Source organism: Vespa crabro, chromosome 1 (genome assembly GCF_910589235.1).
Source record: "Vespa crabro chromosome 1, iyVesCrab1.2, whole genome shotgun sequence".
NCBI lineage: Eukaryota > Metazoa > Arthropoda > Insecta > Hymenoptera > Vespidae > Vespa > Vespa crabro.
The window spans coordinates 21091245-21161219 of record NC_060955.1 but is presented as its reverse complement, the minus strand read 5'-3'; the positions used below and the strand labels follow the sequence as shown (position 1 = coordinate 21161219).

At 29.6% G+C, this 69975-nt stretch overlaps 11 protein-coding genes across 33 annotated transcripts in view; 5 read left to right on the top strand and 6 right to left on the bottom strand.

The window, feature by feature from the left end:
- Positions 1 to 2434, bottom strand: part of LOC124431230 (ATP synthase subunit beta, mitochondrial) — a 3238-nt gene extending 804 nt beyond the window's left edge. Inside the window, exons 1-6 of the mRNA XM_046978862.1 lie at positions 2277 to 2434; positions 1335 to 1541; positions 944 to 1207; positions 511 to 854; positions 150 to 375; positions 1 to 38 (exon numbers count right to left, since the gene is read on the bottom strand). The exon at positions 1 to 38 is cut by the window's left edge and continues 192 nt beyond it. Of these exons, the coding sequence (XP_046834818.1) occupies positions 1 to 38; positions 150 to 375; positions 511 to 854; positions 944 to 1207; positions 1335 to 1541; positions 2277 to 2385 (1188 nt within the window). The 5' untranslated portion in view covers positions 2386 to 2434. The remainder of the gene's footprint in view (positions 39 to 149; positions 376 to 510; positions 855 to 943; positions 1208 to 1334; positions 1542 to 2276) is intronic.
- A 142-nt stretch (positions 2435 to 2576) lies between these two features.
- On the top strand, positions 2577 to 4154 carry LOC124431282. Its single transcript, XM_046978993.1, has 3 exons — positions 2577 to 3519; positions 3667 to 3861; positions 3951 to 4154. The coding sequence occupies exons 1-3, from the start codon at positions 3173 to 3175 to the stop codon at positions 3964 to 3966; spliced, it is 558 nt and encodes a 185-aa protein (XP_046834949.1). The 5' UTR covers positions 2577 to 3172; the 3' UTR covers positions 3967 to 4154.
- A 306-nt stretch (positions 4155 to 4460) lies between these two features.
- Positions 4461 to 6245, bottom strand: LOC124431244 (ADP-ribosylation factor GTPase-activating protein 1). The gene is made up of 7 exons (XM_046978898.1): positions 6095 to 6245; positions 5742 to 6023; positions 5459 to 5667; positions 5290 to 5404; positions 5103 to 5192; positions 4859 to 5034; positions 4461 to 4780 (listed from the first exon to the last, which is right to left on the bottom strand). The coding sequence occupies exons 1-7, from the start codon at positions 6152 to 6154 to the stop codon at positions 4672 to 4674; spliced, it is 1041 nt and encodes a 346-aa protein (XP_046834854.1). The 5' UTR covers positions 6155 to 6245; the 3' UTR covers positions 4461 to 4671.
- A 5222-nt stretch (positions 6246 to 11467) lies between these two features.
- Positions 11468 to 18364, bottom strand: LOC124431265. Of its 4 annotated transcripts, none has more exons than XM_046978969.1 (6): positions 18168 to 18363; positions 16714 to 17054; positions 15185 to 15345; positions 13339 to 13506; positions 12641 to 12829; positions 11468 to 12573 (listed from the first exon to the last, which is right to left on the bottom strand). In XM_046978969.1, the coding sequence occupies exons 4-6, from the start codon at positions 13487 to 13489 to the stop codon at positions 12401 to 12403; spliced, it is 513 nt and encodes a 170-aa protein (XP_046834925.1). In that variant the 5' UTR covers positions 13490 to 13506; positions 15185 to 15345; positions 16714 to 17054; positions 18168 to 18363; the 3' UTR covers positions 11468 to 12400. The 4 variants fall into 4 exon arrangements, with proteins under 4 accessions (XP_046834925.1, XP_046834934.1, XP_046834907.1 ...); XM_046978978.1 differs by having other exon boundaries at positions 15185 to 15342; XM_046978951.1 differs by lacking the exon at positions 15185 to 15345 and having other exon boundaries at positions 18168 to 18364.
- A 225-nt stretch (positions 18365 to 18589) lies between these two features.
- On the bottom strand, positions 18590 to 22403 carry LOC124431219 (ubiquitin-like modifier-activating enzyme atg7). Of its 2 annotated transcripts, none has more exons than XM_046978846.1 (10): positions 21867 to 22403; positions 21640 to 21664; positions 21319 to 21542; positions 20769 to 21234; positions 20348 to 20664; positions 19950 to 20250; positions 19512 to 19859; positions 19323 to 19438; positions 18937 to 19237; positions 18590 to 18863 (listed from the first exon to the last, which is right to left on the bottom strand). In XM_046978846.1, exons 3-10 carry the CDS (start codon positions 21516 to 21518, stop codon positions 18825 to 18827), a joined length of 2088 nt encoding a protein of 695 aa, XP_046834802.1. In that variant the 5' UTR covers positions 21519 to 21542; positions 21640 to 21664; positions 21867 to 22403; the 3' UTR covers positions 18590 to 18824. The 2 variants fall into 2 exon arrangements, with proteins under 2 accessions (XP_046834802.1, XP_046834811.1); XM_046978855.1 differs by having other exon boundaries at positions 21438 to 21542; positions 21867 to 22401.
- A 7336-nt stretch (positions 22404 to 29739) lies between these two features.
- Positions 29740 to 31570, top strand: LOC124433008 (ubiquitin-conjugating enzyme E2 G2). Of its 3 annotated transcripts, none has more exons than XM_046982502.1 (5): positions 29740 to 29797; positions 30001 to 30115; positions 30240 to 30321; positions 30589 to 30707; positions 30794 to 31570. In XM_046982502.1, the coding sequence occupies exons 2-5, from the start codon at positions 30073 to 30075 to the stop codon at positions 31051 to 31053; spliced, it is 504 nt and encodes a 167-aa protein (XP_046838458.1). In that variant the 5' UTR covers positions 29740 to 29797; positions 30001 to 30072; the 3' UTR covers positions 31054 to 31570. The 3 variants fall into 3 exon arrangements, with proteins under 3 accessions (XP_046838458.1, XP_046838465.1, XP_046838449.1); XM_046982493.1 differs by having other exon boundaries at positions 29758 to 29918; XM_046982509.1 differs by having other exon boundaries at positions 29755 to 30115; positions 30569 to 30707.
- A 3561-nt stretch (positions 31571 to 35131) lies between these two features.
- LOC124423377 (putative uncharacterized protein DDB_G0277255) lies at positions 35132 to 39968 on the bottom strand. 6 transcript variants are annotated; one of them, XM_046961070.1, is made up of 6 exons: positions 39834 to 39968; positions 39155 to 39289; positions 38883 to 39070; positions 37005 to 38798; positions 36729 to 36897; positions 35132 to 36661 (listed from the first exon to the last, which is right to left on the bottom strand). In XM_046961070.1, exons 3-6 carry the CDS (start codon positions 38997 to 38999, stop codon positions 36267 to 36269), a joined length of 2475 nt encoding a protein of 824 aa, XP_046817026.1. In that variant the 5' UTR covers positions 39000 to 39070; positions 39155 to 39289; positions 39834 to 39968; the 3' UTR covers positions 35132 to 36266. The 6 variants fall into 6 exon arrangements, with proteins under 6 accessions (XP_046817026.1, XP_046817358.1, XP_046817272.1 ...); XM_046961402.1 differs by having other exon boundaries at positions 38883 to 39094; positions 39189 to 39289; XM_046961316.1 differs by having other exon boundaries at positions 39189 to 39289.
- Positions 39959 to 42274, top strand: LOC124423631 (solute carrier family 66 member 3). Of its 3 annotated transcripts, none has more exons than XM_046961789.1 (5): positions 39959 to 40035; positions 41222 to 41391; positions 41529 to 41751; positions 41827 to 41947; positions 42027 to 42274. In XM_046961789.1, the coding sequence occupies exons 2-5, from the start codon at positions 41240 to 41242 to the stop codon at positions 42158 to 42160; spliced, it is 630 nt and encodes a 209-aa protein (XP_046817745.1). In that variant the 5' UTR covers positions 39959 to 40035; positions 41222 to 41239; the 3' UTR covers positions 42161 to 42274. The 3 variants fall into 3 exon arrangements, with proteins under 3 accessions (XP_046817745.1, XP_046817568.1, XP_046817658.1); XM_046961612.1 differs by having other exon boundaries at positions 40033 to 40189; XM_046961702.1 differs by lacking the exon at positions 39959 to 40035 and adding an exon at positions 40472 to 40967.
- Positions 42275 to 42426: 152 nt separating this feature from the next.
- LOC124423311 (laminin subunit alpha) lies at positions 42427 to 59871 on the top strand. Its single transcript, XM_046960938.1, has 30 exons — positions 42427 to 43433; positions 44751 to 44897; positions 45764 to 46171; positions 46462 to 46675; positions 46739 to 46948; positions 47022 to 47294; positions 47544 to 47681; positions 47763 to 48035; positions 48136 to 48435; positions 48512 to 48670; positions 48759 to 50684; positions 50824 to 51748; positions 51824 to 52055; positions 52197 to 52905; positions 53026 to 53252; positions 53378 to 54137; positions 54228 to 54505; positions 54603 to 54790; positions 54937 to 55474; positions 55556 to 55686; positions 55775 to 56267; positions 56355 to 56705; positions 56807 to 57344; positions 57423 to 57518; positions 57583 to 57780; positions 57858 to 58024; positions 58113 to 58355; positions 58595 to 58754; positions 58840 to 59067; positions 59161 to 59871. The coding sequence occupies exons 1-30, from the start codon at positions 43212 to 43214 to the stop codon at positions 59427 to 59429; spliced, it is 11001 nt and encodes a 3666-aa protein (XP_046816894.1). The 5' UTR covers positions 42427 to 43211; the 3' UTR covers positions 59430 to 59871.
- Positions 59872 to 60281: 410 nt separating this feature from the next.
- Positions 60282 to 66397, bottom strand: LOC124426516 (sorting nexin-13-like). Of its 10 annotated transcripts, XM_046968291.1 has the most exons (11): positions 65831 to 66133; positions 65450 to 65610; positions 65253 to 65365; positions 65057 to 65156; positions 64894 to 64980; positions 64691 to 64815; positions 64020 to 64581; positions 62362 to 63936; positions 62097 to 62285; positions 61801 to 62015; positions 60282 to 61724 (listed from the first exon to the last, which is right to left on the bottom strand). In XM_046968291.1, exons 2-11 carry the CDS (start codon positions 65456 to 65458, stop codon positions 61400 to 61402), a joined length of 3300 nt encoding a protein of 1099 aa, XP_046824247.1. In that variant the 5' UTR covers positions 65459 to 65610; positions 65831 to 66133; the 3' UTR covers positions 60282 to 61399. The 10 variants fall into 10 exon arrangements, with proteins under 10 accessions (XP_046824247.1, XP_046824239.1, XP_046824230.1 ...); XM_046968283.1 differs by lacking the exons at positions 65450 to 65610; positions 65831 to 66133 and adding an exon at positions 66148 to 66397 and having other exon boundaries at positions 65057 to 65135; XM_046968274.1 differs by lacking the exons at positions 65450 to 65610; positions 65831 to 66133 and adding an exon at positions 66148 to 66396.
- A 1556-nt stretch (positions 66398 to 67953) lies between these two features.
- LOC124428656 (probable serine/threonine-protein kinase DDB_G0282963) overlaps positions 67954 to 69975 on the top strand; it is a 4051-nt gene continuing 2029 nt past the window's right edge. The window contains exon 1 of the mRNA XM_046972957.1: positions 67954 to 69975. This exon is cut by the window's right edge and continues 295 nt beyond it. Coding sequence (XP_046828913.1) covers positions 68420 to 69975 — 1556 coding nt within the window. The 5' untranslated portion in view covers positions 67954 to 68419.

Below are 69975 nucleotides of genomic sequence, written 5' to 3'. Positions count from 1 at the left end.
AGATGTCGAATCCAACGGATCCACAGCTGGATAGATACCTATTTATGAATAATTAAAATAATTACAAATTTTATATATATATATATATATAAAGTCTCATAAATGTCATGTAGTCCTAAGCAAAATATATATTATAAAAAAAATATTACCCAGCTCAGCAATAGCACGCGACAGTACAGTAGTTGCGTCTAAATGGGCAAAGGTAGTGGCAGGAGCAGGATCTGTTAAATCATCTGCAGGTACATAAATAGCTTGTACGGAAGTAATAGATCCCTTTTTAGTTGTAGTAATACGTTCCTGCATGGTACCCATATCAGTTGCTAAGGTTGGTTGATAACCTACAGCTGATGGAATACGTCCTAACAAAGCTGATACCTACAAAAAAAAAAAAAAAAAAGAAAAAAGAATAAAAAGAGACAATAATAAATAATTTTAATAAGCTTTAAGAAAACATATTAAAATATCAATTGAATTGTGTTTAAATTTTATACATAACTACCAGCAACACACCTCTGAACCAGCTTGGGTGAACCTGAAAATGTTGTCAATGAATAATAGTACATCTTGTCCTTCTTGATCACGGAAATATTCTGCTACTGTCAAACCAGTTAAAGCTACACGGGCACGAGCACCTGGTGGTTCGTTCATTTGACCATAGACAAGTGCTACCTTAGAAGTTTTATCCTTTAAGGAAATAACACCAGATTCTATCATTTCATGATACAAGTCATTGCCTTCACGCGTTCTTTCTCCTACACCAGCAAATACAGAGTAACCACCATGAGCTTTAGCAACATTGTTGATAAGCTCCATAATAAGCACAGTTTTACCAACTCCAGCACCACCAAATAGACCTTTATTTAACAAAAGCAAATTATAAGCGAGATATATAATAAAGAGGATTATAATATATTTAAGGTTATAACTAGAATTTAAATCTTACCAATCTTTCCTCCTTTGGCATATGGAGCAAGTAAATCTACGACTTTAATTCCTGTAACTAAGATCTCTTGTTCTACGGACATTTCTACAAATTCAGGTGCATCTGCATGGATAGGAGCTAACTTGTCTGTACCAATGGGTCCACGTTCGTCAATTGGTTCACCAATTACATTAATAATACGTCCCAGGGTTTCAGCACCAACAGGAATACGGATGGGATAACCAGAATCCAAAACACCCTGACCACGTACTAAACCTTCAGTACCTATAAATACATCGGGGCAGAACAGTTTATGATACACATATATCAATTTATTTATTTGACGTTATATAAAAATAACATACATTTTATGATTGTTTTATATATTCATGTTTTAAATATATATACATACCATCCATAGCAATAGTACGCACAGTATTTTCTCCAAGATGTTGGGCTACTTCTAGTACTAGCCTGGGGCTTCTGTTCTGTACTTCCAACGCATTAAGAATAGGTGGAAGAGCATCTTCGAATTGTACATCCACAACAGCACCAATGACAGCGACAATTTTACCCTGAGCACCACCTTTAGAGGCTGCTGCTTTGGCATAATTTTTCTCTAAAAAATAAAATAAATTAATATAATATTAGAAATTAACAGTATGTAAAAGTTTGTATTAATAAATATAAAAAATTTATAAATTAATCTGATATTTAGAAAAAAGAAATAGACTACATAACACTTGTGAAAATGTTGTTACATAATACAAAACATATACAGTGTTTTTTTTTTTTAATAGAATTCTTTATATAGTTTCCTTTGGTTATTATAATCAACGATAAATAATTTATTTTTTTTTTCTTATATATAATTATAATGTGATTTTAAATTTCAAACAAATGAAAAATACTTAACTTGTCACTTGACAAAAATGAAACCAGTACATTAAATATTTCCAACATAAATAATTTTAAAGAAATCGCAGATAGTTATGAATATTCTCAATGTTCAATAAGTTTCAAAAATATTATTTTAAGAGAATAATTCAGAAGACTATATATTCGCCATATTGGTACAATAGTATCTTACTGATCCGCTCAAATAATATAGATTATATAATCGAATCACAGAACACATTTTTTAACATTCGTAAATGACAATTTTAATTATGATTTCTTTTTGCATAACTCTTTTTTTTACGATAATAGCAGAAACTAGAATACATTTAAAATAGATTACGTTTCTTCTTACAATATTATATGACGAACGAAATAGAGAAAATGGGATAAGGATGTTAACATAATTTTCTATAAGATATCATAAAGTATTAAAAAGAAACTTTAATGTACTTACTGTCTACTGAAACAGTAGTAGCTACTTTCCCAACTTCATTTTGAAAAAGGGTGGGTTTGACGGCCCTTAGGGCTCCAGCGGCTGCCCTCGATACGGCGCTTAACATCATGGCCGGTCAAGTGAGGAAAGATGATCAAAGTATTCTTCGCTACTGCAGTCCATATCCTCTGGCTACATTGCGAGTGCGCAATGCATTATAATTCTAGTGCGCATATCAGTTGCGCATGCTAATACTCATGCGAGTGATCATGTAATATTCTTAAGATAATTTTCCTTTAATTATATATTTGATAAAAATGTACAAAATTTTATTTTTATTTTTCTGTAATATAGTATCAAATTAATGAGATTATCGAATGTTGAAATTAATTTTGTTTCCTGAGTGGTGCAATCGATCGAAAATGATTGTTTTATAAGATATTTAAGTCACCAATCTCATTCGTTCATTTATGACTTTTGAGAACAATCCTTAAAATTAGTTAAGCTTCATCTATTACGAATAAGAGATGTTCTATTTATCATAAGTTGTTATATAAACTGTGGTTGTTTATTAGTAATATGTGATATAGGCTCTGAGTCTTAAATAAGCGGATATTCATCGTTTAAAATTTCATTATGGATATTTTTTTTCTTAATTTATTTTACTATCGAAAAATTCTGTATTTCGTATACTGAGGTCTTGTAAAAAAGTTTTACAGTTTGCCGCTAGATTTCGCATACTCTAACGACCATTTGACGTTTTTTAAAAGTTCTATAATATGTGAAAGAAGGAACATATCTCAGTCAGTATGCCTCAGTATACTATAGTATAATTACATGATACAATTCAGTAATATAGTATAACAGCTGATTATAAACAAATAATTATATGTGGCATTTTCTGTTTAATATTTAAAATGAGTGATACAGTAAATGAGGATGCCGGATGCAGCTCCTCACTTGAAAAAAGATGGACTAGAAGTGAAAAATTATTATTGTTAAAAGGTCTTAAACTATATAGTCATAAAAATGTAGCCAGTATATCTACATTAATACCAAATAGATCTCAAGAAAATATTAAAGCTATGATAAATGAATTAAAGATTAAATCGAAAGCTATAAAGAAAGATAAACAACCTTTAATAAATAATTGGCTACAGAGTGAACCATTTAAAAACAAAAATACATTGATTCGACAAGCATTACTTTTTATATGTTTATTTGAGAAACATTCGACCTCTACAGACAGGATATATGATTATAGGTGATTATATAGATAGAAAATATTATGTTTAAATTAAGTTGTTATTAAGGGTTAATTCTACTCGAATATATTGGTATTATAATTAAATAGTTTTCATAGTTTTGTTTTATTTTTATTATCTATCAAAATCATATTATTTTTTTTCAGAGAAATTTATCGTTTTCTTTATAAGTTGTCTTGTGGCTGTGAAATACCTAAACTTTCAGAACAGAATCAAGAAATACTTTATGAGAGTTTGTCAGAAGTAATTCAAAAAATTACAAATACACATCATCAAGATGTCATATTATATCTTGAAAAACTGCTTAACCAAAAGAAAAATGTAAAAACTTATTCGGGCAAGTAAGTAATTTTAGGTTGATATATTTTATTCTCATTTATTTGAAATTTGTATAAAATATATGTATTTAATTACTTTTTTTATTTCACAGAAAAACTTCTAAATGAACTATATAAAAAATAAAGTTGTATTCAAAATTATACAAAAGTTGTAAGTGAATTATTATAATATAATGGTAATATGATTGGAAACCATTCATTGGGTGCTTAATATAGACTTATAATAAAATGTAATTACTTTTGATAACTGTGATATTATAATGTATTTTATAACTGTAATAAACATTTTTATAGGACATTAACATTTACTTTCATGCGGCTGTACAATTTCTTTTTATAGATTACATATGCAAGTGATTTTATGATTAAGATGAAATAACTATATTAATTTATCATTGTATATCTATTATTATTAAATGAAAATTATAATTTTATCTTTAAAAATATTTATCATAAAACCATTGAAATTATCGTAAAATACATGCACTGCAAAATGAGTATATGTTATATATATACATATATATACATACATATATATATATATATATTAGTAAGTTATTCATTATACATTTATAAAAACATGAATTTATAAAAGAATAAATTATACTTTATATTTAATCTAGTCTAATGCTGTTCATAATAAATGCAAGAAATAACTAAATATTATAAACTTTGATAAAATAATTTACACAAGATAATACAATTAGCTTTTTTAAATTTCATTCTATGAAATTATTTTAAATTCGGAATTCCATTTATCTGCTTAAGAAATAGAGACAGTTATACTTTTACAGTGCTATCAAATTTCTATTTTTAACTTTTTGAAGACAAGTTTATATCAGCTGATGTATCATTTGATTGTTCTGATTCATCTCCCCAATTCCAATTAGAATTATCTGAACTTGGATAAGTGGGAGAATTCCTAAAACAGATTTCAAGTTTTCATATGTATGTATGTATGTATAAATTTATAAAATAAAATATTTCTTGATATACTTACTTCATACTAGAACCAGTTATTAAAGATGATTTTTCATTAGAGCATGATTGCTTATCAATATTATTTTGATAAGTGTTTGATGAATTTTGATAATGTTCTCCAACACTATATTGACTTTGCTCCGCCGTATTTGTACCACCAATATCACCCCAGCCTTTCCTTCCAAAATCTCCTACCTGTTAAATATTTTTAATTATGAAATATTTAACGTTATTATAAATGATGTGAAATTTTATGTATTTACCTTTGATGCTGCAAGTTCTCCAATTTTAATAGCATTTTCTGTAGCTTTAGATGCTATTTTTGATGCGTTAGAAGAAAATATTTGCCAGCCCTATAATGACAACTTTTTGAATACTTATGGAAACTTGATAAGTAATTTATAAACAGATAAATTTAAAAAATAATTTAACGATATAAAATTATCTCACACTTGTTAAAGACGATACTGCATTGTCAAAGAATTCTTGGGACATACTTTTTGGAGGTGCTTCCATTTGATAACCAAATCCACTGTATTTACCTCCTTGATTAGGCGGAATGTTTCTACAAAATTAGAAAATAAGAATAAAACGATAAAAAGATACAATATTTACTTACTCAGGACGATTAGCATTTTCATTTTGTCTTCTAGCAAAAAAGGATTCTGTTTGTGCTTTAATGGCAGGTGAATTAGCATTCTGGTAACTGGCAGTCAAATCATTTTGATAAGCAGAATTTTCTTGTAGTTCTGATTGTTTTTGAGATTGAAATACCGTTATCTTAGATTCAGTAGGGCTCCAAGAATTTCCTTGCGCTAATGTAGCAATCTATAAATTACAACATTAATTTTGATATGATTTATAGAAATTGTATTAAATAAAATCTTATTAAAATATATGACCTTATCTCTGTACAATGCAGCTGCTTTGGTATTGTATTTTTGAGAAATGGACATGGAATTACTCCAATCCGGTTGAGCTTCAAAGAATTCTCGAGCAAGTTTATTTCCACCAACTTTCATTTTCTCTAATTCTATGTCTTTCCATTTGTCCATAGAAACAGATCGCACGAATGACAGATGAACTCCAAGTCCTCTATGTTTTCCTGAGCATTCAAGGCATATCCAAATACCATATGTAACCGAAGCCCATTGAGGATTATGTGTACCACATTCGAAACATTTCTGAGAATTAAAAAGATATAGTACATAATGGAATCATTTTTGCCAGATAAACTTGTATATTAATATCTTACGTTATTTTCATCTTTCACTTTTAATTGATTTAAAATTTGTCGAGTACGTGGACTAGCCATAATGTCAATATCAGTCAATATATGTATTATATATACAAATGCATTGCCGTTGGTCCAATATACACATAGTAATGTCCGCGCAGCGTGAGGAAAAGATATCGATAGTAATATCGATATTTAATCGATACATCGAAATATCGATATGCGACTATAGGACCTGAAAGTATGTAACACAGCCTTGTATCATGTATACATAGATGTATAGATCGTTGCTGATTTCCAGGCGTAATTTTTCTATTATACGTTAACTTTATGTACGAATAATTGTACTTGTATACAAGACGCTTGTATCTTAAACCGATATAAATAAAATTCTATTCATAAATTTATCATACTAATTAATTTTCCTTCTTGTTAATTTGTCAATTTAGTTAGTTAATTACTTGTTTGATAATTCTTAAAATCTTTCGAAATATGAAAGAAAGTCGTTTTTGCAACTACATCTAACATCTTATTATACTAGCTATAATATTTGTAATTTATTATACGATAAAACGAGAATATTTTCATGAGATTAAAAAGATAATATTTTATTATAAAAAAAAGAACTTTCTTCTATTTCTTATAAGAAGAGACAAAATTATGAAGAACAAATGACGTGACCTTTATTGTTTTACCGAGCATCGAAAATTTTCTTTCCAGTTGTATTTATATCATGATTTTTGAATATTTTACGAAGATTTATATTGAAATTTTATCGAATAATTGGATTTGCAAAAAAAAAATAAATAAAAAAAAAAATAAAAAAAGGAATAGCAAAGAAAAGGCATAGAAATAAAAAGTAAAAGTGTAACGAAATGGAAGGAGGTTTGGTTTGGCTGGAAAGTGAGGAATGAATGGATGGTAGTCGATGAGTAAAGTAGTTGTGCGAGGAGAGGGAAAGCGCGTGAAAGAGGGACAAAAAGGACAAAAGAAAAAAGAGAGGGTGAACAAAGACAAAAGAAGTTCATTACGAAGTTCAGTAGTAGTAAGCGTAGAGCACTGCAGCGGTTCTGTTCATATGATGACGAAGGGTTGAAAGGGACGTCGTGAAATGCTGCTGTTTCTAATACGTACACGTATGTATGTAGATTCGAATGGTCCATTTGAAATCGAATGAATCAAGAAACACTTATATTCGATGGATGACATCGAAAGTATCGAAAAAAGTATCAAAAGATTATTTGTATCTTTTGAAATTATATTTGCTCGTGTCGTCCTTGCGTTATCTCTCTCGTATCGTCTTTTCAAAAATAATATAAATAAAACGATCAAGTTTAAAAACGTTTTTTTCTTTTCTTACCATTTCGAAATTTGTCCTTTCTTTTTATATTTCTCCCCTGTCTCCTTTTTATTCTTTCTGCTATCCTTCCTCAGCTTCTTACTTTAGAGAATTTCTGCTCTCGACCACGTTTCGTTTTACGCGAGGACATCTTGTCCGGGTAGTAAAATAAAAGGGGCAGTGGAGCTACGACTCGAGGGGTACATTCGATAGACGGGGAGCAGGGTGACGAAGAGGGTAATGATGGGAGGGGGGCAGATAGAAAGAGAGAGAGAGAGAAGGAATGGGGAGCATTGTCGAAAAAAGAATAGTATGCCGCTTCATCGTAAGCACGTTCGCCGTGCGCGCATATTTTACTAGAGGGGGTCGAAAACGCGTGGACCCCGGGGCTTTGCAGAATGAGAAGAGAAGTGACGAGACGAGAAGAGAAGAGAAGTGAAGAGAAAAAAAGAGAAGAGTAAAGAAGAGAAGTGAGGAGAAGAGAAGAGAGGAGAAGAGAAGAGAAGAGAAGAAAAGAGAAGAGAAGAGAAAAGATGAGAAGAGAGAGTAGAGAAGAGAGAAGAGAAGGAGGAGGAAAACGGGTGGACGACGTGATACACACGAAAAGAGACGTATGTATGTATGCGAATACCGAACGGCGTACCAACGAAACAAAATCGATATGCATGATTCACGCACGCGAGGAGTCACTGGAAGGGGGTGGAGGGTTTGGTAGGGTTCTTACATAGGGAGAAGGGGAAACTGTAGATAGAGAGAGGGAGAGAAAACAAGTGTGTGCGTGCATGAATGCGTGCGTGCGTGCGTGCGAGCGCATTTTCTTTATGCGTGTACTATGGAAAGAAAGGGAGGGGGAAAGAAGGGTAGGATGTAGGGTGCAAAGAGAGCGAAAGAGAACGAAAAAGAGACTCTCTTCCTTCATCCTCTTTGCGTTTGTACAGGAAGGGTGAATGGTGGGGATGGAATAAGCGGTCGCGTCTACGGACAGAGGCGTAATTCTATACAGAGAGACGAGAAACACACAAGGATAGGAAGAGGGGTATTCCTATGATGCTACCCCCTCGGTCACTCGATCAGTCGTGTCCGAAGTCCCAAAGCGTTATAAGCTCCACGCTATTCAAACGTCTCTCGTTCTCGTAAATCGGAAGCGTCAGGACGCGCGCGAGGCGACGACGCGATAAACGGCGCGCGCCAACGCCTCCCGCGAATTCGAATATATGGCCAAGTAGACGCGCGCATCCGCGAACAACCGCGGAAAATCGAGTTTACCTCAACTGTCTTAATTGTGCTTTATTTTTACAACGAAATACGAATTGGAATATTCCCTGAAGAGGAGAAACTTCTTTTAAGAAGATATATATACATACATATGTATATATATATACATATACATTCATACATACATACATACATATGTATATATATATACATATCATATATATTGACAACATATCTTTTACTTTCTCATCTTCGAATAAAATTTATCGAAGAATTTTGTTTTAATTTTAACACGACGAGAAACGCTTCGTTTCACGAACGAGGAAACGAGAAAGCAACGAGAAAGTCGAGCATCTTCGTCGAGCAGCCGAAAAATCGATCGTTCGAAGAGGCACGTGTCGTCTCTCGTAACAAATCGATTCGCATCTGGCAGACCCTCTTCGAATACGACGCATAGAAGTTCGGGAGCTTCTTCGCGTTACCGAGTACTTTAGGGATTTCGATGCAAGGCGAGCAACGTGCGCCGCCGTCACTTCTATTGCGATCCCCATTTAATAGCGAGATATCGTTCCTCGTATTCTTTCTACTTTCATAATTATTTTCGAATTCTTTACGAGTAATTATTTACAAATTTTTCTCAGAACGCATCGATCTAACAAACGTTTCTTTCTATCTTTCGATAATAGCCGTTCTAAGGCAAAAAATTTCACCTCACTTTGCTAACACTTTTCTAATTCAATCTCTTCTCGTCTTTCGTTCTTTCTTGGTATCTGCATTTTTTCTTTTTTCTTTTTTTTTTTTTTTCGTTTAATTTGCACTAACATCGATGTAATGCAAGAGAATAAAATGAGAAAACGATGCCAAGTTGCGGTCGGCTGGGTTTGGCTCCGAAACAAGATACGCCTGAGACTTAAAACGAACAAACAGTAGTATCGGTACTTCTACGTAGGTAATAATAGTTTGATGCGTATTGGCGACCTTCCGCGCGAATAATAATACTCACAGACGTTCACGCGTACTTGTAATCTATATACGTACAATATATATTCTGGAGAAAAGATGTAACTTCGAAGGTAAATATATATTCAAAAATATTCAACACGAGAATTTAAACAATCATATGCACTTTGGTATTTTCATTTTATTTTCGAAGGAACACACGCATGAACACAGTCTTTCGTTTTACAGCGTCATCAAGGAATAGCTCTCATTTTGTAAGAGAGTTTAAAAAAAAAAGAAGAAAAAAACAAAGATTTAAAACTTGCGTTCTCTAATTACCGTGTCAGTTTCTTTGCAGAAGTAATGAAAAAGAGTCTATGGAAAAGCGGGACGAAAAGGAGAAACGCAATAACAGGTGGTTTCGCTTTGCGCATCCCATTATATATATGTGTATATGTACATAAATATATATATGAATATACATATATACATATATATACACGATGTCTCAAAGCACGTTTGGATTGGTTTTATTAGCTCGGCACGCGTGAAACAACGCGGAATTTGCGCGAGCGCACATGCGCATATCTTTGCTTTCGGTCCTACTAGAAACAATCGTGCATGCTCCCTGTTATTATTCCTACTTCTTTTTATCGTCTCGTATACTTTCCTAACGTAATAATACGTCATCGATGAGATTTAATTCGGGCACGTTACACTTTTCGCTTTTGCGGCAATCGGAATTTACACCTAGCGTAAAGAAAAAAAGAAAAAAAGAGAAAGAAAGAGCACAGACATATCTAGTGTCCTGCTACATTATTACGCTTCAGGGCGTTCGTGTCCAAGGGGGACGCGGAGGAGAACAGAGATGGCAGAACGACGAGACGCGTATATGGGGCGGGGTAGGTGTAGACTTACTTTGGACTCTGGTGTGGGATTACCGTACTTATATTCAAGTCTAATATTAAGTTACCATTTTGCTTTACGGCAAGTGAACAGGCTGCCTGCATATAGGAAGCCATCCGAGCGCTCCTGAGACAGTCTGGCTCGTTAGTTTGGGCCCACCGACGATACTTAAATCCAAGCACCTCTCTGTCGTTCTTCGGCTCATCCGCTATATCTTCGTGTTCGTATATAAAGAGAAAAAAAAAAGAAAAAAAGAAATACAAAAAAAAAATTCATTCTTTCCGACATCCCCACGTCCTCGTTTTTCTCGCGGCTATATCCTCTCCTTCGATTCCAAGTTCGAATCGCATGCATCGCCGGAAACGGTACGTACATACGTAGTGAAGACTCATTTACGAATCGCGAACGCGATTTATGCATGTACCAAGTTAGAGGGGAATAAATTAGATGAGAATTATTGGTAGATCATTGCAGTCTATCGTGATTGCGGCTGACTCAAAACGGGAAACATTGTAGATCTTTTTTTTAATTCTCGATGCGATATTAATTGGCACTGCTTATTGAAAAAACTTCACATACTTGTGTCGATTAGATATATCTTGCTTTCTTATTTTGAGGATTCGATTAAGTCTATCGATCGTTTTGATGCCCTTTGATCTTTTCGGTAAAAATTTCTAAGGTTGCATTGTAGCCGACGTAAGCGGGTTCGCTTCCATCCAATCAACGTGAATGATAAATATGTACAGTTATTAAATATCCCAGCTTTTCTTTTTCACTTTGAACAACATCATGCCAAATGTAACAATTACAAATAAACCCATCGATATCCATCGATATCAGTTTATATATATATATAAATCACATTTGAAAATATTGTATATAGAGCTTAAAGCTTTTATTTGAAAGCGACAAACACGAATATACGATGTACTCTGATACACATTGCTTTGATAGCTTTATGGTCATTTTAAATAATTGCGTTAACACGCACGTATATAAAAGCTACTCAAATGAATATTTATTTATTTATTCACATACAACCCGACGACGATAACGTTTCAATCATTTCCTTTTATTTCGCGTTATGATATAAAATGGAAATGATATGGAATTTGTGAGGTGTGTCATTTCGTTAGAAATTACTGTTTTTATGAAAAAATATATCTTTATGAGGAAGATATAACATCGTAAAGGATAAAAGGGCAGAAGCACTGACTTCTATGTGTGCTGGGGTTTGTGTCGGACTTCCTAGCACCATTTGAAATCAGTACTCCTCCTTTTAAATAATCTACATTTTCGACGTTTAAACGACAAATTTTTAAGTATTACGAAGAAAACTACAACCTCCGGCATCTATTAACGAAGCATTATTTTGTATCGCGAACGTGATTAATGTTTGAACAATACCTGATAGGTCAGCAATAGATATACAAACTGTTCTTTTGTATATTCTAAATTGTATCTCTCCAACATACGATTCGTGGTTTAATCTAACGACGGATAAAACGTATATTATTTGTACGTTTAATTGTGCAGTGCTCCTTTTATATACTACTTTTTTCGTTGTCAGAGTTATGTATCTGTGTGTAAATGTGTATGCATATGCTCTCTCTCTCTCTGTGTGTGTGTGTGTGTGTGTACACGTTTGAATATATATATTGTGATATACACTAAGTGCGTGAGCAATATATGCAATTATTTACATAAATACATATACAAGTCGTTCACCGACAAGTTTAATAAATACTTTTTTACTTTTGCACGAGAGTTAACAATGAAAATAATAACTTCAACAAATACGCGACTTATCAAAATATTCTACTATATACACTATATGAAAAATTCATTCTCTAAAATATTTAGTGTACGGGTAATGTATAACAGTTCTACCCTTCCGTATAATGAATCAAAGCAAAGAAGTTCCATTACGGTGGCCCGACTTTATCGGGGAAAACGCAAGAAGGGCAACAGTGAAAGGAAGGAAACGAATTGATGTCTCTCGAGGGAACTGAAACGTGATTAGACGAGGTCCTTGGATCCACTGGTTCCTTCAATGTTGTCCATTTATCACCCAACGATTTTGCAAAGTGATCGTCAACTGCAATGAGAGATGTAATATGATTCTACGAAAATCAACGACATGATACAAATATTGTGAAACTTACCGCTCAAACCGACTTCTTTATCGGCTCCGGTAGCATGAAAAACTGCCGCATATTTTTCTGGACCTAACGATCGTTTAAAGTGTTCGTCTATTGCAGAATCATAAATACTGCACGTTTTTCTAACATTACCGGTGTCAGACGTCGACGATGATTGAGACCTATTTATCGTATCCCAATTATTTGTCCTTACTAAAAAGAAAAAAAAAAAAGAATTAACAATTTTGTTCGTTTCTTATCTCTAAATATTGTTCTTCTCATATCACAGAAATATACAAAAATTATATTAATTTTTCTGCACTGATCCCTACAAACATTTTTATCGTAAGAATATCTAATCATGTTTTTATTCATCGTAATCGACATCTGCATTACGTACAGTACGTTGTATTCAGCCAGCCAAACTTTATTCAGTCGAGCCATAATGTCACCCTTACGACGGACAATAAAACTTCAGAATTCGTTACAAAGACGAAAGAGCAGAGCGTTGTTCTCAATTCGATAACTTCTTTTGTGTGTTGTTTTTCATAGCGATTAAATATTCAGATACGAAATTATAAAAGTATTTAACGTTTATCAATCGAATCTTTTGAATATGAAGATTTTCGAAAGAAATATTATTTTGCTTTTCAAAATAATAAAGAAAATAAAATATTTATTATTTTTTAATATTCATCAATTTTTTTTATTTAATTTCTTACCAGGCTGCGACGTAGAAGATATAATCACACTGGGTCTGAGGTACGTCGTAGTGACGGTTTTATTAGTAGACATATCGAGTGCTTCGTTTTGAATAGGATCCATTCGGCGTTCTTTACGCCTCGTGCTGCTTTGCCTACGATGCAAATCCATTGACTTTGGTCCTCCTTCTGTAAAGCGAATGAACTTGGTTAATAATATATTATATTATTTTCATGAATAAAAAATTACAATAATTTCTGCAATTTTTATCGACAATATTCATGAAGTTTGCATCGAGAAAAACTCTTTCCAATCGATCGATGTAGTTTTTTTTTATTTGTCTTAGCAACGATATTATTTTTCTTCTCTTTCCAATGCATGCACGACTGAATGACTTTCGTTTGCTGAATTGGATTAAAAATGGACATATATACATATATAGACATTTGTAGAATGACAAGCGTTCGATAGAATTTATAGGCGTAATTAAATTTATCTGAATTGTGAACATTTTTAAATTGAAAATCGACGCAACTATGGTCCTTTTGACCGATAAAATGTAGGTGGGGATGAAAGAACAAGTTTGGTTCTCAAGACGAGACAGGAAACGGCCTAATAGCCGTGAGAGGATCGTCAAGAAAGACAACCAAACAGGTTTACAGGCAAAGGACCAGCATTTGAGAGCGGAAAAAGCTAAAGAGAACGAAGTAATGTGGATGTGTGGAAGCTGGAGCACTGTATCGAATCTTAACAACCACAATGTGCGAAAACGTAATGTTCCGCGGGCTCAATTTTCTGCAAATATCAAATTCGCGAAATTGAATAAGAAGACGCAAAAGCCATGAAAATATTCGGCATTGAGAGAGAGTTCGATTTTAAATTCTGTGTTAAGATCGTGTGAGATTTTGTGAATGACAAAGATCTGATATACAATGCCGGTAAAAATGTGGAATAAAAGTATACGAAGTTTGGTATATCTCTTTCTGTCGAAAGACCCTTTCAAAAGCAGTATGCGGTTTCGTAAATACTTTCCCTGCGATTACTTTATGATTTATTCGCTCGTTTCATCTCACGAATTGTCTAACACGCAAGACCGCAGAATTCGAACTTTGAAAATATTACATGTGTCGCCTAAAATCTATATAGAAATACACCTCTCGTGCTATTCTCATCCTACTTGTCCTATTTTTTCTTATCTTTCATAAAAAAAAAAGGAAAAAAAAATAGAGAAAAGAAGAAAAAATCACGAATCACGGTTAATAAAAAAAAAAAAAAACAAAATAAGAGTAAAAATAAAAAAAAAATAAAAAAAAATTAAATTCATTCAATCTCTTAATACCAATGTATTCTCTAAGTGCCAGTCGAGCTTCTTTGAAGGAAAAGTAAATATCTGCCTTACCGTTCTAATTCATTTATCTTCACTCGCTATATCGTCACTCTTTTAGCACCTTCGAACGTTATTATTTCTTTGAAAAGAACATATTTATTATTTATATATGCAAGAACATAGCAATATTGTTGCTATAACAATGCAAATAATAACGACAAATTCTAAGGAAAATAATAGTATGATCGAAGCGAAGATCCATCGAAAAATAACAAAAAGTAGTGAAGATAAATTTGAAACATTTTTTTTCTCTTTTTCTTTTTTTTTTTTTTTTTTTTAATTATTCATTTTTCCGTACATTTGATTTTATATGATTAAAATAATTTTATTGTTCGGCATACAGGACACAAATTTTGTAATCTCTTTATAATCAACGAAGAAGATGTACTTCTTACTTTTTTACACTCTATTATTTTGGTCGATAAAAACACTGTACATAAGTGTACATTAACGTCTCGTAAGCCCTGCAATTTACTTACAAAAATAAATATCTTCTCTCAAGTCAGACCGTAGTGGTTGTTTATCATTTAGCCAGACAACCCGCATGACTATGGCTGTCGTTGCCACAGATTTATGCTTCGATAGAGCTGCGATCGATTCATCGTCTACTGGAGTTATCCATTCTCACGAATCTCTTCTTCTGAAAGAAAAAGAATAATCATTTTGAACGAAATATCAATGAAATAGACGAATCAAAACGGACAAACGTTTATGAAAGATCTCGTGTATAAAATTACATATTAGGGAAGAATATGATGATGTATAAAGGTAGCAGGCATTAACCTGCAAATAAGTAACATGTTTATTATATTTTAGACAGAACACATTTGATGTCATAGAAAAGATTTACTAATATTACAAAATCACGTAACAAATTCGTTGCCAATTCGTACGTGCGTTCTTACGTTAACTATACATATATATGTAAGAATGATATTAGGAAGTTAACATAGTGTGTTCTCGTTATAATATATACATACATAAGTATGTATATTTTTTTAAAGGAACATGGATAATCTCGTCTGTTGTGCTACTTTTATATAGTCAAATATAAATACCGAAATTTAAACCTAGATAACATTATTTCTCTTTCTCTCTCTCTCTCTCTCTTTTTCTCACTCTCTCTCTTTCTCTCTTTATTTTACTCTCTCTTTCTCTCTCTCTCTCTCTCTCTCTTTCTCTCTCTCTCTCTCTTATTCTCTAACATTCAATGTCAATATTTTCCATAAACGCTTATCTCGATTGTGCCCTTCATTTAATATTTCGACTATATGATTATTCTTTTGTCCCTTATTCATTAGAAGATATGTTTTCAATAAAATTCATCGTTAATTGCTCGCGTTATTTTAAAGTGAAATATTAAAAACCTAAATATTAGTTTTGAAAAGATAATAAGCAAATTATCGACAAAAAAAAGCAACGTTATTTGCCCAAAAATAAATATGTATACATACGTATACATAAATTGTGCGAGCAAAGTTATGGCTTGTTAAATAGTTTTGCCCCTCATTATCGACATTATTATACATACATATATATGTATGTGTGTGTATATATGTATGTATATATGTATATATATATTTATGAAAAAGTAAAGTCATTCGTAATCGTCAGCATTGAAACACGAAAATTCTTGTTAATGGGTGAACACCTTAATATAGGCAAAATTGTTTTTAAGAGTTTTTCTCCGTTATCACTAGATAGCGCTGCAATTTGTTGCCCGCGAATTTAAAAAATTCAAATCATTTTGCAAAACATGGATTATTATCCGATGGATATTGAAAGAAATGGATAAATGAAAAATAAAAAAAAATGGTTCTATCGAAAAGATAAGGAAAAGAAGAAAGAATCACGATAGGAAGAACAATAAATGAACGAGTAGAAGTATAAAAAACGAAGATGAGGAATACTGTAAAAATAAATCAAATACTGGTTATTAGATTAGATAGGGGAAGATATTAAAAATATTATTATTAAATTCTAAAATTTATTATTAATTTCAACTGACCTTGCACCATCGTTGCCGCTCTGGATAGGACATCCAATGCACTTTCAAGGGCCGACATATCACTTTCGATAATTTTTCACTTTTTCTTTGCACAGACGATCGCGAGCGTCTCTTCTCTCTCCTTCTTTCTTCTTTCCCTCTATAGCTTGCTTTTCTTTCTTTCTTCTTCTTTCCACCTCCCTAACCCCTTTCTCTTTCTCTTCTTATGACAAGGAAGGCGCGAAAATTGGCGCGCCTCTTAAAAGGAAACGTAGTTAGTTGGCCTTCGCACGCTAGCTTTTGGACAGTCCTCGGTGACCTTTACTTCCTTTGTTTACGCAAATGGTTAATAGAAGTCTCAGCTATAGGAAGGAAGTAGAAAATGAAGTTTAAAACGATCCTCTTGAACGTTTACTCGGGCGTTGAGGATAGCACGAATAAAGTAAAACGGGGATTAAAAAACGTGACATTGTCTGTGGAATGCGGACTCTCACCACTCGAGGCCCGTCTCTTCCCCGATCCCCCGTCCCTCCCGCGCACGCGATATCGCTCCCGTCGACCCCCCGCTGGTCCCCCCATTGGTACCCCCTCAGACCCTCCACCAATCTTCCACCAATTCGCCGACATCGTGTTCCTATTCCTCCCTCTCCTCCTTCTCATCATCCTCCTCCTCCTCTAACTCCTCTGCCTCCTCTACCTCCTCTACCTCTTCTACCTCTTCTACCTCCTCCTCCTCCTCCTTCACCACTTCTTCCTCCTTCTCTTCGTTAGAGTATCGACGATTCTCATCATCATTATTGGCCTAGACTTAGTTTGCTCTCTTCCTACTATCTATTTTTTTCCTTTTGTACACCCTCCAAAACTTTATCTAAATTTTTTTTCTTTCTCTCTTTCTTCTATTCGTAATACCAATTTCTTTCAATTTCAATTATAACCCAATGTTCTCGTGATAATCTTAACTGTGAAACATCACAAAGGAACTTTGTATTTTGAATTATTATTATGTGATGATTATTGTAATCAAGAGGATAAATTTCATACGGATATATTATTCTTAATGTTTGTTTTCCAATAGAAAAATTTATCTTAAAAGCATGATACTTTTCTTACACGTTCGTTAAAATACACATTCTTTAGATATCTTGATGCGCCGATCGTTGCAATTGATTACAGAACATTGCGTTCTACCTATCCTTGTAAATCAGAATTAATATCACAATGATCGAAGATAATTCTTTATTTCAGAAACATTGATATACCGTGTGTGGAATTAACTTAAACGTAAATTCAACTTTGAAAATGATGAATCAAATCGTTTTTGAACGATTAAAAAATAATCGTTTTCGCAATTACGATGCGTTCGCGGGAATTGAAAGAGGAATGCGGTGTGGCGTGCCATAAAAAAGCAAGGCACGCATTCCTCCTTGTAAAGTCGGAGTACCTTATATTCTTTCGTGATAGATAATGTCACTTACCCAAAATGATTACAATGATGCTTAGATAAACGTAAACTAAAACCATTGAGACGAACTATTTTTCACTTTATAATAATACCGTGCACATGTATTTTCATTGAAAACGATGGAAATCTAATGGTATGCGGGCGGACACACGAAGTCCAACCCGTTTGACACGAGAGGTAGGCTCACTACCCCCACCAATACTCGACATTACACTGGAATGCATGGCATTCAAGCTTAACTAACGCACTCTACTGGCAAAATCTTCAAGTTGTACGCAGAAGCCACTGATACCACCCACAGACGGTGACAACGAGTTAGTTTGTATTCATGTTTAGCGTATGTATATAGATGAACGTTAATTGACATTGTTAATATTGGTATCCTTTGTTTTTCAAAGTAAACAAAATTTTTAAAAGTGAATAATTATATATTCGTTTCTTATTTTTCTTAATCACATTTATTATCATACGATTAAAATAAACAATATTTACATTCATGTTATACAATATATTGCAAGTATATAAAGTACACAGGTAATATAATAAATGTCTAAATAATCATCAATATTTAAACGTCCAATTTGGTAAATATACAAATATATTTTAGATATACACAAAAATTAGGATAAAAAATATGTGAGAGCAATTGATTGTTATCAATTTTACTCTATTATTCTTCTTCGCTAGAAGCATCTATAGAATTACAAAGCTGAAAAGATAACAAACTTTCTAATAAAAATCATATTTTCTTTTTTTCTTTTATATACGATTGCCTCTCTTACCTCGTCCAAGTCCGGTCTTTTCAACAGTTCTTCTAGACCACACAATTTTTCCAAATAGTTTGGTATATTGCAAGCATCAAGTATAAACTCAAAGCCACGCTTTTGGTATTCTGATATCAAAGGTATGGAACACGCAGTGCAAGAAAAAAATCTGTGTGTAATAGTTAAATAGGATTCATATCCCCAAAGAGATCCTCTTATCGTATGTGGTACATCTCCAAGTAATCCTTCTAATGCATTATCTTTGATATTTGAATTGACATTATTTTTAATTCCAGGTGTTAGTGCCTTAGCTTCTAAACTATAAATTATATAAACATTTGTAGTCTTTAAATAATTTTTACTGATATGCTTATTACTTATTAGAAAAAAATAAAATATCAAACCCCTGTGAATGTTGAGTTATTGCGATCATTAATTCAACTGCTAAACCTGCAGCAATTTGAGACAATCCTGGACGACTTACTGTACATTGCTGATCAAGAGTTCTATCTGTTTGAGACTGGAATAACATTACAATTATTCTTTGAAACATACGAATTAATGATTATCTTATTTTTAAGAAACAAATTTACATTTCCTGGTTGTGTTATATCATTGCAAAAATAACATCCAAGATTCTTTCCATCAGGATTTTGTGAGGTCACATTTGATACTGGAATATCTGTTAAATTTCTTACACCATGTCTTTGTACCATATAAGAATCGAAACCTAAAGCTGCATTGATAGTTATTTTATTCATTGCTGCACATAATAAAGTTGGTAACCATCTAGCTTCACGTGAATCTAGTAATAAGAATACTACATCGTTTTGAGCAATAGCATCTTCTAATTTTTTCGCAGCTTCTTTAGTTGTATTTAACATGCTTTGTCCAACGACATGTCCAGGCATTGGAATTTGTAATTTAATGCCATGTACATTCTATAGAATAAAGACATTAGTAACATAAATAAAATATATGATATTTTGAAAATATATTTACTAAAACTAATACATATTAGAAACGTTTACCATAGTTGGACGAATCCTAAGAAGAGCATCTTTAGCTGCATCTACTTTGAATTTTCGTTTCACAGCATCTTCATGAATGTAAAGACTTTGTCTTACTGTGTTACTGTGAGAAACAGTTGATTTATCCACAAAAGTAATATTGCTGATTCCCCAACCAATGAGTACTCTAGCTACTGAACATCCTAATGTTCCAGCACCCAACAATAAACATTTGAGATTGCTAATCTTCTCTAGATCCAAATCAGGAACAAGGCGCCATTTCATTAGTTTTAAGTTTAAATTAATTGCTTTTTCTGCTAGCCTGTATGTTATATGTTATTGATCATAATAATAATATTAATAACAATAATAATGTATAAATTACAGAGTAAGAAAATAATAATTTTTATAGAACTTACTTATTTGGATCTAAAGTCTCAGATAAATCAACAATTTGAGGACCCATTTTACCATTTTCATTATGTTCCCATCCAACTAAATGACTGTCAAAAATAGATTTTTTCACAATTTCTTGTTCTGCATAATCTTTGCATTTCAAAGTATATACAACAGCCGTTTTAAAATCATCTCTATTTAGAGATATTATTTGTATACTCTTTGTAAAACAAAATGTGGAGCAATGCCAAAATAATAAACATAAAAGATTTCTTAATTGCCAACCAGGTTCTAAACTTTTGCATGGATTATAGAATGCAAAATATATTTCACAATCTGTCTAAACATAAACATAAATGATCTATTACTATCTATATCTATATCTATTATAAATACTATGACATAATGAATATATTATTATAAGTAATATAAATTATATATTACCTCAACTGTACTTTCTTGTGCATTAATATATTTTATACCTTCATTTAAAGTATTCACTTTGACATTATCATTACCGAATACAAAAACAGTAAAAAATGATTTCTGTTTATAATCCAATTGCTGAAAACCTTCATACAATTTATCCAACTGATTGATCTTGAAATTGTCATTTATAGATCTCTGTATTTTTTCATGATACATTTCTGGTAAAGACAAAGGTGTTGGATGTGCTACCCAATAATGAAACCTATATGTTTTTAAATCAGCATAAGAAAATATTAAGAATACAGCAAGTTTCCAAGGTTCTGCTAATGCTGCACCAGACATAATATCATTAATAATACATTTTCCCACTGAATCAATAAAATTTTGCGGATTAATCTTTCGAAATGCTTCATACGTATTGGTATTAACCATATAACCATAACATATTATTGAGTTATTAATTGAATTCGATTCCACATTTCTAAAAATTAAATGGTTAAAAGTTAATGTCATGTATATAGGTCAGAAAACTATATCAAAAACATATTTAATAACTCTTATTTACTCATTAAACGACATATAATCCAGTACTAAAGGATTATTTTTTTCACTTTCAGGAACATTAAAAGAATACCTTCCCCATAATTTAATTTCAGATTTATCATCCAATCGAAGTTTATCTACCTTCAATTCAGCAAATTTTGCCCAGAATGTTGGGTCTGTAGATGTTCTTAATTTAGTAAACTTCACAACGTTGATTGACATTGTAACAAATGCTTCTACTTTTCTCTAGTAAATAAATATACGTATAAATGTTAATTTTTTTTTTTTTTATATTTTAAGAACATATTATATTACAAGTATCTTATACAATTGTTATACTTACATGATATATTAAACTTCTTATCAACCTGAAATAATTATTAAATTTTATTTCTAAATTTTGCGGGAAAGTACTTTAAGTTCAACTATATGATTATATTTTTGTAAAGAAATAATATTCTTTACAATGAAAAGTGACATATGATCAACATTTGGTAAAAATATACATAAATAATGGTAGCGTAGCGAAGGTAGTTTTTTTTTAAAATATTAGTAGTATATAATTTTCACCTTCACAAGAATAAATGACTGCGTATATTTATATGCCCAGTATATATAGACGAATACAATTTTTTATAAATATTATATTATTCGACCTTTCAATCACATCATCGTCTTATAACGTAGAGAACATTATAAATTTAATTCAAGGTTTATATAAACATTCAGTTGTTTTCAATTGAAGAATGATAGATGAATTAGTATCAATTTGAATACTTTCAATATAAGCCATTTTATATAATAAAATTTTACCGATAAAATAGAGAACACAAAAGCAAAAAATAAAATCCGAATATCATCATCTACTTTTATACATCTATCTCAAATTACAAATATTGTTGACTGATCATATATATATATGTATATATATATATAAAATGAAAAAAAACTCCCTCATATACTTTATAATAAGAAGGTAGGCTTTAGAAATACATTAATATTGTTAATATCCACGCTCTCTGTTACAATATAATCACACTAAACGAAATATTACCATCATCTGATAAAACGAAGGAACTATTTTTTTTTAATGTAATACACAAAAATTTGAAATTGACAGAACTTAATATCAGTTCAACAATTATTTAAATGATAATATGCTAATTTATGTTAATTACAAATCAGCGATCAATCTATGCTAATTATTGATTGGCTAAAAAATTAAGGCTGTTTATCACCGTTAGTTTTTTAATAGTTTATATCAACAATCAAAAAAGGAGTAACATTTAACTGATTTTGATAAACAGGATCTACTTTTAAAGAAGCAGATTTAATTGAGACCATATCTTCTTCGAATTTTCGAAAAAGCTTCATTTTCTTTGAATAAAATCATGTTAAGAAATGATACTATTGAAGAATATTTTATGCACAAATAAAAATCTATTATAAAGATTCGAAAAAGATATGATCTTGACTAAGATTTCGACTTTAAAATCAGATCATGACTGTCACAATTGATCATGAATAACTTCCGTTCTCACTGATGACATAAATGCTGTTTTCGACATTTTTCGACAAAGTAAAACTTTAGTACTGTGGCGCCCCTCGAAAATTGCGGCAAGAGATGAAGCTCATGCTACCATTACTGATTTTAATATGAGGCTTGAATGATGTATGGTTTATGTCGGTGAATTAGCAATTGCCTACTTGATTGCTCCATAAAAAGCTGATGGTCAGATTATTTGAATATTTTCAAACGCAAAGAAATGGAATTCACGATTATTACACGGAGAAGTTGCGGTAAATAGTTCTATCATTTTTTGGACAGATGATTCGAAGAGAAAAATAACAACATTCATGCCAAATGTCACAAAATGGTTATGCACCAGAAACTTAAAAAAATTTTAATATAAAATGACGATACTTAAAAATTTTAATCTCGGGATAGTTGGCCTTGCGTAATATAAACATAAACGGTAATTTTGTTAACTTTAACAACTATCGAGTTAGTTTCCTTTTGCACTTCGATTATTACACATCGATATTCTCTTCCTAAACGCAGAAACGTATAAATTTATACTTTCGGCAATTTTTTCATTATTTAAACTATCTTTAACGTACTCGGAGTACAATAAACTAATATTTAAACAATACTACATTCGTTTAAACATTATAAAGATCAGAACGCGCGAGCAACTAAAAATAATTTTAAAATAAAATTCCAATACTTAAAAATTTGATCTCGCGGTTGTTGGCCTTGTGTAATATAAACATAATCGGTCCTTCGATTAACTTTGACGATTCGCGAGTTAGTTTACTTTTGAACTCCAACCAGTTAACATCAATACTCTCTATTTCTAATCGGATAAACTTATAAATCAATAATTTCGGTAATTTTTCAATTATTTAAACAATATTTAATGTACATGTAGTACAATATAGTAATATTTAAACAATAATTCATTTGTTTAAACATTATAAAGACAGGAACGCGTGAGAAACTAAAAATAATTTTTAAATAAAATTCCAATACTTAAATTTTAACCACGGGATAGTTGGCCTTGCGTAATATAAACATAATCGGTCCTTCGATTAACTTTGACGATTCGCGAGTTAGTTTACTTTTGCACTCCGACCAGTTAACATTAATACTCTCTATTTCTATTCGGGAAAACTTATAAATCAATAATTTCGGTAATTTTTCAATTAATTAAACAATTTTTAAGATACACATAGTATAATATTATAATATTTAAATAATAGTTCATTCATTTAAACATTAAAAATTCTAAGTCGCGATTACCGAATCATTTCTTTTTTGTCTTTTAATGAGTAAACATCTAAAGTGTCTCAGGATGTCTTCTCTGCAAGTATCAAAGAATATTAAGGTAAATATATTTTTATATCATACGTTTCTTCAATAATTTGTACAGTTTCTTATTATAACGGTGATATTAATAATTTTGTTTTTATTTTATTGTTCCAGAACGTCATTGCAATCGCTCGGGAACCTATGATTTAATCGAATATTTGTATCGCTTAAATATCGCGAAGTAGAAGCAGTGTTCGTTCGTTCGCGTTTCGCGATTTAAAAAGCTAAAGTTTTTGCAACGTCTGCGTGCAATGCAGTCGTTAAAGTCAGTGTTTGTTCGCAAATTTTATTAATTTTTTAATAGCCGCATAGGCTGTATTTATAAAAAACAGTAGAGTTTCGCGAAGTAAATTCAGTGACCGTTCGTTAAAAAATAACTATCGCGATATAGAGTCAGTGCATCATTGAAGAGATTCTTGATCAACTTCGATGTTGACCTACCTAATTTTCAACCACATACGAATCGTCCACTCTCAATTTCGATCTGAGCGAGTGTTTTGGAGCCATCGCAGAACTTCTTAAGTAGTGAGTGAATTTTTAAGTCCCTCCAATCACTCAATCATGTTGAGGACGAAAGGTCCGAATTGGCACGGGTGATTGGTTGTAATTAATTAGTAGAAGAGCATTGAGTGACCACGAGTAAATTTCTTCGGAGATTTATTCGCGAGTAGTTTCTTATTTTTTCATTTATTTATTAGATCAGGATAGGGTCTACTTGCTCAAACGCGTTTATAATGATTTGAGATTTTGAGTATTTTAATACATTTTTAAATATTTTACTCGCGCGGAAATAAGTAAAGAATCGATATTCATAAGTTCTAATAAAGAATGAGCAAGAAGACACTCGCGATGGATAGTCTCTGGGTTACAAACGAAACTGTGGATGATTTTATTACAATAATTAAAATATTCGTTTGTAAGAAGGAACGTCCAAGGGTTTGCTTTATATTTTTAAATAATTATTAATTAAATATTTAATCAATTTAAATTGATACAAGAAAAGTCTCGATAGAGTCATTGGTTTTGAAAGAGAAAAATCGAGTAGAATGATTGCTAAAAAACAAAGAGACGTAGTCCGTAAGCCTAGATAATAAATTAATTATTTTTTAGCTCAGGATTTTCAGCAATTAATATACTATTATCTAATTTCTAATTTTTTTATATTTAATATCTAATTTCTCCCACTCTGCGAAAAAGTATCTTTCGAAAGGATAATAATAAGTTTTCAGATTCGTTAGGGTTGTATTAGGGTTTTCTTTCATATCTTAGAATTTGGAATCAAATTTTATCGTTACAGTTTTAGAGTGATAATCGATTAGGTTGAGGCACGAAGCAAAGAAGAGACTATATGCCGAAATCAACATGTGGCTCAAGAGGACAATTATTAGGCTATTGAGTTATTTTCGAAGGTTCACTAGGAACTCTCGAGAATGGCTCTTAATTTTACCATGTTAGTATTTTAATTTTACAATGTTGTCACTCAAAATGCTTTTATGGTGTTGGGTATAAGGGTGTAAATTTAAAAAACTGAGACGAAATAACTTTCCGTAAATAATATTCCCACATTGCCACGCGTACGCGAATAGGATTATTTCATATTTTATGCCTTTTTAATATTAAACTTTTTTTAAAAACTTAATTGAATTTATGATACTAGTTTAATAAAATCAAATTTTACATTAAAGTCGATTGATAAATTTTACACATTTTTTCTTTTCTAAAGTTCAATTCAATTCATAATTTTATTTTAATAAAATCGAATTCTATATTAAAATCACATATCTATGAAATGTAAAAGTAATATAATATTTCTTTAGATCAGTATTCAGAATTTGTCATTCTTTTTTAATTAATATTTTTTTTCTTAGCGTTTAAGTTTAATTAAATTAAATTCAGAATTTTATCGTTCGTATAATTAATATACATATATACATATTCTTTCGTTTTCCTTATTTCTTTTCAGCTAGCTCTAACTTGTGGGATCACGAACACGGGAAGGAATAATTAATAAATAGGATTATCTTAACATTTAAACAATATAAGATATACGTAAAGTATAATTAATTAATATTTAAACAATAAGATATTCTTAGCAACGTTATAAAAATCATATACATGTATTGTCATTTACTATCGATTAATAATATTTCTTTCAGAGAGAATACTATTTATTTATATTAATCGTTTATTTTCCTTAAGTTTAATCAAATTAAATTTAGCATTTTATCGTTCGTATAATTAATATACATATATACTAAATCTTTTTTATTTCCTTATTTCTTTTCAGCTAGGTCCGGGTCGTGGGATCGCGAACACGTAAAGGAATAATTAATTAATATTTAAACAATAGGATATTCTTAGCAACGTTATAGAGAACATATACATATATTATCATATATCATCGATTAATAAATATAATATTTCTTTCAGAGAGAATAATATTTATTTATATCTGTGTTCAGAATATTTCATTTCTTTTTAACTAATCTTTTATTTTTCTTAGATTTAATCAAATTAAATTCAGCATTTTATCGTTCGTATAATTACTGTCATTTCTAATTTTTCTTATTTACTGTCATTAATTATCCTTTATATATATCTCGGGTGGAACCCATGGGAGAGGCCCATGAGTGTGTGCCTCTGTGCGGGTTGCTGTCTCAGCATCTTATAGAGCTGCTTCTCTTCTCTTCTCTTTCTGGGGCTCTCTTTTCTACTTCATATTTTTCATTCTTATTTACTATTATTAATTATGATTTATAAGTCTCGGGTGGGACCCATGGGAGGGGCCCATGGGTGTGGGCCTCTGTGCGGGTTGCTGTCTCAGGATCGTGTAGAGCTGCTTCTATTTTCTTATCTTTCTGCAGCTTTCTTTTCTATCTAATATTTTTCTTCTTTAATTATGTTTTTAATTATGCTATTAATATGTTATTTCTTTTTATTATGTCTTTTCAGAATTTAATTATGTTATTTCCTTTTAATTATGTTTTTTAATATTTATTTATGTTATTTCTTTTTAATTATGTTTTTATGGTTTTAATTACGTTTTTAATATATTCTTATTAATTATGATTTACAGGTTTTAGGTATTTAGGAACCATTAGTAGAAGCGGACTGTTGTTTCAGCAGCATGCAGAGCTACTCCTATTTTCTTATCTTTCAGCAGCTCTCTTATATTACTCATATTTTTCTTCTTTAATTATGTTTTTAATTATGTTATTAATATGTTATTTCTTTTTATTATGTCTTTTCAAAATTTAATTATATTATTTCCTTTTAATTATGTTTTTTAATATTTATTTATGTTATTTCTTTTTAATTATGTTTTTAGGTTTTTAGGTTTATTATTAATATATTCTTATTAATTTTAATTTTTAAGCATTAGGTAGGACCCATGAGATGAAGCGGACTGTTGTTTCAGCAGCGTGCAGTGCTACTTCTATTTTCTTATCTTTCAACACCTCTCTTATCTATTTATATATATTTATTTTCTATTTCATTTATTTTCTATTTATATTCTATGTACATATTATTTTCTATTTTCTTTCTTTTTTCTTTCTCTTGCTTTCTCCATATCTGTTTCTTTTCCAGGATAGATCATCGAGGGATAGCTTCATCTGCGGCCGGTTGATACATCACATGGCAGGATTCATCATCGATTTTTACACGCGAATACGGGAAGGATAGAAAGAACACTGGCGCGCGTGTCGGCGGGCACAGGCGTGGGTGTTCTCGGGCGCGATTAAACTACGTTTGATTGTTCGTATCGAAAACGCGAATTTAGAGTAGAGTCACCGTTTTTCTAACACTTGCGTGGGTGTTCGGGCGCGATTAAAGGTCCTACCGTGGACTTCGTTTGATTTCTTCGAAATTTCGATGGGGGTACTTCGCGGATTTCGGCTTAACAGTAGAATCTACGTAATTATAACACACACGTGAGTGTCGCGACGCGATTAGTATTTCTAAGGAGAGCGCTTTGTTTGTTCGAAATTCGGAAAGCACGAATTCGGATGTGCTTAATAATCCGTTATGTCTGAAGTGGACGGTGCAAATGGTGGAGCTATCTGTAAGAGGTGTGTAGTAGCTAAGCTACGCATACCCTGTTAGTTAAGAAGCCAGTGCATTGAAGCGGAAAGGTATTGCGGATCGGTATCGCGGAACGCGGATTTTAGAGTAGAGTCACCGTTAGTCCGTGGGTCTCCACATGCAGCAACCTCCACGTGGTGAGACCTGGGTCGTTAATACTTGCATTATAAAATTTATAATTCGATTTTGCAAGTACTACCGAGCGAATGGCTGCATATTGTATTACTTTTCCAGAATTTTTTTAATCTAATTCCAACTAAACATTAACGTACTTCTCTTTTACATTTCTAAGAACTTCAAATAAATAAATGATTAGATATAATAGAACACTAGAGTAAGTATTTAGAGAAACGCGCAGAAAGCTTTTCTATCGCACTTATGTTCTCAAACATTCCCATTTATTCTCATTTTCTCGTATTTATTATTATTTATAATTCTCGGGTTGTACCCATGTATGTTATATGTGCTAAATACGATATCGGTATGTATTTGTTTCGCGTTAAAAATATAAATACTAATAAATATAATTAAAATATTATATTATAAATAAATTATATTATAAATGAGAAACTAGACAGATCGGAATGTCTGAATTACGTCTGAAAAGCTGTTTGTGCGAACGATAATTGCATAACATATTATTAAGAACGAACAAGAAAGACCTATGTCAAGGTTCCTGAGCGATCTTGATTGTTTACATCTGTTTTTGCCGGTATGTATTTTCGTTCTAAATTCACGTAATAATATGTATACAAACACATAAATGGCAAGTGTTTCTTGTTTTTGTACTTGTCAAAATGAAAATTAATAAACATTAATGGAGAAACTTTTAAGGTGTTGTCTATATCTTAATACTATCTTTCTTTCTCTTTCTCTCTCTCTCTCTCTCTCTCTCTCTCCCTTTTTTCCTTTCTCTTCCTCTCTCTTTTTCTTTCTATTAAGAATATTTATTTAAAAACAAATAAATTTACGTGTGCGTATAGGACGATTGTGTTTCAATGATTTTTTAGCGTACTAAGTGTTTTCATAAGCGTAAGGAATTTTATTATTTTGTAAATTAACTTGGAAAGATGACAAATATTAGATCGATATTAGTAAAGTAGAAAATTAATTGCATACGAATGTTTATACGCGTACAGGATTTATCAATATTTATATTCGTTCCTAAAAAAGATATGTATACGTATACGTATATGAAAATCGTATATACGACGAAATATAATCGAACACAATTAATTAACGGAAAACTATTAATTAGAGCAACGTTAGAAGACGAGAAAAGTATCATTATTGCGAAAATAAAGTTGGAAAATCCGAAAAATAAATAGCTCCACAGGATAAATCAAATCATCGATTTTATTTTCGTGGATATCTTTTAAACAACACGATGCCAATATACGTACAAGACGAAGTCTGTACGTCGACACGATAAATGCATGGTCGATACAATGTCCTCCATTTGCGCTTGTAGTTCATATTTTGTCCATACCTGTCGCTGAAGTCGCACACGCTTCGAGCGAAAGGTGATGAACGGTCTTTAGAAAAGGTCTCCAATTTTCAATTTTTTTTTATTCAATCTTTTCATTAATATTACTAAATATTGATAATTTCTTTTATCAATAATTGAGATTGTTAAGGATTTTGTAAAAAAAAAAGTTTTTGATAATGTAATTAATAGCAATAATAAAATCAATTTGTCTCTGAGTTAATTCTACTATCAAATATAAAGTATCAACTATATGCTTTTAGTTCGTGTCAATCGTATATAATACTCCGGTAAATCAGTTCGATGATACGAGTGTCATTTGTATAATCAAAACAATGGCTGGATCTGCATTAAGACGATTAATGGCCGAATATAAGCGTAAGAGAATAATTGTTTCGTTATTTTAATCGTATTACATTGGTCTATTCCATATGTTTGTAAAATGTTTATAGTATTATACTCGTGCATAAAAATCAATGATATCGTTACAATATCCTTATAGAATTAACCTTAAATCCACCAGAAGGTATAATTGCTGGACCATTAAGCGAAGAAAATTTTTTTGAATGGGAAGCATTAATTACGTACGTATTTATAATATAATATTATCTAACACTTTAGTGCTGAATCATTCATTTGCCGTAGATGCATATTCAACAAATGATTATATATGAAATATATGCTCAAAAGATATATGAAATAAGTATAAAATAAGATTCTTTTCTCTTATAAAAATGTTTTTATAAAAACATAAAAGTGAATATATAAAAAAATCTTTTATGAGATATATACATATATATATATACATATATATATATGCAATTTTTTAAGAATATGAAGTATATTCGTAGAGGACCAGAAGGGACATGTTTTGAAGGTGGAGTATTTCCAGCGAAATTGATATTTCCATCCGATTATCCACTTAGTCCACCAAAAATGCAGTTTACTTGTGAAATATTTCATCCAAATAGTTAGTATCTTGTCGTATAAAATAATAAATTTGCTTTACAGGTACTGTATATGTATAATTATTATGAATATTTTATCTTCATATAGTTTATGCAGATGGAAGAGTATGTATAAGTATTTTACATGCTCCTGGCGATGATCCTATGGGATATGAGAGTAGCGCAGAAAGATGGAGTCCAGTACAAAGTGTAGAAAAAATATTGTTAAGCGTAGTGAGTATGTTAGCTGAACCCAATGATGAAAGTGGAGCAAACGTTGATGCTGCAAAAATGTGGAGAGAAGATAGATCTGAGTTCGAGAGAATTGCACAGAAACTCGTTAGAAAAACTCTTGGAATTCCATCTTAATAAATTATTTATCTTGTTAATTTAATTTTATTTAGAAGTAATGCTGAAGAAAAGTGGCTTATCTTTCTCTACTATTTTCTGTTTGAATCCATATAATAATATTTATTTTAAATAAATATAAAGCAGACCATTGTCTACTTCTATCTATTATTTATGTATATAATGATATATAAATCACTTTAAAAAAATTCAACTAGCCAAGAAATGTTTTTATTAATACAAATATAATCATTGGAATTGTACACTAAATGATTATTTTGTCTATTACTTATTAGACAATAAATATTATTTTATGCGTGAATTAAACTTTCCAATTAAATACAATTGCTTTTATATTTTATGTAGTATATTATAATGCAAAATAATAAAGTAAAAAATGATTGTCTTAATAGTTCATTATATTATTTTATTTGTTGTAAATTGTATAAACGTATCTATAGGAAGGTGTACATTTTCTGTTTGATGTAACTATTCTTATCTATCTATTATAAAATATAAACAGTTATAATTTTGAAAATTGTATTTTATTTTCATCATGATAACATTACAATACAAATGTGAATAATGAAATACATACCATTTTTTATGTTTTATGTGTTTCTGTTTTATATTAATATTGTATTAATAACAGACAACTTATAACTTGTGCTGAAATACACATTTTTCTTGAAATAAAATCATATTTGTAAATAATATCAAAGAAAGATAAATTACACAGATAATAGTTTTAAGGTTTAAAAATTATTGTTTTCAATATTGACATAAAATTGATGTCATATATATTTAAATTTCTCAAGGTCTTATCTTATTGAAGCAGGATTGTTTTAATTATTATTTCATATAATATATTTTATATAATTTAATAGTTTTTATGACTCAACTATTGACGATAATATTCTTCTTGCAATTATAACATCAAATTTTTTGTCACAATTTGATTTAGAAACTTATTGAGTCAGATACAAATTCAGAATATTCATATTATGTATTTAGCAGAAACAATATAAATCATAGGAACAAGTGAAACAATACAATAATATGAAAAATAAGAAATACTTCTTCATGCTATATTAATAAAAATATTCTACTCTATAGTTTCAGCAATTTTATAGTAACTTATTTGTGCAACTTAAGTTACTTGATTGCCAATTTTGTTATTATCTCATATATATATTATAATTTATATTTAATGTATTACTTTTCCCTAAAAAATTTAACACTCCGTTCGTAAAAAGCCGATTATTATGTATTTCACCCTGACAACAATCGAACTTGGTGACAAAATATATTAGACTAGAGAAGCCCACATTTACATATATAGTCCAATATAACTTTAAGACATTATTATTATTATTATTTGTTAAAAATAATTCTTATTAAGATAATGACAACACTAATATTTTTAAAAGTTTATTTCGTTTCTTTCGCACAAGCTATGATATCTTTTGGATTGTGTTTACAAAATAATTGAAAATAAATATAAGTTTGCATATGGATATTTATTAAGAAACAATACTGAAATCCAACTTAAAATGCAATATTTATGACTAGCATTTGTTGATTACACTTAACAGACGATTATCAATGTTATCAGTTCTCTAGTCAAAGTACAACATGCATTAAAATCATTTTTATTTTTATCAATTAAATCAATTGCTAAACAAGTCACTATTACTATTTGGAATGTTTATATTATTTTCGGTTTTATATAAATTTGTTTTCATCAATCTGTATTATAAATTTCAAACTAATTTATTTTTGTTAATATTTAATTTAAAAAACTTTATAAATGTATAAAAAATGCATTGCATCTTACTCATAATATTCATATATAACAGATATAAGAAGTGACCAAAATTATTTCGAAATATTTAATATAGCACTTAGCAAAACTTTTGCATGCTTTTATTTATATGCATTTTATCCTTTTAATAATAAATAAACTTATATTCTCTTTATATTGTATTTAAAAATAATATACACGAAATAACAAAAATATTCCAAACAATAGTAATTAGTGACTCACCTTGCATGTATTAAATAAATTCTTTTAGATATAGATTATGTCTGAACACATTATTGCTTTCCACGTCATATGTAATGTTACGTATGCATTTTTATTATACGTTGTGTATCAAAGAACGATTTATTCTTATAATTATAGAGAGACAAATAATAAAATATATATAATTACAAATTTTAATTTCTTGTGTAATAAATAATAAATAAGTTTCATATCTCATTTTTGTGTAAAAATTCTTAATTATTTAAAATATATATAATAATCTAATTAATGCACCATATGAAGTTATATATGATCATCAAGAAATATGCTAAAAAATATATTGTGAATTTAAAAACATAAAAATATAAAACTTTTTGTAATTAATTTGTATTATTCTTTGTATTTGCATTATATTAAATTAATAAAATGTTGTACTTTGAGTACAGTTACTAACTTTGGTTTGTTCAAGAATAAAATTTTATTCTGTGCCAAGCAATTATAATGATACAATGAATATCCTTTTGCAAAAGTATTTCTTTATTAATTTAAAGCATATATACTCAATAAAATGAGTAAATAACAAATATGCAGTAAGAAACAGTTACATGATTTGATAAATAAGAATTTGTAACTAAGATTTATAATATACGATTCTTCTGCATTTAAAGGAAATTTATTTATATCAATTACTACATTTTGTGCTTTATAAATTTTATAAATAATTTATACAATACAATTGTAAATTAATATCTGTTTTTTCTACTTTGATATATTGCAACTATAAATATTTATATGTATGTATAACATAAAAAAAAAATAAAACACAAAAAACTTACTGCTTGGCATAGAATGCTACATATTATGTTTTTATGAATAATAAACAAGTACTATTAAATAAAATAATTACATTGTTTAGTAACACTAAGTTTCGTACAAGAACAAATATGTGCAACATATATTAATGTCAATTACAGTCACTATAAAATGTTACTAATTTCATTCTATATACCTCCCTTCGTGGTTGAGGTACTCAGGTGCCTGTAACCATTAACTATACGTACATGCTTCTCATATTTGTTAGAATTAGACCTTTCAGATAATCTTATAATATGGATCATATTGGAAAATCTACCACACGAATACTGGGTATAAAATCGATGTGCTACTCTAAAGTTCATGAGATGCAAACAAAATTCTGAGCAATATATGTGTATAGCCTTGCTGCTCTTTGATTACAAATCTGGACATGTAATTTGCGATTTCATTATGATAAATTTAATTATATAGATCTTATAGAAGTGAATAAATTAAATAAATGCATATGATATTACATTATCATACTAAACAGATGCAACAAAACAACAACGCATGATTTAGCATATTTTTCAACATCAAGTGTACATCTTGTATAAAAACTTTTTTTTGAAAAATCTATTATACTACTCATATTTCTGTGTAAATTCTATGTAACATCAAGGAATAAAAACTTTTTCCTTTTTAAGGGGTTTATAACAATCACAACTTATGTTATTACATAACAAGAGGAAAGTTTGATTTACAGAGTTTGCCTTTTCTGAAATAAATATAAGATATTGAAAAATATTATAAGTTATAGAAGGTTTACTTATTTAATTAACTATATTCCTTACTTTTGCAAATCATAAATGATCAATTTAATATAGATTTCAAAAATTTAATTTAACAAAATAAATTAAAAGAAAGGAAAAGAAATATTTTTAAATAAGTATTACCAATTTGAATCGTAAGGAATAGTTGTGCATAAAATTTATGATTTTGGTGATATAACTTAGTAAAAATTAATCAAATGTATCACATTGTTTTTTGTCAACTTCCATTGATCATAAAAAGCATTTGATAACTCTGGATATTTTAATAAATTATTTAATATAAGAAATAAAAACTGTTTAATTTTATATAGCACCAATCACTAATTTTTTTAGAATTAATTTACCATTATGTCCAAGCTTTGATAAAACTATGTTCACTTGTTAAATTTTGAATTATCTTTGATGACTACAATATCTTGAAATCTACTATTTATTTTTCATTGAATTTTTCTCATTAAGTTATTTCGTTTGTAAATCTTGAGAATATCTTTTGAAAAGTCTGAAGCACATTTTTTTTTCTTTTTCTTTCTTTTTTCTTTTTTTTTCCCCAGTTGACTTCATGACATAACATATCTCGAGAAACGTTATAACATAGTATTGATCTAAAATGTTATATAATAGCTTGTACATGTATCGTAATCGGAATTCTGTAATCAACTGTACATAGATGATTATTTCAAAAAATGAAATAATCCAAAAAAAGAAATATGTTTCAAGTTTTTCCATAAAATATGCTCTTTGCATATATCTATATACTTGAAAATGTATATTGCTTAGCCAATGAAATTCTATTACTCTTAAGTTAAAACCCTTTAGACTGGAAGGTAGGATTGAAATATGGCACGAAAGGAGGAGTTATCATCAAATCATCGATCTGTTATTATAAATAAATATTGTGCACTTATTATATCGTATGTAATGTTATCTTAGATAACTATCATAGATGACAAAAAAAGGAACTTAAACATAAATCATTATACGAAATTGGCCATACTAATTTTATAAGTTTGCTAATCAAAATGAAAAATGAGCACTATCATAGATAAATTATAATAAATTTAACAATCATCTGACAGCCCAATTACGTACATTTAATGTACTAATGTTGTTGCCAATTTGAGATCAAAATTACTTTTTAAAAGATTGATGCTGATCACATCGCATCTTACGCGTCTTATAGGCTATATGTAGTCTTTCTATAGTACTCTGTAATTTTCCTCTATTATTTTTAATCATAAATAATTGTATAAATTATTTTCTATAAATTCATACAGAGAACATTTACTACCTTTCAATACAAATGAAAATTGTTTCGATATTAGAAAATTGAAGGTCAATATGCAGTATACATGAACATTCCTTAATCACAATATCCACTTATAAAGTCATACACCAAAATTGTAAAAACAATAATCACAGATGTAAACGATGAAGCATACTTCAATTACCCTTACCGGCAACTCCTAATTTATAATACTTATGTTTCTTGCACAAGATAACATTGTCTTAAGTCTCTTTGTTAGCACTAAACATTTGGCATATACACACCAAGATGAAAAGTAAGATTACATATTTGTACCTCACGATAGGCCTTGCGGTGTGAAACAGATCTTTTCCAATTCACCAGTTGAAGAACTAACAGGAGATTCTGCTCGTTCATCTTGTTCAGCCAATTGTTCACTGTAGTAATGAGGCGTGCTAAGATAATCGATGAGGCGACGAGGTAAAGGCAACGTGGGGATGAGATCCCTGCGTACCATCTTTAAAATGACAAATCTACATGTATGCTGTAAACTTTGAACTTGTTTGAATCTGGATACTGGATGTAACAATTGCACTCTCATTGGACCCAACACTGGTCGTCGATGAAGAAAGAAAAGATAACGCCCACTTCTTGAGTGCTCTACTGCATTTTCAATGAAATCGACGATTGTATGGGATTTGAACTTCGTGCAACTTCCAAAACTAAAATTACCTAAAACAATAAAACTATGTGAGTAAGCTATTGAAGCTAGTTTGTATGAAAAATAACTTTTTATTACCTTGATCATGTTCTATCCTAACATGTCGCACACAACTGTTAAGTCTAAATGATAAAGAAAAGATGTAGTGATCATCACTGCTGTCTCTAACAATGAAAGATCCATCTGGTTCATTAGACAATATTTTTTCTGCAGCTTCACCTGATATAGGTCCCCAATACCAGCCATACTATTAAATAAGGAATATTATAGAAAATATGATATAAATTATATCTTTCCTTATTTAAAGTTAAATTTACTTTATATATATGCATGTTAAATGAATGTTTAACTTACGTCTTTAACTTTTTCAATACTAGCGGCAAAATCCATACTTGTATCTTCCACTGTTTCTTCTTCAGATCGAGGAGCAGAAGTTGGCATATGTTGTATGGAATTAGGAGATTCTGATTTAGATACCATAGCTGTAAGCGCTTCTTCTGCTTGTTCTACTCCTACTTGACCATTAGTTTTTGGCAGAGGTGGTAATGCACGTTTAAAAAAAGGCATTTTTTGTGCAGATGCATCTACTTCCGACGTAGTATTGTTATTGTTTGCATGTTGATCAGAATCAACTCCTTCCTCTTCTTCGACTATTTCACCCTGCACAATACTATTTCTTTTTTCTACAAAATGATCAGGTGAACCCAAGCGTCTGAATCTAAAGATATTGCAAAGTGTTTGTTTTAAATTTAATGAAAAGTTTCGTTGACTCTTTTTTATTTTATCTCTTTCAGAATCACCCTTCTCTTTATGTGGTTCTTCTCTTACCTTCTTATGTTTAATACTGACAAATGAATTCTTTTTGTGCTTCTTAATATTACTGTTATTATTAATATTGTTATTATTATTATTATTATTATTATGAATCAGTCCATTACTACTCTTATTAGAAATTGGTGTGTCAGTTGAAGAATCAGTATGTGTATTACTATATCTATTATTATTATTTACAGTAACACCTTTTGGCATTGCAAGATGTATAGGCGTATGACCTATGGGAGCTTTATCACGCTTAATTTTATTTTCACTAGAATCACTGGAGCTTGAATACAATGTTTGTAAATATTGCCGAACTTCATGTAATGTCATATGAATTGGTTCTCCAATATTATGTGTATGTCCATTTGATATTCTAGATCCATGACGACCAGAGGTACCTGGAACACTATGACGTTTTCCATTCCCAGCTTCATTGCAACACATTTCAGCCAACAGTCTTTGTGACTTAATAACATGTGTTATAGCACGAGATTTTCCACAATAATGTCTGGCTTGTTGAATGTGCGTTTCTAATTCACTTTGTGAACTAGCAGATACATTTCTTCTTCTCTTACGATGATGTCTATGACGCTTAGGCCTTTGTGGTGTCTTAAGATCATGCAATGGCCTGATTACATCTATCGGTACAGTGTAAATATCAGAATCAAAGGGCACATTATACATATCACTGATTTCACTTGTTGTTAAAACATCATGAGACATAGCAGAAGTTATAAAACTGCTGTCATCAGCTTTATGACTTAATCCAGTAGTATTTATAGAATTATGCGAGCTGGACAAACGTGAAGAAGCTAAAGAACATCGTGAATTTGGACGATTTAAAGTATTATATGGAGTGATCGTAATGGTTGTAGTTCCTTGACAAGAAGAAGGTGTCAGGAAATCTGTTGCCCATATGCGTTTAGGATTATGTATGTTATGTGTTACCACAGGAACAGGATGTGAAGCAGTTACTATCCTTCCTTCTGGCCATGATATTCTACAAGATATAACCAATGCTTCTTCAATAATGGACTGTACAAAATTATTTGCAAATTCATCTATACATTGTGGAACCTTATGTTGCAACAATTGTTCGTAACTAAGAATGGGTGCAGAAAAGGATTCAGAATCAGCTGGTGAAGGACTATCTTGAAATTCTGGTGGTGGTTTAATAGCAACATCGACAACCTCAACCTCTAATTTACCATCAGCATCATTCCAACCTGGCCCCTTCTTTAATGTATTAAAATTTTCTCCACACATACCATCTGAATAATCAAAGGAATCTTGTGATAAAGATTTGCTTTCTATATCGCTTTCTTGCATCTAAAAATAGTTACAGGTAAAAATATCTGTAATTATAGAAATTCAATTTCTATAAAATTTTATTAAAATCATAAAAAATTATACCTCGATAGCAAGATGAGCACGTACAGAATCACTAGAAATGGAACCCCCTAGTCCACTGCTACCAAGATCGCTCAAAGGTCCGGTAGCACTGAGTGAACATGACGGTGGGGAATCCATTTCAAAATGTATTTAAATGTCTGTTATAAATTTTATAATAGCCAAAATTTCTGGAAGTCCCAAGTAACTCCCTACAACACAATGAATCATTTTTTCTAAAACAGGATTAAACAAGATTATAATCAAGGACAGATTACCATGATCTATTTTCTTACCTGAAAATAGCAACTGTAAACAATATACGAATACCTTATCATCTTCGTATCTGCATATCCAATTGTACTCATTATATGGTCCATTTTGATACAAGATCTATAAGCCATAAAGCTTGCAAAGTAGAGTATTTGTATCTAAAATAAGATAATAAGATAATTTATGAAAACGTTATAAATTATTAAAAGAACATTTATGGCTTAATTACGTTATTTCATATCTATTATTTTTATTAAGATCTATTATAATGCAATCGAACATAATAGATTGATATTACAAAATATGAAAAAATATAAAAATCTATATACGATTACTGTAATGTATATATACGAAAGAACATAATACTGATAGCACGATCATTACATTACGCAATATCGTGTTAATAACAATATTTAAACATGACATACAAATTCCAAATTATCTGCTTTGTACTATAGAACATAAATGAGAAATATGAATTCTTTTAAAGAATAAAGAGATAAAGAAGTAACATTTGAAAGATCAAAATACTCTAACGTTTATATTTCACATTATAACGAAGTATTATTTCAAATATTTTAAATGTCTTGATCAAAAGGCATGCCGTACTACAATAAGTTTCACATCCCGGCAGGGTTAATGTTTGCATCGTAGGTAGTAGATCACCTTTGACGTTTCGCCAGAAAATATACATTTACGTACTTATGTTTCGTTGTTTATAGCCTTTTCATATTTATAACATTCTCCTTGTCCAAGCTGCATATTAAAATAACACTTATGATTGCCACACGATCTCCATTCGCGAGACAAATCAATATTTAAAAGACAACCGCGAGGACTACACATTTCATCTTACTCCATGTCAGTTCTGTTCCTACATTCCCTGTGTCAAGTATAATCCAAAGTAAGCGATTCCATTCGAGTACATTCGGTGAATAAAGATGAATTTCTTAGAAAGGAGAATATGTCTATAGTGTGTATTTCAATCTCATATAGTCTATTCAACTATTATTCTAAACTATATGAAGCCATTTTATTAAATATGAATATTATAAATGGTATGTAATAAAAGGACATAATAAGACTCTTTTGATAGTAAAAGATATAGTAAAATCAGAAAATGATTTGAAAAGTTTATATTTACGAGTAGATTTCCAACATCCAATCAAATCTCTTGATGACTTTTAGTATCAAATTGATTGGTCATTTCAATCATAGATGAGACGAATTTTTACGTATCGAGTATTTTGGTTTCACAAGACAATAATCCCCCGAAGCTTTTTTTTATTTACAATTAATGACTCATTTACCTACTGAGTTAGTTAGATATAAATTGCTATTTTCGTTCAATATTTTTCATAATTAATTTGAAAAAAAAAAATACGTAAAAATGTTTCTTATATTAAATTATATTTATACTTAATCTACATAACATAGTACCAGTTATTATTAGTTGTTGATGACTATTGTAGTAGTTGCCGCGTTTACTGATGTTAATAAATTGATTTAAATTATATTATGTGCGTGTACTATCTAGTCAAGATGTCTGACAAAAATTTTGTCATAGCTATTTATGACATTATATATTCAAATTTGATAACAAGACTATATATAATGTAATTTCATTATTACGCCACTATATAGATTTTTTTTAGTTATTATTACATATTTTTGGGTGCCATATAGAAATTCCAAAAATAGCTCTAAATATGACATATTGTGGGCTTCACTATTAAAAGTTAGGTATAATTGAGTGTAGGATGGATATCTATTTTTTTAATGTATAATGAAAAAGTGAAATGATTAATATATCAAAGTATATAGGTTTTTAATACTGTAAGTTAATAGATAATAATCTTTATCATAATTAATTACATAATGTAGATAATTCTTATCATTATTTAGTTTTATCTTAATATTAATTTTATTAATTATAATTTTTAATAAATATTAATAAATATTTTATAATATATTTATTAATCATTACAATATTATAACAATAAAATTGTTTTAAAAATTTTATATATATATATATACAGTATTAATTTTTAAATGAAATTAAAAGTGAAAGTAAAATTGATTTGTTACAGTGTCTAAAAAATAATAAAATGGAAATAAATCTTAATCAATTTGCGGATCTCTTAAGCATTTTCACCATAGCTATGTGCTTCATATTAAAAGTTCCACAAATCTTTAATTTAATTTCTTTAAAGTCTGCCAAACAAATATCTACCTTAGGACTATTATTAGAAATTACAAGGTAATGTTTGATCATACTTTATATCCTGTTGTATTGAAGGATATATATAATATTTTATCAGAAGAAAAATATTTTATTTTAATAACGCATATAATATACGTATTTATATGAGTGTATACTTATATTTAATATTGCAGTTATACAGTCACGGCAAGTTATAATTATGTTAATGGTTATTCCTTATTATCGTATTTAGAATATCCAATTATATTAATACAAGAATATATTTTAATATTTCTGGTAATGATATATTCGAGACAAACTAATATATGGAGCTTATTGATTACAATTGTTTATGTTACAACAAGCTTCTGTTTTCTATTCGAGATTATACCAAAAACTCTTCTTACATTCGTAATGGTTAGTATAGTTATGCAATATCTGCCTGCAAATTTGTCTCTATATTATTTCATTCATCAAAATATTACTTTTTAGCCTATGTGCACGCCAATATCTGTGTCAAGTAAAGTAATGCAATTGCTGGCAATTGTCAGAGCTAAAAATGCAGATTCCGTTTCACCTCTTACATGGTTTATATCAGCTTTAACAAATTCCAGTAAGTTTTTGCACAATCCGATTAATAATGAATTTGAAAATAATTATTTAAACTAAAATCTGAATATTTGCAATTTTAGCAAGAGTGTTTACTATATGGATGGATTCTGCTGACTTTTTACTATTAGGAAATTTTATCATATCTGTTCTTTTAAGTTCTAGTATTATGTTTTCTTCCTTGTATTATAGATATTATAATGTAAAACAGGATTGAAAAGAACAATATTATTCTGTATACCTGAATAGTTTCAAATAGACATCTTTAAAATGTAAGCAAGTAAATTAAAATGTAAAAATTGCTTTTATGTAATAAATATTTCAAACAGAATTTCTTTGGTGAGAAATATAAAAATAATAATTTATATATTTAAAAAATGAATAATTGGAATTGTACGCATTTTAATTAACTCGAATGGACAGTATAGTAAAATTGAATAGACATTCCCGTTTAGTGACTTTATGCAATTAACATTCATTAACAGTAAAAGGCTAATGATTTTTGCAACACAGAGAAGAACGAAGTATTGAACATTTGAAGTGACAAATAAAATAAAATTTGTAAAATATAATAACTCATGATATTTGTGCAATCAGATGTTCAACGTTATCACAAAGATTTTATCGAATATGAAATCGATCGATCTATTGATTGATATATATAGCGCGCGTGTGTGTGTGTGTGTATGTATGTTATTATATATACATTTCATTGTAAAAAAAAGAAAAAAAACATTTGTACGTCATAATTTATAATTAAAACTTAAACTAGGTTGAACTTAGTCAAAGAAGAACGAACGAACAAAGGATAATGGTTGATATTGGTATAGTACATGCTCCATATAGTTTAATGGCTATAACATAAGAAGATATGTATATACACACGTGTACGAAGGATACCATGTGGTTCCAGCATGTGTGGACCATCTTTCGAGAGAGCCACCCCCACCCTCCTTCGAATCGTTTGCTTCTCGATGACCCCTTGCGCTTGACAGTCTGCATCGAGAAGCCGCTCGAACATCTTATATTATCGTTCATGACGCTTCGCGTTGGTTCCTCTTTCTCTTTCTTTCACACAATTTTCGGTACGTGTTCGAGAGAGAGAGCGGAAAGAAGAACGGAAGGGAGTGGAGTGTGGGTAGAGCGAGGAAAGAAAAGGCCCGTAGTAGCTCTACTTTTTAACAGAATCGTTGAGAAAAGCGAAGATCTCTGTGTCGGTCGTCCACGGACGGACCGGCAGTGGTGGATCATTCATCGTTTCTGTCACGATGTCAAGGTGGTGGTTACTTGTAATACATCTTCTGATCGGTCTATTGGTAAAAAATTCCAGGACCGAAAGTTTAACGCCACCGTATTTCAATCTTGCCGAAGGCAAGGACATCATCGCCTCCGCCACGTGCGGTGTTGATACTCCTGGACCTGAACTTTATTGTAAACTCGTTGGCGCGAATGCTGATCAAGATGAAGACATCAATTTGATTCAAGGACAGGTAAGCGCGAATAATGTAACAACAGGAAAAAAACTAAAGGGTTTAAAAGATGGAAAGTTTTTAAATATTTATCAGAAAAATATTGTCAAATATTTATCAGAAAAGTTATAATCAATTAAGTATATATATTTATTTATTTATTTATTTATATTTATTATTTATATTTACATATATTTAGATTTATAAATTTCGTTTTGAGTCGTCCTTTAATTGTTTGAATCTGTAAATCAATTTGTTTAAATGAATCCATTACTAAATATAAATAAATTTCTTTATACAAGTTCCCTTTTTTATATAGTTATTAACAGAAATCTATTTCGTGCTATTGAACTGAATTTTATCTACGTTGATTCTTCGAGTCCAAGAGTTTATCGGTTAGAAGAGACTATAGATTGCTTGCTCAACTACTTCCTTATTTTTTGTGGCCATCATCCGCCAAAAAAAAAGAACGATCGTATAAATAAAGCCAATATAATAATAACATATTTGTATAATAATATATAATAACAATATTTGTATAAAGAATTATTATCTGAAACGAAATAATATTCGTGTTTCATTCGTATTACTTCTTGGTAAAATGATAAGAGAAAAAGATCAGTATTTATCTCGCACGAGGAACGTGTGTGAATGAAAAACATAAAAAAGAAAGAGTACATTTTTCATTCATCAAACAATTTTTTTCATTCATTAAACAATTTTTTGTATACATCAATCGATGTAGATATCATATATACGAACGATCGATTATAAATGTATTTATGAAGTAGATACATTTCTATGATAATAAATGAACCAGTCTATATTTATTTATACTATAAAATAATTTATGATAATAACGAATAACGTTTATGCGACATTTTTTTATTTTTTATTTAGAACTCAATAATGATCTTTCCCGATGATATATTTTATGTAACGAAATCTTATAAATATTATGCGATGTTTATCTGGAACATTCTTTTTTTTTTTTATATACTTTCAACGAGGAAGATATTCATGGAATAGTTATCGCAAGACCATTTTGTAAGCGAACGAAATAAAACGTTTAAAACGCTTACTTAAGTAAGAGGGCCGATAAAAGAGAGATAAGGATGACCTCTCGATACACTTTAAAGTTTCATTCCTTCGAATCCAAATAATTTCATAGAATATCAATGGCCCACCATAAATTTCAAAAAAATTCTTATTAATCTTCTCATAGCTCTTCTCTTATATTTACAATTAAATTTTGATAAGAAAACAAATATTTGAATAATTGATTATATATATATTGTAAAATATAATACATTCTGGTATCTAATATATTTCGTTTAGGTATGCGATGTTTGCGATCCAGATAGTCCTGAAAAAAAGCACCCTCCCGAATATGCCGTCGATGGTATGGAAACTTGGTGGCAATCACCACCACTTTCTAGAGGCATGAAATACAACGAAGTGAATTTGACAATTAATTTGGGTCAAGTAAGTTATAAAAATTTCAGAATGAATATAAAATACAAAAGAAAAAGTAAGCCTGTATATTCATATTTGCGTTCCTTCTTTGATTTATACATACATATATATATATATATATATATATATATATATATATATATATATATTTAACATTAATAATCATAAAAAAGAATCTTACGAGAAATTATCCTCAAGCATGACGGGCTTAACAAGAAGGAAAACGATACAAATTTACTGTGCAACCGTATTTTATCTATAACAAAAAGTTTTATCATCTTGTAGGCGTTTTCCTGCAGGCCGGAAATAATTATCTTTGTGTTATTTCCGCAGTAAGAGAAAAAGTAATGAGTTCCTAATCATGATGCGAATATTGTCAAACGGTACATGTATTTAACACGTAGGATATATTCGCAAATTAACGTATTATATATTTGCCGTTTAAAGATAGTGTGCTTCTTTTTTCTTATTACGAAAAAACTTTTCTTTGTCGGAAGGATTCGTCGTTATTCCCTTATATTTTGGTTATATTCTATCGCAAGAAATGTAACGAGAGAAGATCATAATATAGGGTCAATGGTAGCTTATCAATGATTCTTCTTGTCGTTATCTTTATTAATGCTATTGTCATGATTTTATACGATACAAGGAAAAGTTTCGTAGTAAAATGAAAGTTAACATTCTTTTTACGCACTTATCGGAGCTTCTTCTGTTTTTTTTTCTTTTCTTTTTTTTTTTTTTTTTTTTTTTTTTTAAGATGTATGCATATATTTTTGCATTTACATATGTACGTGTACAAGTGTATGCGTGTATATATATATATATTATATTTATATTATATTATATAAAATGTATTATTATTGTTCCGTTATTAGGAATTTCATGTAGCGTACGTTTACGTGCGTATGGGAAATTCACCAAGACCCGAGTTATGGGTTCTTGAAAAATCGACAGATTATGGAAAAACGTGGTTACCTTGGCAATATTTTGCGGATTCCGATAGTGATTGTTTGACATATTTTGGTGTCGACAGTCATAAACCTATTACGAGAGATGATAGTGTAATTTGTACAACTGAATATTCAAAGATAGTACCCTTAGAAGGTGGTGAAATACCAATTTCTATCTTAAATAATCGTCCATCGGCAAAGCATTATTTCAATTCAACAATTTTACAAGAATGGACGAGGGCAACCAATGTGCGGTTTCGTTTTCTCAGAACAAAGAACTTACTGGGACATCTTATGTCGGTCGTTCGTCAGGATCCTACTGTGACAAGACGAGTAAGAATCCTTTTTTATAATTCCTTCAGATTAAAGATACTTATTAACATTGATCAAATTTTATCTTTACCTGATTATTATTATTATTATTATTATTATTATTATTATTATTATTATTATTGTTATTTTATTACTATGAGTAATATATATACATACATATATATCTGGTATATATATATATATATATATATATATATATATATATCAGATATACATATATATATATATACCGTAGGATGTTTCATATATATATATACACAGTAGAATGTTTTATTTTCTGTACATTTTAGTATTTTTATTCCATCAAAGACATCAGTATCGGTGGTAGATGTATGTGTAACGGTCATGCGGATACCTGCGATATCCAAGATCCTACTGTGCCGAATAAACTTGTTTGTAGATGTCAGCACAATACATGTGGACCTCAATGTACAACATGTTGTAAAGGTTTTGAACAGAAGAAATGGCAACAATCTACGTCTTTTAAAAAATTTATGTGCGAACGTATGTATCATTGATTAAATTAAATATATACTTATATATTGGCTATAATTTATAATATTTTAGCTTGTAATTGTTTCGGTCACTCTGATGAATGTACTTATAATTCGACAATTGACGAAAAGCATTTATCTCTGGATATACATGGAAACTATGAAGGTGGTGGAGTATGTAAAAACTGTAGGGATAATACGGAAGGTATCAACTGTAATCAATGTAAACCGAAATTTTATAGACCAGAAAATAAACCTTTCAATGCTACTGATGTATGCCAACGTAAGTTAATTCTATATTTTAAAGGAACTTGAATTATATTATAATTGATTATAACAATTATATTTTGCTATAGCCTGCAACTGTGATTTCTTTTATTCGACTGGAAATTGTGCTGATGCTACTGGTAAATGTGAATGTCGCAAAGAATTTACCCCGCCTCATTGTGATACCTGTAATCATGGATACTTTGGATATCCTAATTGCCGCGAGTGTGAATGTCATTTACAAGGAACCAATGGATATCATTGTGAAGCAAAGGATGGTCCTTGTCCTTGTAAAACAAACTATGCAGGTCACTACTGTAACCTATGTGCAGAAAGCTATTATAATTTTCCTGAATGCTTACGTAAGTATGTTAAATAAAACATCTTTAAATTATTTTATTTGGCAAAATATACATCCATGAATATATTAAAGATGTTAGTACATTTGTTATCGATAACATTCTAAACCACAGCCCAGGTTTTTATTTTTTACATTGGTCACAATCACAAATGTGTGTGTGACAGTCAATCGAAGTCGATCTTACATATGTGATGCTGATAGCAAATGTGTTAAGTAAAAATGTTATTGTTAAAATAATATAAATTTACAGCTTGTGAATGCAATTCACTTGGTTCCCTGAACAATGTCTGTGATGTTGTTTCTGGAAATTGTACTTGTAAAAATAATTATGGTGGAAGAACTTGTAGTATCTGTGAGGACGGTTATTTCAATTATCCTTCGTGCACATGTATGTAAATTAATGAAACAAATGTTAAAAAAGATATGGTATTTTCAAAAAACCAATATAAATACTATCTATATTATTTAGATTGTAACTGTGACGCAAGAGGTACAAAACAAGGAATTTGTGATAAGAGTGATGGCGTATGCTTGTGCAAGGAAGGCTATGGTGGTAGTAGGTGCGATCAGTGTATCAATGGATATTATGGATATCCTAACTGTAGACCATGTAACTGCAGTTTGATCGGTTCTTCTTCAATTAGTTGTGACAGTATAGGAAAATGTTCATGCCTTGCCAACTTTGCAGGAAAGACATGTGATCAATGTAGTCCAGGATATTATATGTATCCAGAATGTATAGGTACGAATTGAATTTATAGAAATTTTTGTTTGTGATGTCTTTTATAAAAATGGATATGTACTTATTTATATAAAGGATTTTATTGAATTTCATATTGTAGCTTGCAATTGTGATAGTCATGGAGCAATTGGTGTATCCTGTGATACAGAAGGCAAATGTCAGTGCAGAGAAAACTTTGATGGATCTAGATGTAATCAGTGTAAAGAGGGCTTTTATAATTTTCCAACTTGTGAAGGATGTAATTGTGATCCAGCAGGTATTGTTGAAACTTTTCAAGGATGTGGTAGTTTACCAGCAGGAGAACTTTGCCAATGTAAGGATCGTGTAGAAGGTAGAATTTGTAATAAATGTAAACCTTTATATTGGAATTTACAACCGCATAATACAGAAGGATGTGAAGGTAATTCAAGCTTTTAATACCATTATATCTAATATTTAATAGTTATATGATCTAAATATTTATTTTTTTTTTTTAGAATGCCAATGTAACATTCCCGGTGTTATTGGAAGTATTGGAGAATGTGATGTGAAAACTGGACAGTGTATTTGTAAACCTGGAGTGACTGATAGAAGTTGCACTCGATGCATTGATGGAACTTATAATCTTCAAGAGAACAATTTATTTGGTTGTTCCGGTAAATTATGATAATTATTTAAATCCAGTCAACATATTTTTTATTATATTTTTAAGTAGATATTAATATTATAAATATTAATTTATAGATTGCAATTGTGATATTGGTGGATCAGTCAGTTCTATTTGTGACAAACAAACTGGACAATGTCAATGTCAGCCTCGTGTAACGGGTTTAACATGTAAAGAACCTTTAAAAGCACATTATTTTCCTACTCTTCATCAATTTCAATATGAAGTAGAAGATGGCAGAACTTCTAGTAACAGTCAAGTACGATATGGTTTCTTAGAAGAGTATTTCCCAGGTTATAGTTGGAAAGGATATGCTGTATTTTCTGCTCTACAAGACGAAATTATCCAAAATGTTTATATATATAAATCTTCTTTATATCGTATGGTTATACGGTATGTAAACCCTAACAATGAACCAATTCTTGGAACTATTAAAATTACACCAGATAGTCCTGTCGAAGTGGAACAACAATTTAAAGTTCAATTTAAACCTACGACGAAACCATCGTTCGTTACAGTTGCAGGGATTCATGATAATCACCCTTCACCTATGGTGATGAATCCTGGGCATTGGACTGTTAGTATTGCTAATAAAAAAACTCTTTTCGTAGACTATTTCGTTCTATTACCTTCAGAATATTATGAAGCAACTATTTTAACTCAAGATGTTAACATACCTTGTAAAGTTGGTTACAAAGAGCTTTGCCGTCATTATGGATATCCCAACTTGATGAATTTTGATTCTGTTCGCGGGGCAGGAGGTTTCCTCAATGAGAACAACATAAGAATACCTTTAACAGAATATTTCTCAGATAAGGATACTCTTAGAGAGATTGATGTAGATGAAATGCCGCTTATAAATGATAGTCAAGAAGAAATTCACTTTGAACTTAGAATATCTAAACCAGGCCCACATGTGCTTATTATAACATATGTTACCTCTATGGAAGATAGTGAGACCTCTGTATTGTTGATTGAAGCAAACACCATCGGCAAAGGCAAAGTTACGCTTTATCCCTGCAAATATACAAGTATTTGTCGACAAGTAGTAACTGATACATATGATAGAGTGGCTGTTATGAACTTTCAGTCAAATTATGTAAGCATAGTCTTAACTGGAGAACCCACTTCAAATATTGCGATTCATTCAATTGTTGCTATTCCATATCATCGCTGGTCCTTAGATTATATAAAACCAAGATCTATTTGTGTTCGAAAAAATGGTAAATGTGTACAAGGATTTTTCCCTGGTGCAGCTGATTCTAAAAAGATTGAATTTGAATCTAATAATGCAGTTCTTGAAGTGGGTAGTCGGCCATCTGGTATTTTTGATAATGCTACAAAACTAATTTATTTGAATGATAAAGATGCAATGGTAGATATTCATGCAAAAGTTGCTGAACCTGGAGAATACGTTTTCATTGTACAATATTATCAACCAGATCATCCAGAGTTTGAATTGGATGTTCTAGTACAAAATGGAAAGTTTTATGAAGCAAAAGTTTCTGTACCTCATTGTCCCAGTAACAGTGGTTGTCGTAGTATTGTTCAACAAGTAGATGGTAATACTCGATTCCAGTTAATTGAAAATTTTGTGATTACATTCAAAGAAAGCAGTGGAAATGGTATTTGGTTGGATTACATTTTGGTCGTACCTGCAGACCAATATAATAGTAAAATTCTGACAAAAATACAATTTGATCAGACTAAGGAATTCCTTAAAAAGTGTGGTAATAATCATTTCTATGTAAATGTAACAGAAGAAGGATTTTGTAAAGATTCCATTTTTTCATTGACTGCTAATTACAATAATCACGCTTTACCTTGTAATTGTGACATTTATGGTACAACTAGTTTTGAATGTGAAAAGTTTGGAGGACAATGTCCCTGTAAACCTAATATTATTGGTAGAAGATGTGAGATTTGTAAAACAGGATATTATGGATTTCCTAATTGCAGAACTTGTGCTTGTCCTAGTTCAGTGCTTTGTAGGCCTGGAACTGGTAAGTATTGTCTACAATTAATAAAATGAACATTTTTAAATTATCCTCTTATATTATTTGAATAATTATGATATTAATTATAATTTATTTTTAATTTATGTTATAATATTGCAATATACAAATTTTTTCATATTTTTAGGTGAGTGTATTTGTCCTACAAGAGTCACAGGTGAACGTTGTCATCTATGTGAACCAGGCACCTATGGATTTGATCCTATAGTTGGATGTGAAGAATGTAATTGTTCTTTTCTTGGTGTGGTCGATGGTAATATGCAATGTGATTTGTTTAATGGCAACTGTAGCTGTAAAGAAAATGTGGTTGGAAGACAATGTGATAAATGCATACCTGGATATTCACAATTTCCTCACTGTGAAAAATGTGACTGTGATGTACGAGGAACAACATTGGATATATGCGATCAGTATACAGCTGAATGTTTCTGTAAAGAAAATGTTCAAGGTTCTGCTTGTGATGTTTGTAAAGAAGGAACCTTTAACATTCAAGCAAGCAATGAAGAAGGCTGCACAAAATGCTTTTGTTTTGGAAAGACAACACGTTGTGCTTCTGCAAATCTCTACAGGACTCATATTCTGGATATGAACAACTGGGAGCTTGTTGTACAAAATGAAAATACTGGAAATTTAACATTTTTAACAACAATACCTCAAGAAATTAATTCAACTTCTATAGTCATTGGTCTAACGACTAATGACACGTTTGAAAATGTTGTGTACTTTGCAGCTCCTGCCAGTTATCTTGGCAAAAAGTTAACTTCATATGGTGGATTTTTAAATTATACTGTAAGCTATGATACTGGACCCTTTGGAAAAGCAGTAAGTGCAGCTGATGTGATTCTTCAAGGTGCAGATACAGTTCTCTTTTTTTATGGTGATGAACAACCACTTTCTTTTACAAATTTTGCTGGATCTGTCGAACTTATAGAGGCTAACTTTTTTACACCAAATCGTTTAAGTGTTACTAGAGAACAGATTATGGTAGTTCTTGAAAATCTTCAAGGTATATATATTCGAGCAACATATTGGAACCCTAGTATCATTGCATCGTGAGTATCATTATTTATAAATTATTCTATATTTTTTTTATTTAATTAATATTTGGTATTTATATATCTTTTTAGGTTATCTTATGTTACCATTGATGTTACAACAGAACAATACTCAGCTCAGTATAGTGTTCCAGCCAGTAGTGTGGAACAATGTCAATGCCCGCCAAATTATCAAGGATTATCTTGTGAAGAATGTGCTCCAGGATATTATAGAGTACAATCAGGTCCTTATGGAGGATATTGCGTACGGTGTCAGTGTAATGGCCATGCAGAAACTTGTGATGTGAATACCGGAGTGTGCCATGTATGTCTTCCTTTTTTTCTTTAAGATCTTTTCTGTATATTTTTCATATAAAGAAACATTTACTCCCAAATTATAATAAATTAGGAAAAAGTTATTTATATAAATAAATTTATAAATGAATGATATGTTATTTTTTTACAGAATTGTAAAAATGGTACTAAAGGCGATCATTGTGAATTTTGCCAACAAGGCTATTATGGGAATGCAACTATTGGTACTCCTTCAGACTGTTTAATTTGTGCTTGTCCACTTCCTACTGCATCAAATAATTTTGCATCTGATTGTGAAGTAAATGAAGAAGGTAACAAAATTAGCTGCAATTGTCTTCCTGGTTATTATGGTGCACGATGCGAAACTTGCATTGCCGGATATTATGGAAATCCAGAAGTCTATGGTGATTTTTGTAAACCTTGTGAATGTTCTGGTAATATTGATACCAACCAAGTTGATTCTTGTGATTCTATTACTGGAGAATGCTTACATTGTTTGAACAATACATATGGACAAGCTTGCAATTATTGTGCACCTGGATATTTCGGTGATGCAGTGGAAAGGAAAGATTGTCAAAGTTGTTCATGTAATGAATGTGGAATGGAACATTGTGATAGCCATAATGGACAATGCTATTGTCAAGAAAATGTTGTCGGTGAACAATGTGATCAATGTGAAGAAAATCATTACGGATTTGATTCTTGCGAAGGTTGTAAGCCTTGCGATTGTGATGTTGCTTCAGATAGTAAGCAATGTGATGAAAAAACTGGTCAGTGCCAATGTAAACCTGGTGTTACTGGACGGAAATGTGATCAATGCACTCCTGGTTATTGGAATTTTGGTCCAGATGGTTGTACATGTAAGTATTATAAACAAAATAAATAATAAAACATATTTATATATCTTATAATTATAAATTTTTACAAAAAATATTTTTGGAAGCAATACATTGATTTTCTCATTTTTTTTATAATTTCAGCATGTGGTTGCAATACTGGATATTCTGTTGGTGTATCCTGTAACACAACTACTGGACAGTGTACATGTCTTCCTGGTGTTATTGGTGAAAAATGTGATCATTGTCCATATCGTCATGTTTTGATCCCAGGACAAGGTTGCTTTGCATGTGATTCTTGTACCGGTGATCTGCTTGATGTCACAGATATACTCTCAGGTCTTCTAAATCCAGTTTTTGAAGAATACAATGTAAGTTTTATATATGAAAATTATTATTTTCTGTATACAAACTATTTTACATGGTTGAAAATATTTTTTATAAATAATTTTTCATCATTATATTCTCTTCAATTTACTTTGTATAATTTTTACAGATGGTAGCTGAAAGTTATTTTACGAATCAGCGTCTAAAATTTATTAATGATACAGTGAATGACTTTCATTCAGAAGTTATGTTACTCGATCCAAAGAGAATTAATTTCTTACCACTACAACAAAACTTATCGCGTCTTGGACAAGAAGTGTCGAGTCAAAAACGTCATATTGATTATGCTGCTGAAGATAGCATCAAATGGAAACACGGTGCTCAAAATACGCTTAATGATATGAATGTTTTAGAAGAAGACGTAATTCGTGAAATAAATTTAGTCAATTTTATAGTATCTGAAGTGCAATCATTAGCTTCCAATATAGAGCTTAGACCAGGTGGTAAAATTGAAAACACTGTAAGAAAGACAGAAGACATTCTGAAAAAAATCAAAGAGGTATCTTTTGTTAATTTCCGTGATAAAGCAATCGATCAAGCTGATCAAGCAAATATTCTCGTATCAGAAATGCTACAATATAATTCTCCAGTGAATAATCTGACTTCAATGGCATCAGATTTAAATGACAAAATACAAAATATTAGTACAAAAATGGATGATTTACTTAAAATCACAGGAAAAGCTAAAGCGTTAGCAGCTGACGTTGAAGATCTTAACGAAGATAATAGAATAGCTGCAGAATCTGGAAATTTTGATATTGTAAAAAATATTACGTTAGAGGCTGAAGAAGATCTAAAGGCTGGTGAGCAACTTAATAAAAAAGCAAGTCAACTTTTAGACGAAACAAATACGAATATAAATATTTTAGGTAAGATTCATTGTTACAATTTCACTTTAATTTTACTAGTGTTTGCAAAAAACTATATATCTATTCATCAGAGAATTTATATTTTCACAGAGTCTAATACATTGCAACAAGTGGTAATGCGTTTAAATGATACCATTTTGCAAAATGACGAAATGCTTAATGATTTAAAAGATTCTTTACAAAAGGCACATGATCATGCTGAATCTCTTTACAGTCATTCTTTGGAATTGGACAATCTCTTGACAGATACACGCAATACAAATGCTGTACGTGCTGTTTCTGCATATAGGGATATTGAAATGGCTATCCAAGTTGCCAACTATACTGCTCTTAATGCTGTGTATGCTGCTAAAAATGCAACGGCATCAGTAAGTTACCAATACATTCATTATTTTTATATTCCTTTACTGATTTATAATCAATTATTGTGGTTTAATTACGATATAATCTTTTCTATTATAATAGTCTTCGAGAATTGAAGAAAAAATAAGAAGTTCTCGTGATCAATCTGCAGATTTGCTTGCCTCTGCAGAAATAGTATTTGAGAAAACTGATGGAAAATCGGAGGGAATTCTTCAGATTGCACAAACCAAGGAAACATTTACAGATTCTCAAAACCAAAACAATAAAGAATTGTTAGATTATATTGATAAGTAAGAAATACTTATTTTCTATCAATTAATATATTTTCTTCATAGAAAGCAAATTGTTAAAAATATAGTAATATATCGTGTATTATACAACATCCTATATGTAGATAAATTTAGGTCCTTATATCAAATGTGATTTTGATTTCTAGAGTACTTTTAAATATTCCATCACAATCTTCATCAGCAGCTCACAATGCAGTTGATGAAGTTATTAAAACGGTAGCCAATATAACAAATGCTATTCAAAGTATAAATGGTACAATTGATAATATACCAGATGATCTCAAAAAAACTAAACAACTTACAAAGGATACGTCCGAATCGATACGAGATATTTCTCAAGCTAAGAAACAATTGGATGTTGTAAATAAAATTGTTCCTAATATTAATAATTTTCTAAATAATTTGAGTAAAAATCAAAAAGCAATGGAAGGAACAGGAAATGATCTTCAAAGTAAAATTGATGTGCTAAAGAATAAGATCGCAAATGCTAGAGAATTAGCAGACAGATTTAAAACAGGTTTAACTTTCTATCGAAATACTACATTGGAATTGAAAAATCCAGAAAGCTTACCTTTACTGGCAACATCTAGCAAAATTTCATTATATTTCCGTACGAATAAAACCAATGGCTTCCTTTTCTATCTTGGAAATGAAGAAAAAATAAAATTACCACGTGCAAAGACTGTAAGTAATATCATTAATTTAAAAATCATACAACATTTGCAATATTAGAATAAGTTTTAATTATTCATAATTTTATTACAGCATGATTTTATGGCACTTCTAATAGAAAGCGGATATCCAGTACTTATATTAGATCTTGGTTCTGGACCAACAAAGGTCATTAGTAACAAATTTGTATCTGATAATATTTGGCGTCAGATAATTATTGATAGGTGAGTAAATTTATAATTAAAGAATACGAAATGAATAATAAATAAATCAATAAATTATTGTCAATAATCAAATAAATTATTGAAATAGGACTGGAAAAAATGTGAAATTAATAGTACGCGAGGATATTGGCGAGGGAAGAGATAAGGAATATGAAACAGAAAAAGTATTACCAGGAGCTTATTCTATATTTAACGTTGATCAAGAACATTCAAAACTATTTGTAGGAGGATATCCTTCTTCTTTTAATATTCAAGATGCAGTTACGGCATCTTCCTTTGAGGGTGAAATGGAAGAGTTAGTAATCGGCGATATACCTGTTTCTTTCTGGAACTTTGTAGATGGTGAAAATAATAGAGAAGATGCTATGGAAAGGGACAAATTGATAAATTTCCAACCAAGTACAGGATATAGATTTGACAAGCATGGATATGCAATTTTAAGTAAACGAAATTCTCAAATATCATCAGATAGTAGAAAGTTCAGTATAAAATTAAATTTCAAAACATTCGCGGATGATGGCTTAATATATCTAATGGGCAAGGGTAAACAGTTTTTATCTTTGGAAATGAGAGATGGTCAGGTATGGCTATAAATATTTGTTTACACTTTAGACTTGTATAATATTTGAAAAATATAAAAATAAATATCTTTTTTTGATCATTTATAGGTACTGTATCAGTACGATCTTGATGATGGTGAAATATCTCTAAAATCGCTTGATAAATTTAATGATGGTAATTGGCACAATTTAGAAGCATTGAGGTTCGAAAAAATTGGTGTTCTTAAAATCGATGGTAAAATGGTTGCACGAGATGAAGCTAAGGGCAATACTAAAACTCTTCTATCCTTGGATTACATTTATTTTGGAGGGTATCCACCTAATGCCAAGCATCCTTATAAACCAGTTACAAATGATGGTTTCGAAGGATGTATCGATGATGTTGTTATTCTCGATACCTCAGTTGATCTTAGTAGTAATATACAAGCTTTTGGAGTTATGCCTGGTTGTCCAGTTAGAGTATGTCATATATTTTTTATTTATTTATTTCTTCTTTTTTTTCAAAATTTATCTTACTTTAATCCTATGATTGATACATATCAAGAAATTTTTAATTTTAGTTCGCAAGTCTCGTATCTTTTGAAGATAATATGCCAGGATATGTAAAATGGAATAATGTTTCGGCGTCCAATTTCCTTCAGATTAATTTGAAATTCAAAACATTGGCAAATGATGGTCTTATATTTTATGTCACTAATCCAGATCAAACATCTACAAGTTACATGGCACTGGTTGACGGTGTATTAATATTTAAAAGTCAAGGCGAAGAATTAAGAACTGATCCAACTGAAATAAAATTCAATGATAATGAGTGGCATGTTGTCACGGCGACGCATAATGAATCATCTTTAAGACTTGATATTGATGATATTAAAAATTATAGCACCGATTCTCCACCTCCATCATTACATATTCTTTATGGGGATCTTTACATTGGCGGTATACCAATATTGTTCCAAGGATCTCAAAATAATGCAAGAACACCGTTTGTCGGTTGTATTGGCGACGCTACTTTGAATGGGATTATTATTAATTTTGCTAACACAACAGAAAAACTTCATGCATTTTTGGGAAAGTGTAAAGGCGGTGAACAATCACGTATGTTTAATCTTTTTAATAATTTTTTAACTGTGACTACAAAACAATATATTATTAAGTAAACGTTCTTTTTTATAGCTATTGCTCCAGTTGACGAACCAGAAGTAAATGTTTGGATACCTCTGCTTCCTACAGAAAGTCCTGATGATACAACTGAAGGCGCAACACAGATTAGTTAGTAATTACATAAATCAAATATACATTTATTAGAAATAATAAATTTGTTATTTATTTCCAGATGTGGTAGACATTGAATTAGAAAAGGAAGATGAAGACGAAGAACCTACTTTGGAAGGACGCAGTCATCACATTGAAATAACAACTGAAACAATTATAACATCCACTCCAAAACCAATCCTACCTCAAACTGTAGACCAATGTCATTTACCTTATTATCCAGCTACTGATCCTGATCTCGAAAATGAATGGAGATTCGGTACATAGATATTAATATCCATGAAAATATTATTTCTATGGATTCTAATAAAGTTTTTTTTTCATTATTATATCTAGGTACTACAAACAATAGTCGATTGGAATATAGATCTTTAAATGGAAGATACAGAGACTATTATGATTTCCAAATTAACATTAAAACAATGTCTGATAATGGAATTGTTTTCTTTGCTTCGGATTTAAGTAAACAAGATGTGATTGCCTTATATATTCTAGACGGAAAGGTAAGAGGAATGGTGTATAATAATTAAATCATTATTTTTTTCTAATTCAAATATAAAATATTATAAAAATAATATCTTGTTTTTCAAGATTCATCACAAGTTTGACTGTGGAAGTGGACCAGCTGTACTTATTAGCGATAAACAAATAAATGATAATCAATGGCATTACATTGCTTTTAAGAGAAATAAACAAATCGGACAACTTTCTGTAGATAATGAAGCACCAATAATTGGCTCTTCTCAAGGACATACTGAAACTATCAATGTTAATCCACCATTCTTTGTAGGAGGTGTACTACCAGAATTGTTTAGCGCGACACAGTCAAGAATAGTAAGAGTTTACAATATTTTTTCAATGATATTATATATTACTATCTTTCATATATATACACACATATATACAGAGTAATTTATAATAAGTGAATATTTAGACATAGTGTCAACACACTAAAGTAATTAAGAATATTCATATAAACTTTTTTGTTTATTTTTTTATTAAATCAACCTTTAATTATACTTATATATCATGATATCATGATAGAAATATATAAAATACCATTACTTTTTTAGGGTTTAAGTACTATGTTCAGTGGATGTTTAAGCAATTTTATGATGAATGGTCAATCTGTTGGTGAACCTACAATGAAAGTAGGTGTAATACCATGTTCAAAGCGAATAGAGCCAGGATTGTTCTTCTTCCCAGGAAATGGTAGCAATCTGTTCAAAGCAAGTAAGTGATGTAACTGTACATGCACATACATACGTACATATTTCATTTATTAAAAATAATGAAAAATCATGAAAAATCTTTTCAGTGGATAGATTTACCGTTGGACGTACTATGGATATACAGATGGATATCAAACCACGTACAACTTCTGGACATTTATTGTCGGTTCATGGTAAACGAGATTATCTAGTTTTGGAGATGATTAATGGTACTGTTAAATTTCTTGTTAAAACGACTAAGGGTTCTATAGAAACCTCATTTGAACCATCCAAATCTAATTCTTTATGTGATGGTAATTGGCACAATGTCCGAGGTAATATATCTTTTATATCTGATGTGTGTGTGTATTAAATATTATTTATTTATTTGTTGCCAAAATACTTATCTTCTGTTTTTCTTGCAACAGCTGTAAAACAGAAAAATGCTGTACTTTTATCCGTTGATCACAAGGCCGCTCCAATAGGAATTGGTGGTAAAAACGTAGCAGCAGTTTTGTCGAAGCATCCGATATTCATCGGTGGTCATCCTATGTTGGGTAGAAGATTACGTGGGAGCACGTCACAATCTCAATACGTTGGTTGCATAAATAATGTATACATTAATTTGAATTCCATTCATTTGGGTCCAGAACGAGCTTATGGACGAGTCATTGCGGGTGTTTGTCCAACAATATAAGTAAGTAATGTCATTTGAAGTTGAAAATGTGCAAAGTACAGTTAAATCTTAATGTGGTGGTGAATCCCATTATCTTAAGTAGAGTGTATATGCTAAGACTGCTTTAACACTCTTCTTAAGTAAATGAAAAATTGTGTCACAGGCATAGTAATAAAATAATTACAAAATACTCCAAAAGAACCTCACGCCTAGTCTAAAATAATGGGCAAAAGACTGAGTTTTGCATTTCCTTCACATTCAGTAGGAAGCATTTCATATTGCCGATACAAATAATAATGATTATATAGTATATTTTGTATTGTACGTAGTAGAAATTTATACTTGACACAATTAAGTTCTTAAGATATTTTGAATAATTCTGATTTAATTGTATTGCATAGCCAAAGAAAAAGAATTTACTAATAAAAAATGTAAAATATAAATTACTACATTCAATGGAAAATATTGTTTGTTTATATTTTATCCACAAGATAAATCACACAAAAAGAATAGAAACATTAATGAATTTTGATTTTATATATGTACAAAAATATTTGTTTCTATAATATATTTTTCACCAAATATAATAATATATTATTTTATAATTTTTAATGTATTAAAATTTAGGAAATTAAAAAAAAAAATATGATGTTTAAAAAATTGATATATTTTTTTTCATCTGTTTTTAGTTGAAAGAAAAGGTATATGAAACGTTCTTGCAAAAGAATTTGTGTAATTTATCTTTTGATATACTATTCCTCTAATTTTAATAATGCAGATTATTCTTACATATATTTTTTATAAAACAAAAATATTTAATATATTTTATATACCTTTGCAGAGTTTCGTAAATATCATAAATAAAACATTTATAAATTATAAACGATTCATTTAATAAGTAAAATGTTTTAAACATAGCTCTTTGATGCAATAAAAATTATTGTATATATACATGAGAAATTACATATAACATTAATATACAACAATTTGTACAGAAATTATATATAAGTCTTTAAATATATGCTATGCTTGTTCTTTTTTTTTTTTGTAAATTTTTTTAAACATCATTTCGAAGACCATGTAATTTGCTTAATAAATAAAATTATTGCTGCTATCTTAATGGCACACACACTCTGGTATTCTTATAAATTAATGAATTTAATAAATATCTATATATAAATTATTTTTTATAATCACATATTCTGCATATATCATGAGAGTTTGAATGGACAGTTACATATATTTTTATCTTATGATTATTTGTAAGAAAACGATTGTTACATAACCATAAGTATATTAAAATGCAAATGGAATGTTTGTGTTATTCTTATTACACCATACCATCAAGAATAATAATCCAATAAAGATCTGTTCAGATGGCAACTCATATATAACACTTTCTTGGCCATAAGTTTACAAGTACTTACTTCCTATTAAATATATATATATTACCAAAATTGTAAAATTATCCGACTCTTACTTTGATCCCCGTTAGATTAAACAATAGCTGCTACGATATTACTTTTTAGATAATTTAATTTTCTATTGGGTCTTAACATAAATAAATTCAGTTATATTCACCTTATGTTTATACTTGCAACCGAATTTATTTATGTTATAATCTAATTATTATTAAATGCCAAAATACTAAATACGAATATCAGATAACAATAAAGAATAAAAAGAAAACAAAGGAAACAAAACATATAAATCAATATAGCGCGATATTGTTAATTTAAAAAAATCATAACATATATTTCAATATATCTATCTTAAATATTTAATTGGTCGTCGCCAATATATCGTAGCTGATATAAATATATTAGATCGTTATTGAAGATTCATTCTATAAAGTGTAACTTTATTTTATTTTATTTAGACTTCATTATCTGATAATGCAAGATCTTTGTATCGAATCCAAATTAGATGCAATTGCGTCCGGATTGTATTATTATATTATCAATCTGGCTGATTCACTCATCGAAAACCTGTTACGTTTTAATTTTATCTTTCAAACGAGAAGACGTACAGTAGACTTTTTTAAATATATCTCCTATGTTGCTTTTTGGAAATAAAGTTTCTAGAATCCCTTCAAGTAATACATATAATAATCTTCTATTTAATACAGGTTGTTGAAATAATTCAAACACCCTTAGGAGCCCATGTCTTGTTGTTTCACTACCTATGATATGCTTCAAATCGTCTGAAAAACAAGAGAGCAATGCTACTTTGGCTACTACTCGAGTTCTATATTTTATTTCTGAATCTCGAATAGGTTTACTTTCAGCTTTTATACCATTGGGCCATAAACTATTCCTGAAAACTTATATGCATTAGTTTGATTGAAAAAATGTATCAGAAAACTTTATTAATTGTTATATTAATTATTTACTTAATGAATCGTAAATATCCTGCAACTTTTGTGGGACTAGTTATTAATGAAACATATTCTATTATTCTTCTATTCACAATATCACCAAACATCGTACGAATAATTTGTCTTAATAAAGTAATGATCCTTCGTCTTAACCACTGATTTCTTACTTTTAAATCGAAAATTTCATCCATTAATAATAACATTATTCTTAATGGAATATTATCATTTGTCTAAAAACAAAAAACATGAGAATTAATTATATTACATAGTTATATGGTGAGTTCTACAACAAATGAAAGAAATATCGTTACTTCTACATCCAGGCTAGCACCAACTTTAGTATGCTCATAAAAAACATTACTTTTTCTTGGATTACCAAAAAATTTACTTATATTATCCATAACACCGTCTACTGTACTCAACATATTATCTGGCATAGTCTTTACTGCTTGCGTCACGCTCTTCATGGATGTTTTTAGGGGATTCATTAAATTATCTAACTGTAAAAAAAAAACAAAAAAAATAGAATTTAAATGTTCATATATTTATCATAAAAATTATTTAAGTGAAATTTACCGTTCGTGAAATTTGACCTCCAGTAACCCCTTTATCGTAATCTCCTTGTTCTAAAAATGCTAATAAGAGATTTTGTAAACCCATGTGGCCATCAACAACTGCTGGTTTTGTTAGTTGATGTAACCAAGCATTCAACATTAACATTCTTTTTTCCAATACAGTCCTCTCCATATTATGAAAGGCTTTCTTAGCAGGAAATGGAATTTTGGCCAAATCATAATATTTTTCTTTTATTTTTTGATACAAATCATAGAAATCAGAATATCTTCTATAAATGTGCCATTTCTCTTGATAACCTGAATCATAACATTTGGTAACAGCCACAGCATATATACCATATGTTTTACCACGATCATTAACAATACCAGTTTCAATTATCTTTGCAGTAATTTCAAAACGACCTTGTTGGAGCTTTTTAATTACACTTAAGTCACAATTCTTTTCATCTAACGTAATACATTGATCTACGTTTGAATCTAAATAAAAAGCTACATCTTTTCCTTCGTTAATTTGATCCAAATCTATACTTGATACCTTTTGAATATTTTTCGTATCTTTTGTATTACTTAAAGATTTTTTTTCAATATCACTGCATGATTTAGATTCACTTGATTCAAGAGTATCTATCAAATTTAATGAAGAATTTGATTTTAGCTTGCCTTCTTTTCTTGCTGTTATATTTGCTTCACTGTTAGTACAGCTCTCTGTTAAATTTTGCAAAGTATTTAATTCATCATTAACACTAGTTAAATTTATACTTTTTAAGGATTTTGTATCATCCTCAGAGGTTGGATCTTTCAGCAAATCTAATTCAGCAAGAAGTTTAATATATGCAAGTGATTTTTTAAAACTAGGTAAAAATCTATCCTCATTTTGTAACTTTTCATAGCAACAAACTAAGAGATCATCAAACCATATTTCTTTAACAGTTTCAGTTTTTATTTTTGTTACTAAATTTTTTACTAATAAATCATCTAACTGTAACTTTGATGATGCTTTATCACTCAAATACTGTTGATAAATTTTTAAAGCAGCCTCCTTTAAATTTTCTAGATCTATATTTTTACGTTTAGTATTAACAATACTTGAGGTTGAAGGACCAGTTTGTATTTTTTGTAAATGAATATCTGCTATTTGTTGCTCTGCTGATACTCTCCAACCATATATATTTAAATAAAAGTACAGATATGCCTCAGCATTTATAGAAGTCATATAATCAATAAAATAACTAAGTGCAATGTTATTCTTCAACAATTCATCTAAAGGCAGATTAACTAACTTTTGCCCAGGAACAATTAATCTATTCCAGTCTGGTTGAGTACCAATTCCATCTCCCTCTGATTCTAAACCCTCTTGCATTCCAACAATTCTTGCCTCCAAAATTTTTTTAAAATAAAGTAAACTATTTAATCGTTGTTTTGCTGATAAATCATCATCCCCAGTTAAATCTTTTGAACGTAGATGTGTTATTTCCTTAGAAATAATATTTTTTGTTGCCATTAGTTCTTCCAAATTATCAGTTATTCTAATTACTGTTAAAAAGATTTCACTCGGCAATCCACTTTCTTTATTACACTGAAATTTTGATTTAAAACTCACTAGAAAAAGATATATAAAAACAATATATTATTATAATTAATCTTAAATTTAAAGCTTACCAGCCATATAAATGCCTGATTAATATAATCAGGATCAGAGAATAGATTCAATAATGGTTTAATTATGGCATTTGCTAATAATTCTTTTAAAAAATATCTAACAGTTAAACAATCGTAATCTTCCTTTGGCAATATTAAATGTAAGAGACCTTCTGATATTTCACATAATAATTCTCGTTCTTGAGCTTTATTTGTGCATACGACATCTCTACATATCAAATTATTTTCCATTTGCACTTCAAGATCAAAGAATATTTTTTCTAAAGATTCCTCCTCATTTTGGTCTCCAAGTTCAATAGGTTCAATGAGAGATGATAAATTTGGAATATAAAATTTTGACTGTGTATACCAAGATATATCAGTTTCACTTTTATTGCGTCGATGTGTGGGCATTCTTTTGGGCGTTCCACCTGAAGTACTAGAACTAGCACTGCCTTTATATAATTTCTGCGCTCTACGTTCTTTTATCCTTAGTTGAGCTTGACGATATAATCTCATATGTGAAGCAGCATCATCAACAAGACGCGTAGTTAAATATGGTATCCAGTCAACAGCTTTTACCCTATTTTAAAAAAAAATATGCTGAATAATGCAAAGACCGATCACAGATAATTAACGACTATCCAATTTAACCTTTTTTTTTGTATTTGCTGCCTTAATATTTTACACACCGATTTGCTATATTGATGGCAATTTTTTGAGCATTATTGCGAACTGAATAGAGAAATTCTTTATCGTCTGTAATAGAGCTGTACCAACTTTGCACATAATCTCTGAGGATAAAGTCTAAAATTTCCTAAAAAATATATACATAAAGATACTACCTACTTTGATATGAACTAAATAAAGATTTTAATAATTATTGTATATGTACTTGCAGAGATTCATCGATAATACGACTGCCAGTAATTCTTCTATCTAATGTAAAATTAATCTTTTCCTTGGATAAGTTAAAAATATACTGTAAATAACAAAAATGATAAAAATTAAAATAGATAAAATTGAAAAAAAAAAATAATCTTATGATATTAATATACCTGCCGAAAGTGATCAGTCTTTTTGATTATATCCTCCCGCTCTGATATTAGAGCATTATTATCGCTGAGAGTAGATATTCTATTTATACAGATCATTATTCTAAAATTAATGTAGGATAACAATATTATATGTAATTGTAATATTCTATTGTATATTGGTGTTAATATTGTTAAAAAAAAAAAAATACAAATTTACCCTATGATTAAAACAAGCAAACAAACAAAAAGTTTTACGATCAAGCCTATGCCAAAAATGGCAATCAAAAATATTATGATGGCTCCAACTATTCCATACAGCCGAATATTCATCTGCAAAAATGATAAGTAACATGGTAGAAATATTACTTTTTAAACGTACAGATATTTGTAAAATTTTTAATTTTCTTTGTTTACTTTAGACATAAAAATTGGTCACAGAATCAAATCGATGTATATACTGGATATCTCGAGAAATGTTGGGTCATATGAAGATAAGTAAAAACAAACATATAATATTGGAAATTTTCTATGATACTAATATTGCTGTTGTTTAATAATTGCACTTTTATTACTTTCTGTAAGAGTTAATGATTTGTTAAATTATTGAAATAATTCATACAGTAGTAATTTATTAATAATAAGGATTTCAAAAAAAAATTTCTTAAACAAAAGACAAAAGATAATGAGAACGAAAATAATAAATATATGATTTATCGACTATATATGATTTATCGACTATATATGATTTATCATAATAATGCTAGATTTTGTAATTTTTCTCACAAAATAAATCACCTGTCACGTTGATTATGAATACTTTAAGAAGTCTATTCACATACGCACACATAAAGTTATCGCTGTCAAATCATCATTAACATCGATCTTACAAAATAAACAACAGCAATGTTGAACTGTATAACCGTAAAAGTAATATGGCGAAATAGAACGTCATTAAGAATTTTCACGATCCTATTATTATATGTCACGTAGAAGAAACCCTTATTATATTACACACAATACAATATTTACTAATATTTACATGAAACGTATTGACTACCCTTAGAGGACACGTATCAAGTTCTTTTTGTTAAACTTATATATTATGTACCTACCTTCGAAGACTCCAATAAATTGCTCTTTGTATATTTACGTACATATTGCATATCTTCTATGGATCATTGTACAAATTAGTCACCTATATAGTAATTTGTTTACATCTTTATAAAAGATTAATCTATAATACAATACGTTTAACATGTCTTCTAACTAGAAAGAAAAACAGGGCGGTCAAGAGTGCCGCTACATAACATAATATTATGATACGATACGATATGAAACGATTCTACATTTAACTGTTATTTGGCACATGCGCACCTGATAAACGCATAGTAAATAATTCACAATTTCCTTTTTTTTAATAATAAAATAATAATAATACATCGTTATTATTTCATAATCCATATTTTATCCTTTTTCTTTTTTACTGAATTCATGAGAATTTTTTTTATTACATTTATTTTGTCAGAGTAGAGCAATTTTTTTTCTTTTTTTCTTTTTTTTTTTTTTTTTTTTTTTCTTTAATAGAAAAAGAATTATAAAAAAAAATTAACAAATATACAATTAAATAAAATTAAAATATAATACAAAGAAAAATGAGTAATAATTGAAAAAATTCATGTGTTGTTGTATATGTATTAATTTTTAAAAATTAATTCTAATCTATCATAATGGAGCACTCGCAGTCATTGAAGGTTAGGAGATAGACCTTTATTACAATTAATTTATAATAATCTTTATTACAATTATTTTTATATTAAAACAAGATAATTTCTTTCGTCATTTTATTTTCATCTTACCAACTTTAACAATCATGAATAATGTATTAGAAACTTTGTGCATAATACTAAATTTGACACAACTCGACAGTGAATAAAGCTTTATTCTTTGATCATTCATTGGTTGCGTTCAGCAGAACAAACAATTGGATTAAGGCCTTCATACATGTATCAACGTAATACGTGATATGTAAGCCGTAAGAAAATCAAAGTGGACCATTCCATTTATTCGTTCTCTCTGTATTGTCGTCAGAGTCAAAATGCAAAATTAAATAAAATATTTAATAGCGCTTACGTACAATCATTTATGATTTAGGTCTTACATCTTACTAGATACATATTAGGGCCTTGACTAGAATAAATCATAGGCTATGTTTAAATCTTTCATAGATGCATCTATATGACCTTAATCGTATGCTGTTAGCAAAGTCAAAAAATGTAGAGGGAAATAATCGACTCTAATTAGTGGATTTCTCATAGCTTACAACTTGCGAAGGATTTCCTTACATCTTATGTATTATGTCTTTCATCGATACTTATTCTGTTTATTTACAATGCGTATTTACGTATTCTGCTGAACGCATTTTTTTGTACTATATGTTTGAAGCAAATGTAAACTTATCTTATATTGTGATCCAACTCTGCATAACATATATTTTTTGAATAAATATATAAAGTAATCTGTCGAATGAATAGTCAAAATTACTTAAAAAAACACATTTAATAGTATGTTAATCCTATTGTTATTTTTAAAAAAAATCATTAATAATGGATCTAATACTATTTATCATATTGAATGAAGATCTTAATCTAAATCAAATTTAATTTAAATTAAACTAAACTAAATAAATAAAACTTTTTCATTTATTTATTCTTATATTCAATGTTCTAATGATTATTTTCTATGTACATTTCTTTATAATTCTTATGACTATCTGCTATATATACGTCGTAGATATTAATAAAGATGAAATATTTCACGAAAATACTGTACACATTGCAGTATTATATTATATACAAGTTCTAAAGATCTAATTATTTAATCATTTTTAACGTTTACGTAGTGACCAATAAAAATTCATTATTTTTATGAACGTATATACTATTTGATAAAAGATTGTCTTATTTAATACAGATTAAGTTGGCAATGGTATTTTATCTAAACATAGGGATGTCCCGTATTACTTGCATTATCAGTAGTTTTCTTAGTTGGAATATGTGATTTCCTTGTTGTTTCAATTTATATAATATGTTTTATAACTGACGATATTGTTATTGATTCGTTTTAATATATAGTACAAAAAGAAATATTTTACAAAGTTTTAGAAGTGTTATTTTGTTATTAATATTATTCGTAGGTTAAATCAAGATAAATTATATATTATACTTCATCAGTTATATGTTATTAATATGTTAATGAACTATACGGTGAATATATAACAGGATATATCATCTATACATATATACAAATATTGAGACATATATATATTTACCATATAAGTAAATAACTAAATATATTAGAATTTTTACTATCAAAAAGTTACATAATATGGATAATAAACAAGTAACAGAATGCATAAGAGAATTTAAATTACGGCAACAGTATCCAAGCATAGCTCCAAAACAAAAAAATAAAAATCTACCAAAAGTAAGGGTAGAAACAAAGACATGTTTACAATTATCACCTAGAAATACAGAATGTACGTTACCCATCAATGTACAAAAAAAAGATGGATTTCATAAATTACGACTAAAATTACCAAGTGGTAAAGATTTAGGAGAATTTAATGTACAAATGTTGTCTTTTAATAACAACATTGTAAAAAGTAAGACCCTTATAAATCAAAATAAATGTAAAAATTTAAATAAATCTATTATATTATCAAATATAATGTTAAAAGATAAAGAAAACAAGTTGGTAACCATTGTACCCCTTCGATGTACGAATGTTAACAAAAATATTAATATATCAAAGTTAGATAACACAGTTTCTTCTAAAAAGGACAATAATAATATCGATGAAAAATGCCAAGGTAAAACTGTTTTTTTAAAACATATTGTCACTACTGATGAAAATCATAAAGAAGGACAAAATAAAAATACTACAAATATGGATACAGATATTACAAATAATGAATGTTATAAGAATGGAGAATCCGAATGTAATCAGATTCCAAAAACAAAGTCAAAAGATGTTTTTTTGGATAAAAGTGCATTAGAAAATATTAAAAAATTAGGAAATACAGATTCCTTGTCGGAATTATCAGAACATGTATTAATTTCTGAATCTGAAAATGTTATTGATACATTTTCAAATCAATCTGTGAATATGTCTAATAATATAATTAAGATAGTAAACAAAAATTCTGATTTAGGTTATTCTATATTTGATGATAATGTATTATTTAATAATACAAAAAAAGAACTATATTTATTATCAATGAATAATGAAGATATAGATACATCCTTTGAAGAAACACCAAATACTACGTACAATCAAAAGAAGATTAAAAATATTTCTGACCATCAAAATATGATTGAACAAAACATGACTGTACATGATAATGGAATATCATTATCAGATAACTACATTACAATAAAGGATAATTATGATGCAAAACATAATAATGATAATGAATATAGTAATGTTTCTCTAAGATATAATAATGATAGTATTCCTATTGTCATAGCAAAAAATGGTCATAAACATTTTAAATCCCAAAATGTCAACAATCATTCAATAAAAAATCATTTTGATGATAATATACCATTACAAAAATCATTATCTTCTAGTTGGAGTACTCTTAAAGATATAGTAACTATAAAAGATGAACAAATGAGAATTAAAGCATTCAAAGCCCTTGCAGATTGTATTGTAATAAATCAACAGATTCCTTCACATTTACCAACAGATTTAAAAACAGTATGTGACATTAAAGTACAAACAAACAATTCATTATTTGAACCAAAGAATTTTGCTAGTAAAAAGGAAAATACATTTGGTATCCCAAAAATAAAATTAAAAGAATCATATTCTGCAAACACAATAGAAAATTCAAATACAAATCTATTGAATGATATGAATGAAAATTCAGTTTTTTCACT

Coding starts and splice junctions, on each gene's coding strand:
- LOC124431282 (XM_046978993.1), top strand. CDS start 3,173: ATGAGTGATACAGTAAATGAGGATGCCGGATGCAGCTCCTCACTTGAA. Junction 3,520..3,666: donor GACAGGATATATGATTATAG/GTGATTATATAG, acceptor ATTTTTTTTCAG/AGAAATTTATCGTTTTCTTT.
- LOC124431244 (XM_046978898.1), bottom strand. CDS start 6,154: ATGGCTAGTCCACGTACTCGACAAATTTTAAATCAATTAAAAGTGAAA. Junction 5,193..5,289: donor CAGTATCGTCTTTAACAAGT/GTGAGATAATTT, acceptor TTGTCATTATAG/GGCTGGCAAATATTTTCTTC. Junction 5,035..5,102: donor GAGAACTTGCAGCATCAAAG/GTAAATACATAA, acceptor AATATTTAACAG/GTAGGAGATTTTGGAAGGAA.
- LOC124431265 (XM_046978951.1), bottom strand. CDS start 16,771: ATGTCGGCCCTTGAAAGTGCATTGGATGTCCTATCCAGAGCGGCAACG. Junction 12,830..13,338: donor ATCTTCTACGTCGCAGCCTG/GTAAGAAATTAA, acceptor TTTTCTTTTTAG/TAAGGACAAATAATTGGGAT. Junction 12,574..12,640: donor TAAAGAAGTCGGTTTGAGCG/GTAAGTTTCACA, acceptor CTCTCATTGCAG/TTGACGATCACTTTGCAAAA.
- LOC124431219 (XM_046978846.1), bottom strand. CDS start 21,518: ATGTCAATCAACGTTGTGAAGTTTACTAAATTAAGAACATCTACAGAC. Junction 21,235..21,318: donor GATTATATGTCGTTTAATGA/GTAAATAAGAGT, acceptor TTTAATTTTTAG/AAATGTGGAATCGAATTCAA. Junction 20,665..20,768: donor CACAAGAAAGTACAGTTGAG/GTAATATATAAT, acceptor GTTTATGTTTAG/ACAGATTGTGAAATATATTT.
- LOC124433008 (XM_046982502.1), top strand. CDS start 30,073: ATGGCTGGATCTGCATTAAGACGATTAATGGCCGAATATAAGC. Junction 30,116..30,239: donor ATTAATGGCCGAATATAAGC/GTAAGAGAATAA, acceptor ATATCCTTATAG/AATTAACCTTAAATCCACCA. Junction 30,322..30,588: donor GAATGGGAAGCATTAATTAC/GTACGTATTTAT, acceptor GTATATTCGTAG/AGGACCAGAAGGGACATGTT.
- LOC124423377 (XM_046961070.1), bottom strand. CDS start 38,999: ATGGATTCCCCACCGTCATGTTCACTCAGTGCTACCGGACCTTTGAGC. Junction 36,898..37,004: donor GTATTGAAAAAGTTAAAGAC/GTAAGTTAAACA, acceptor CTTATTTAATAG/TATGGCTGGTATTGGGGACC. Junction 36,662..36,728: donor TAGGATAGAACATGATCAAG/GTAATAAAAAGT, acceptor TTATTGTTTTAG/GTAATTTTAGTTTTGGAAGT.
- LOC124423631 (XM_046961612.1), top strand. Junction 41,752..41,826: donor CTCTTCTTACATTCGTAATG/GTTAGTATAGTT, acceptor ATTACTTTTTAG/CCTATGTGCACGCCAATATC. Junction 41,948..42,026: donor ATCAGCTTTAACAAATTCCA/GTAAGTTTTTGC, acceptor TTGCAATTTTAG/CAAGAGTGTTTACTATATGG.
- LOC124423311 (XM_046960938.1), top strand. CDS start 43,212: ATGTCAAGGTGGTGGTTACTTGTAATACATCTTCTGATCGGTCTATTG. Junction 46,172..46,461: donor ATCCTACTGTGACAAGACGA/GTAAGAATCCTT, acceptor TGTACATTTTAG/TATTTTTATTCCATCAAAGA. Junction 51,749..51,823: donor AACCCTAGTATCATTGCATC/GTGAGTATCATT, acceptor ATATCTTTTTAG/GTTATCTTATGTTACCATTG.
- LOC124426516 (XM_046968274.1), bottom strand. CDS start 66,198: ATGCAATATGTACGTAAATATACAAAGAGCAATTTATTGGAGTCTTCG. Junction 65,366..66,147: donor ATTTATTGGAGTCTTCGAAG/GTAGGTACATAA, acceptor TCATTTTTGCAG/ATGAATATTCGGCTGTATGG. Junction 64,816..64,893: donor TTATCGATGAATCTCTGCAA/GTACATATACAA, acceptor TATATTTTTTAG/GAAATTTTAGACTTTATCCT.